We start from the raw sequence: 72,089 nt of genomic DNA, 5'->3' as shown, positions 1-72,089 counted from the left end.
ATGCTCATATCAAAATTGCACATCTCCCAATTGGCCTCTGTGAAGTCACAAAACCAGGCATTGTATCACAAATATACAACAAATGATGCTGCAATGAAAGAGTTAAGTATTTAAATCATTACCTGATCAAAGTAAGAGGCAGCCCACCCGGTGTGTCCCCCCCAACGCGCGTTTTGGCGTGAATGCCTTTCTCAAGGGGTGATGGGAAAGGGGAAGTGAGGAAAATAAAAGCGCTATCTCCACTAATTGCTAACAGAAGCCTGGCTCATGTGACCTATGCGGCGAATCAGATAAAAATGACCTCCACCATTTAGTTATATGATTCCCCGGTTGTCATGGGTATATCAAGTGCCCAAACCTGCTGTGGTCACATCCGGACCACCTCCTATGACGCGTACATCACCGCGGCAACAAGAGACGCCAGGCGGCATCAGCGTGAGCTGACCGGTGACATCACAGAGGCATGACTGCTCACCGAGGCAACGGGAGATGCCGAAAGCCACCGGGCACTACAGAAGCAGCAGAGCACATGCATGCTGGCAGCCGGCATGAGGCAGCTACATGATGGTGGTAGCTAGATTTGGGGCATGATGAAATAATACAAATATGGGATCAAAATAAAATTAGCAGGGCAAATAACAAATGTATCAATGTGGATATACAGAATCACTATGGGAAGGACTTAAATACAAGTCAGCTATATAAAATATTCAACAAATATCATAATATATCCACAAATTATTTGGAATAGTATAACCACATCTAATATATGAAGCTCAAGTGTGTGTAAGTGTGTGTGTATGTCCAGGATAGGCATCCGCACCGTCGAAGCTACAGCCACAAAATTTGGCACAGTCACACGTCTGGACCCCGAGAGTGTCCTAAGCTATGTTGTGAGGCAAAATTTTAACCCCGCGCCTTCCAATTCACCAAACAATTTTGCCCCTATGTACATAATGGGGAAAAAGTGTATGCGCATCAAGCTCCACCCCTCATTATGATGTCATAATGGTTGCCATGGCGACGCTGGTGTCATCATAGGTTGCAAGCCCCACCGCTCATTATGATGTCATAATGGTTGACTATGGGATAGAGGATGCACGATGGGTATATGGGCACGGGACTATGGGATGGAGGATGTGAGATGGGTATATGGGCACGGGACTATGGGACGGAGGATATGTATGACGGGTATATGGGCATGGGACTATGGGATGGTGGATATGTTTGATGGGTATATGGGCACGGGACTATGGGATGGAGGATATGTATGATGGGTATATGGGCATGGGCCTATGGGATGGAGAATGTGTGATGGGTATATGAGCATGGGACTATGGGATGGAGGATATGTATGATGGGTATATGGGCATGGGACTATGGGATGGCGAGTATGTATGATGGGTATATGGGCATGGGACTATGGGATGATGGATGTGTGATGGGTATATGGGCATGGGACTATGGGATGGAGGATATGTATGAAGGGTATATGGGCACGGGACTATGAGATGGAGGATAATTATAATTTGTTATAACTAGCCACAGTTAGCTACTATGCCCGGGCAGCGCCGGGCTCTTCAGCTAGTATTAACATATAATGATAGCAGGACAACAAACAAAAATAATAATAAATGATAAATACTGTGGGGAAAAAAATAAAAAATGGAAAAAAAATAAAAAGAATTGAAAAAAGTAATAAAAAATAAAGACTAGCAAATAATATAGAGAAAAGGGGGTACGCAAGTGTCCAATACACATAATTGCTATATTTCTTCTTTTTTTCTTTGCTTAATTTCTTCTTATATAATATTTATCAGAAAGTTGACATATAAATGCAAAATCATAACAAGAATTTCCCATGTACAACCGACGCGCGTTTCGCCACCTGCTTCTTCCAGGGTGTGTCCAGGATGTATAAAAACCGGGCTGCCTCTCACCCTGGACACGCCCCCGGAAGAAGCAGGCAGCGAAACGCTCGTCGGGGTGAGGGGACGCCACGAGCACAAGTCTCCATTCAGCGGTAAATATATTTTACTATACATTTGTTATTGTGGGCCTTCTTGTGGAACCATAATGGGAATTATTCCATTTTAAATCTTTAAGTGTTATTATGCACGGGAGTTATTGTAGCTATTGTGTTACATCCCTTGCGGCCGCATAATAATATTATTATACTAGTGTAACATTTACCGTTTTTGAGAAATATTTTTCATGACTTTATATACGATTCTGGCTTTATTATATGCTTAATTTAGGCTGTTTTTGGCTAAATCCTGGATACTTTTTGATGTAATATTTTTTTGAAGCACTAATATATTAATAATTGGTACATGTATATACATTTTCTGTACTAGGAGGAATGCCATTTTCTATTTGCCTATATTGTGATCTGATTGTTTATTCTTAAGCCATTGTTACAATATTTTGTGCTCAAGCGTCCTTTATACGGCATTTTGCTCTTTTATTAAATGGATTTTATTGGATAAATGAATAAAAATTGTGATTTTATATTTTGGGATCTCTTCATTTTTTCCATGCAGTTGTACATGGGAAATTCTTGTTATGATATTGTGTGAAGTGCCCAGTTGCACCTAGTAGGACATTGTTGATTCATATAAATGCAAAAAACATATATACTGGCATCATGCGTAAATGTACGTAAAGTATGACATGCTACTATTGAGGAAGTCCCACGCCAGTAAATGAATCTGTGGTCACATAACGTATCCCCATCCACATAATGAATTCCACCACATACAAAGTATAGAAATAAATGATAGATATTAGCATATAGCGTAGAATGTCCATATAGTATGATACTGTTGAAGAAGTCCCACGCCGGTAATTAGATCTGTGGTCACATAACGCATCTCCATCCACACAATGAATTCCACCACATAAAGTGTATAAAAATGGACGATAGCTAGGTGAAAAACGTAAAAAGAATAAAATAGAGTTAAAATCAATACAACTGCAACAAGGCTAAAGATGTGAAATGCCAACCACGATGTTACAGGAATGGGGCAAAACTATCTACTGTATGTGATTATTGTTATGCTGTAATGTCTATTGTCTGTACAAATCCCCTCTGAATTGTAAAGTGCTGCGGAATATGTCGGCGCTATAAAAATAACATTTATTATTATTATTATTAAAACTAGTTGATTCATTTAGGCCCTTGGGATGAACCGTATCCAAGGCCCAAATCCATCTTGTCTCACGTTGAGACAATTTTTGGCTCATATTGCCACCGCGGGTGCTCGGCTCAATTATATCAATTCCTCTAATCTTAAGTAGAGAGCCGTCGCAACCGTGGTGCAACTTAAAGTGCCGTGGTTGTGTCCTAAGCGTCGCTGGATCATCGTGGTCGGCGGCCACCTGAATACCCAGGACGTGTTCACGGGTGCGTATTTTTAATTGATGAGTCGTCATGCCTATGTAAATTAGATTGCAGGGACATAGAGCAAAATAAATCACATATCGTGAAGTACAAGAGATATGTCCCCTAATATCATATGTCCTGGTACCATTGGAGTTGAAAAAAGAATTGGTGCGATCAATGTGGTGACAAGCGACGCACCGACCACAAGGAGCACAGCCACGTCTAGGACCACCACCACTAAAGAAGTTGGGCCTTGGTTCGCCATGATAATGACTATGTACAAGATGGTCTCTAAGGTTTTTGGACCGCCTGATGGTAATACTAGGTGTATTAGGAAGGAATTGATTCAAAATTGAATCAGTCTGGAGGATGGGCCATGCCTTCTGAAGACAGTGTCTCCTTTGAGCAAATTGGGAGTGATATTTGGTAATAAACCTGACTTTTTAAGATGATTAGTGTTGAGCATTCCGATACGGCAAGTATTGGGTATCGGCCGATATTAGCTGTATCGGAATTCCGATACTTAGTACCGATACTTTTTTCATATCGAATACCGGAATCGGAAGTTCCCATAATGCTAGGAGCCCGCTCGATTTGATTCAGCCAATGGGGACCCTCAGAAGTGTGGGCACATCCTGTTAGGCATGTAGGCATGTTAACTACTGGCATGGCTGTGATTGGCTGCTGAAATGATGTCATGATGCACTATAAAAACCGCTGCAGCCGCCATTTCTGGTCACTCTGCTGTGAATTCAGTTAGGGACAGGCTGCTGTTGAAGACTGTGAGGGACAGTTAGAAATAGCGATTCTAGAAACAATATTGTGCTTTATCCAGGCTACATAAACCACCACTGTAGCTTTCTTTTGCCTAGCAGCAGTGTTCACAGCTGTCTGCAAGGGCTGTGTGAGTGCAGACCCACGCTGTGTAGTGTGTCCTGCAGGCACGTCTGCTTGTAGACCGCGTGTGCCTCTGCCTCATACACATTTTTCTTTTATTGCTGCTTTTTTTTTCTCCTGTATAGTGTGCTTCCATACGTATCCATATACGTTGGTTGCAAACACTAAAGGAGTGGACAGCGGAGCCTTTCAGCAGCCTTTCAGTGCTATAGCCCATTTCTCTGCACTGTTTTTGGCTGTCTGATAGGTCTCTCTGTGTGTGAGTGCAGCTCACGTTGCAGTGTGTTCTACAGCCACCGCTAGCTGTAGTCCACTCAGCGTGCGTCACTGCCTCATACATAGTCCTTTTTTTGCAGCTAATTTAGCAAGATTTTTGCTCCTATATTAGTGTGCTTCCAACCGCATCCATTGTCATTGGTTGGTTGCAAACACTATATAGGATTAGATAGAGGAGCCTTTTTGCTGGCTTGTGCCCTTCAGGGCCAGGCAGACTAGTATCACCCTATTTTTTGGAGCCTCATCAATTGCATTGTAGGTTAGCTTCCTGCATTGTAATCGCTCCAAAAAGTTTGTGATACTATAGCTTTCAAACTTTGGTCACATCCTTTTCTTTCCCCCCCCCAAAAAAAAAGGAAATAAAGTTCACCAAACACTCCACTTTACAGTTGTGTAGGCCACATTAGATCATATTAAAGTGTAGTACACACACTCTTAGCCAAATTAGTGTTTCTTATACTGGTTAGCAGGTGTTCAGGAATAAGAACACTAAGCCACCCCTTTTTTACTTTTCTGCCTATCTTTATCAGTCTACCAAGATGAAGAAGGCAGGGAGTAAGGCACGTGGTCGTGGCCGTGGAGTTTCAGCAGGGAGAGGACGGGGGGATTCAGCAGGGAGAGGACGTGGGGATTCGGTGTCTGCTACGGCCACCAGTGACCCGGCATCCCCCACTTTTACCAGGCAACAGTTCTTCATGCGCAGCTTTGTAGGACCTCGCCGTACCCCACTGCTGCGTGACGAACAAATTGAAGCCGTTGTCGGATGGATGGCAGCTAACGCATCCACTTCAATGACTTCCGCATCCTCCCAAGGCCAGAGCACTGAAGAGCAACCATCTGTCTCTTCACCACCTGCCAAATTGCCCAGGCAGTCTGAGAGCCCTGGACAGGAGCCATCTCAATCTTTACTTCTGTTCTCAGAATCTGTTGGCTTGGAAAGAGGTGGCCAGCCAAGCAGCATTCTAGAGCGTGAAGAAGAGGGAGTATGCAGTGATGCGCAACTGCTTTGTCCCTCTGAATCTGAAGAGGCGGGTGGGCCAGTGCCTATTGTCAGCACACCTCAGTGCTCATATGATGATGATGAGACTCAGTTGCCAATTTCTGGTGCGTACAGTGCTGGCGAGACAACCCAGGACCAGCTGGTGCTTGAAGAGGGGAGTGGAGATGATGAGGTCCTTGACCCATCATGGCGTCAGCCACAGGAAGGTGGTGGGAGCAGCTCTGAGGAAGAGATTCCCCGAATGGCCAAAAGAGGAGGGAGAGGGCGGGGGCAGACTTGGTTGCCTGTAGCCTCCACTTTGGCACCCGTGAGGAGCAATCCTCTTCCAAAACACAAAACGGGCGCTCCCAGGACTTGCAGTGCGTGGTCTTTTTTTGACACAGTTGCAGATGACATTTGCTTTGTCAAATGCAAGCTGTGTCATCAGAAAGTGAAACGAGGGAAAAATGTGAGCAACCTCAATACCACAAATATGTGGAAACATGTGCATACCAAGCACGAGGTGGAGTTACACAGACACACTGAAGATGTAGGCCAACCTTCAGCAGCACCTACCACCTCTTCAGCTCGTGTTGGGGCCTCTTCCTCCAGCTCACACACAGCTGGTTCGGCTTCCTCACTGGAACGCCATGGAAGAACCACTGCCACTGTTGTCCAGAGACCCAGTGAAATTCCACCCACTGAACCACGTTCGCAGTCATCAGCACACTCCCAGGCCACTCACCAGCAATCGGTGGCACAGGCATGGGAGAAAAAGCGGCCATACTCGGCAAACCATCCCCGAGCACTGGCTCTGAATGCCGGCATTGCCAAACTACTGGCCCTTGAGATGCTGTCATTCAGGCTGGTGGAGACTGACACCTTCCGGAACTTTATGTCATTGGCAGTTCCACAATACAATGTGCCCAGCCGCTTTTATTTCAGCAGGCAAGCCGTCCCTGCCCTGCAAAAGCATGTGGAGGGAAAAATTAAAAATGCGCTACTAAATGCCGTCAGTAGCAAGGTCCACCTGACCACCGATGCGTGGACCAGTAGCCATGGACAGGGACGATACCTTTCCCTCACTGCCCATTGGGTCAATGTTGTGGAGCCGGGTACAGATCTGGACAGTGGCTCTGTACGTATTCTGCCAACTCCAAGGATTGCAGGAATGCAGTCTGTACATATTGAGTCCTCCTCCTACTCTAGTTCCTTGGAATCAGCAGTGCGTGAGCCTGTTAGGCCAGATATGAGCACAGGTGTGGCCAAACGTCAACAGGCCGTCCTTAAATTAATTTCTTTGGGGAATCGGAGCCACACAGCACAGGAGCTCTGGAATGCCATCAAGCAGGAGAGCGATGTGTGGTTTGTGCCAGCGAATCTCCAGCCAGGTTTGGTAGTGAGTGACAATGGCCGAAATCTAGTGGCAGCTCTGGGCCTAGGCAACCTCACTCACATACCATGTCTGGCACACGTGCTCAATTTGGTCGTGCAGAGCTTTCTGAGGGACTATCCGGATCTTGATGCACTGCTGCACAAGGTTCGCCTAGAGTGTGCTCACTTGCGGCGTTCCAGCATGGCAAGATCGCGCATTGCATCTCTGCAACGCCGATTCCGCCTGCCAGAACATCGCATCATATGTGACCTCCCCACCAGGTGGAATTCAACGTTACATATGTTGGAGCGGTTGTGTGAGCAGCAGGCAGCAGTAATGGAGTACCAGCTGCATCAGGCGCAAACAAGTCGCACTGTGCGCCGGACACACTTCACCACCACTGAGTGGGCCACTATGAGGGACATCTGCCAAGTTTTGCGTGCCTTCGATGACTCCACGCGGATGGCCAGTGCAGATGATGCACTAATCAGCATGACTGTCCCCCTCATCTGTCTGCTTCAAAAAACCTTACAAGCACTAAGTGAGGAGGTTTTTGAAGAGGTCGAGGATGAGCAGTCAGAAATGCCATCTGCTTCTGGCAAGTTTGCGCAACGTGCTTCCACACAAAGGCCCAGGCAGGGGACACTTAGTGAGGAGGATGACGAGGAGTCAATGGAGGAGGAGGAACACATCTCTCCAGAGGAGGGAGGTACACAAGGCTCTAGTAGTCAGTGTGTACAGCGAGGGTGGGGTGATGCTGAGCAGGCAGAGATGCTGCCTCAAGCTGGGGACAGCGTTTCCGGTCCAGTTGGCAGTCTGCAGCACATGGTTGATTTCATGCTGCAGTGCTTGTTAAATGACCGCCGCATCGCCAACATTCTCCACACGGCTGATGATTGGGTGTACACCCTCCTAGATCCTCGCTACCGGGACAACTTACAAAGCCTCATACCACAGTTGAACCGGGAGCGAAAAATGCGGGAGTACCAAGAAACACTTGTGCAGGCTATCATGTTCTCCATTCCCCCTGCAAGTGTTGCTGGTAGTGCTTTTCAAAGCAGCCATGTGGGTAGAGGCAGTGGAGGATGCTCTGCACAAAGAGGTAGCAGAGGCAGTGCCGCAGGACAAGGCAAGGCCAGTATGGCCCAAATGTGGAAAAGTTTTGTGGGACCGCCACAAACGGCTACACCATCACAGACGGCTCCAGTCAGCAGGAGGCAACGTTTCCGTCAGATGGTGACAGACTACTTGTCGTGCCCTGTTAGTGTTCTCCCAGACGGCTCTTCCCCGTTCAAGTATTGGGTCTCTAAGCTGGATACATGGCCAGAGCTTAGCCAGTATGCATTGGAGGTGCTGGCTGTCATGATCACGTGTGTCCGGACGCAGATGATGTCGCAAGGCGAACCCATAACACACGTGACCCTGGATACACCGCCTCCAGTGGGGCGAATTTAAATAATAAAGCGTGCAGGTGGATACGCCACCTCCACCTGGCGGATTTAGGTATTACACGCCATGCATACATGTATCTGGAAACACCGCCTCCAGTAAGGCGAATTTAAATAATAAGGGGGGAACCTGGGTAACTTTAACAATGGTGGGCCCTGCGATAGGGAATGGGGAAATGGAGACCTCCTGCACTCCCCTGAGCCAGTGTCCCTACACTCCTCACATTCCCTAAACAGGCTCCGCACCTGTCGCCGCACGCGTACCTTAACGCCCTTGCTCGCCCTGAGCCTAAACCCTCACTAGGGAATAGGTCGGTGCGGAGACTAATCCCACCACTGCACTAACAACACACATGAGGAAAGAGACAATACAGGGGAAACACCACTTATCTTTGCTCTGTTGCGTGCGCTCCTAGCAACAGAGCCCACCACCTGTGTGCATCTTCTCCTCCACCCTGATCCATCACATAACTGGATCCATCACCATCGTGCAGCCTGGGAGCAGAGTCCATCACCACTTGCAGCAGTCCAGTACACAGAGTCCCAAGATGAGTCCAGCCTCTGCCAAGAATCCAAGCATGCTCGAGTCCAGTTCTCAGCAACCAAGTAGAGCATGCTGAGTGCAACTCTCTTCCTAGTCGCCACTCCTCTAAGCCATGCCCGCACTTCCCGCCGACACCATAAACTGCGACTCCACCAAGCCATGCCAGTCCTTCCTGCAGACACCATTAGCTGGCACTCATTCTCTCTGGCTGACTGCGCAGGACTCCTATCCCGCTCCATCCTTCCACCAGGCTCTCCAACAACTCAGCAAGAAATATCACCAGCGGTGAGTGAACCCCCTAAGCACACCTTTATAGGGAGTCACACCTGATCCCTAATTAAGTGAACATTAACCTAAACCTAAGGTGCGATACCGCTAACCACCACCGGGGACAGTCAAAACACCTTTGAACTCAACCAAAGTAAAAAAAGTTCACTTTGTGCTTTTAATACCGCCAGATCCAACACTGGATCATGACAGTGGCTTGCCCTGCTGCCAGTGTATTATCGGAACGTGTCTTTAGTGCTGCAGGTGGTGTGGTAACAGACCGTCGCACGCGACTATCCGCCGATAATGTTGACCAGCTTACTTTTGTGAAAATGAACAAGGCCTGGATCTCACCTGAATTTGCCAGTCCTCTTCCAGAATAAATAATTGGCTGGCAACAGGATCCAGGTCTCCTGTTGTGTTCATGTTTCTATGACCTGAACTTTATTTCCTGGGCTACAGCAACGCCCGTTGTTGCTCAGAAGTGCTGTCCGCACAGACAAAACACTCGCTCATGTGTAAGTGGGGTTCGGTAACGTCAGCTGATCCCCTGCTGTGTGTATGGCAAAGTGTCCTGCTCCCTCCACAGTCAAACAACCTCAGATTTACACCTGTCTCCAAGTAGGCCTCGGCTTACTACCTGATTTTCCCTGGGCTCTGACACCGCCAGTTGGTGCTCAGAAGTGCTGTCCGCACAGACAAAACACTCGCTCATGTGTAAGTGGGGTTCGGTAACATCAGCTGATCCCCTGCTGTGTGTACGGCAAACTCTCCTGCTGCCTACAACTTCTGACTACCTCTGATTTAATATGTTCTCTGATTTGCCCTCTGTCTCCACTCTGTTTTGAGTATTTCCTCCGGCCTACAACACCGCCTGTTTCTGCTCTCAAGTGCCGTCTGCACAATCCACACTTGTTCCTGTGTTACCTGGGTCCTGTAACATCTGCTCATCTCCAGAGGTGAGCACGGCAATGTCTCCTGCTTTGTCTACATTCCCACTACTTGTAGTGGAAATGTGGACAGAGCAGGAGACATTGCCTGACTCACTTCTAGGGAGAAGCTGGTGTTACAGAACCCCAGTAACACAGGAACAAGTGTGGGTTGTGCAGACGGCATTTCAGAGCAGCAACTGGCGTGGTTGGAAGCCAGAGGAAATACTCGAAACAGAGTGAAGACAGAGGCCTAATTGGAGTACGTTGACAGTTAGTAGTAGTCTAGAAACAATCGCAAACTGCCACCAAGTAGGCCTCGGCCTACTACCTGATTTTCCCTGGGCTCCGACACCGCCAGTTGGGCTCAGAAGTGCTGTCCGCACAGACAAAACACTCGCTCATGTGTAAGTGGGGTTCGGTAACGTCAGCTGATCCCCTGCTGTGTGTGCGGCAAAGTGTCCTGCTCCCTCCACAGTCAAACAACCTCGGATTTACACCTGGCTCTAAGTAGGCCTCGGCCTACTACCTGATTTTCCCTGGGCTCTGACACCGCCAGTTGGTGCTCAGAAGTGCTGTCCGCACAGACAAAACACTCGCTCATGTGTAAGTGGGGTTCGGTAACGTCAGCTGATCCCCTGCTGTGTGTACGGCAAACTCTCCTGCTGCCTACAACTTCTGACTACCTCTGATTTAATGTGTTCTCTGATTTGCCCTCTGTCTCCACTCTGTTTTGAATATTTCCTCCGGCCTACAACACCGCCTGTTTCTGCTCTCAAGTGCCGTCTGCACAATCCACACTTGTTCCTGTGTTACCTGGGTCCTGTAACATCTGCTCATCTCCAGAGGTGAGCACGGCAATGTCTCCTGCTTTGTCTACATTCCCACTACTTGTAGTGGAAATGTGGACAGAGCAGGAGACATTGCCTGACTCACCTCTAGGGAGAAGCTGGTGTTACAGAACCCCAGTAACATAGGAACAAGTGTGGGTTGTGCAGATGGCATTTCAGAGCAGCAACTGTAGTGGTTGGAAGCCAGAGGAAATACTCGAAACAGAGTGAAGACAGAGGCCTAATTGGAGTACGTTGACAGTTAGTAGTAGTCTAGAAACAATCGCAAACTGCCACCAAGTAGGCCTCGGCCTACTACCTGATTTTCCCTGGGCTCCGACACCGCCAGTTGGTGCTCAGAAGTGCTGTCCACACAGACAAAACACTCGCTCATGTGTAAGTGGGGTTCGGTAAAGTCAGCTGATCCCCTGCTGTGTGTATGGCAAAGTGTCCTGCTCCCTCCACAGTCAAACAACCTCAGATTTACACCTGGCTCCAAGTAGGCCTCGGCCTGCACCCTGGTTCTCCCTGGGCTCCAACAACGCTAGTTGGTGCTCGGAAGTGCTGTCCACACAGAAAAAAACACTTGTTCATGTGAAAGTGGGGTTCGGTAACGTCAGCTGCTCCCCTGCTGTGTGGAGGGCAAAGTGCTGCTGCCTCCAAATTGTAACTACTTCAGATTTAAACATTCTCTGATTTGGCCTCTGTCTCCACTCTGTCTCTAGTATTTCCCCTGACCTCCAACACCGCCAGTTCCTGCTCACAGTTGCCGTCCACGCATTCCACATGTGTTCCTGTGTTACTGGGGTTCTGTAACGTCAGCAGATCCCCCAATATGTGTCCGCCACTGTCTCCTGCGCTGTCCACCTTCCCACTGCAAGCGGTGGGAATGTGGACAGAGCAGGAGACAGTGGCAGACACTCAGCAGGGGATATGCTGACATTACAGAACCCCAGTAACTCAGGAACACGTGTGCATTGGGTAGACGGCTGCTGTACACATAAACTGGCGGTGTTGGTGGTCACGTGAAATCCTGGAAACAGAGTGGAGACAGATGCCTAATTGGAGCACGTTGACAGTCTGTTGTAGCCTACAAACAATCTAAAACTGCCACCAAGTAGGCCTCTGCCTGCACCCTGGTTCTCCCTGGGCTCCAACAACGCTAGTTGGTGCTCGGAAGTGCTGTCCACACAGAAAAACACACTCGTTCATGTGAAAGTGCGGGGTCAGTAACGTCAGCTGATCCCCTGTTGTGTGGAGGGCAAACTGCTGCTGCCTCCAAATTCAACCAACGTCTTATCTTAAACTGCCTCCAAGTAGGCCTCAGCCTACAAAATGACTATCCCTGGGCTCCAACATCGTCACTTGTTGCTCGGAAGTGCTGTCCACACAGAAAAAAACACTTGTTCATGTGAAAGTGGGGGTCGGTAACATCGGCTGATCCCCTGCTGTGTGGAGGGCAAAGTGTCCTGCTCCCTCCAAAGTCAAAATACCTCAGCTTTACACCTGGCTCCTAGTAGGCTTCGGCCTGCACCCTGATTGTCCCTGGGTTCCAACAACGCTAGTTGGTGCTCGGAAGTGCTGTCCACACAGAAAAACACACTCGTTCATGTGAAAGTGGGGTCAGTAACGTCAGCTGATCCCCTGCTGTGTGGAGGGCAAACTGCTGCTGCCTCCAAATTCAAACAACGTCTTATCTTAAACTGCCTCCAAGTAGGCCTCAGCCTACAAAATGACTATCCCTGGGCTCCAACATCGTCAGTTGTTGCTCGGAAGTGTTGTCCACACAGAAAAAAGCACTTGTTCATGTGAAAGTGGGGGTCGGTAACGTCAGCTGATCCCCTGCTGTGTGGAGGGCAAAGTGTCCTGCTCCCTCCAAAGTCAAAATACCTCAGCTTTACACCTGGCTCCTAGTAGGCTTCGGCCTGCACCCTGATTGTCCCTGGGTTCCAACAACGCTAGTTGGTGCTCGGAAGTGCTGTCCACACAGAAAAACACACTCGTTCATGTGAAAGTGGGGGTCAGTAACGTCAGCTGATCCCCTGCTGTGTGGAGGACAAACTGCTGCTGCCTCCAAATTCAAACAACGTCTTATCTTAAACTGCCTCCAAGTAGGCCTCAGCCTACAAAATGACTATCCCTGGGCTCCAACATCGTCAGTTGTTGCTCGGAAGTGCTGTCCACACAGAAAAAAACACTTGTTCATGTGAAAGTGGGGGTCGGTAACGTCGGCTGATCCCCTGCTGTGTGGAGGGCAAAGTGTCCTGCTCCCTCCAAAGTCAAAATACCTCAGCTTTACACCTGGCTCCTAGTAGGCTTCGGCCTGCACCCTGATTGTCCCTGGGTTCCAACAACGCTAGTTGGTGCTCGGAAGTGCTGTCCACACAGAAAAACACACTCGGTCATGTGAAAGTGGGGGTCAGTAACGTCAGCTGATCCCCTGCTGTGTGGAGGGCAAACTGCTGCTGCCTCCAAATTCAAACAACATCTTATCTTGAACTGCCTCCAAGTAGGCCTCAGCCTACAAAATGACTATCCCTGGGCTCCAACAACGCCAGTTGATGCTCGGCAGTGTCTTTGGCACGGGGACTCCCTGTTGCCCAGCCTGGTTCCAGCACGCCTGCTGTTTCCGGTTAGTGTCAAGGTCACTATGCCACCAATCCGTTGTCCTGTCGTCTTGCGGCCGGGTTAGCCGACTCTACGGTGCCTGCAGTTTAGGTGACTCCTATGTGGGCTGCGGGAACTGGCACTGAAGGCTGGATCCGTAGTGCCAATGGGACATGGACCCCCTGTAGGACTGTGGGTTTCGGTAATTGCGGCCTGCTTGCAGCCTGGCTACTTTGCTTTGAATGGGTACCTTCTGCTACCCATCCGGGTGCCAGCACTGTCTGCTGGTTCTCACCACAGCCTTTGGCCTGGGTGCCTCCATCTCGGTATCCGAGGTCCAGCACCGTCAGCTGGTCCTTGGTAGTGCTTTCTAGCACAGGTACCTAGTAACCGTGGTCCAGCACCGTCAGCTGTTCCTCGGTAGTGCCATTGGCTCTTGTAGCTTTTGCTACCCATCTGGGTTCCAGCACCTTCAGCTGGTTCTCGGCAGTGTCTTTGGCACAGGTACTCCCTGTTGCCCAGCCTGTTTTCAGCACGCCTGCTGTTTCCGGGTAGTGTCAAGGTCACTATGCCACCAATCCGTTGTCCTGTCGTCTTGCAGCCGGGTTAGCTGACTCTACGGTGCCTGCAGTTTAGGTGACTCCTATGTGGGCTGCGGGAACTGGCACTGAAGGCTGGATCCGTAGTGCCAATGGGACATGGACCCCCTGTAGGACTGTGGGTTTCGGTAACTGCGGCCGGCTTGCGGCCTGGCTACTTTGCTTTGAATGGGTACCTTCTGCTACCCACCCGGGTTCCAGCACTGTCTGCTGGTTCTCGCCACAGCCTTTGGCCTAGGTGCCTCCATCTCGGTATCCGAGGTCCAGCACCGTCAGCTGGTCCTTGGTAGTGCTTTTTAGCACAGGTACCTTCTGCTTAGTAACCGTGGTCCAGCACCGTTAGTTGGTCCTCGGTAGTGCCATTGGCTCTTGTTCCTTCTGCTACCCACCCGGGTTCCAGCACTGCCTGCTGGTTCTCGCCAGAGCCTTTGGCCTAGGTGCCTCCATCTCGGTATCCGAGGTCCAGCACCGTCAGCTGGTCCTTGGTAGTGCTTTTTAGCACAGGTACCTTCTGCTTAGTAACCGTGGTCCAGCACCGTCAGTTGGTCCTCGGTAGTGCCATTGGCTCTTGTTCCTTCTGCTACCCATGCGGGTGCCAGCACTGTCTGCTGGTTCTCACCACAGCCTTTGGCCTAGGTGCCTCCATCTCGGTATCCGAGGTCCAGCACCGTCAGCTGGTCCTTGGTAGTGCTTTTTAGCACAGGTACCTTCTGCTTAGTAACCGTGGTCCAGCACCGTCAGTTGGTCCTCGGTAGTGCCATTGGCTCTTGTTCCTTCTGCTACCCATCCGGGTGCCAGCACTGTCTGCTGGTTCTCACCAGTTTCTCAGCCTTCTTGTACCTTCTGCTACATTTCCAAGATCAAGCTTTTTGAAATTGTATTTGGTAATCCTTATGGATCTCCATGACGACGACCCTGATGACGACGACCCTGAAGACCACACCAAAGAAGACCAGAAATATGACCCTAAATAATAAGACCAAGAGGACAAAGAACATTAAGACAACCACCAAGATACAGAACAAAAGACAGAAGAACAAGAAGAAGAAGAAGCAAAAGCAGAAGAACAGAAAGCAGAAGAACATTAAGCATAAGACTAAAAATCAGCATAGAAGAAATCAAAATTATAAGCAGAAGAAGACTAAGCAGTAAATGGGGGTGAGTCCGTTCCTCCTCGTGGTGCCCCTGGAAAATGCCTGCTGCTGCAGGCCAAACTGAACGCGGACAAATCCTGTTGTAAATCTTTAGTGACAGGCAGAACGTAAGGTGTAATCTTATAACTTTTATAGATAAGTACTACAGGAATGCCTGTCACCATAAGAAAATGAAGACAAAGAAGAATAGGAAGAAGATGAAGAAATAGCATATTAAAATTAATAATAGCTGAATAAGAAGAATATGAAGAATGGAAAAAAAAATTAATGGGAAGAAGATGAAGAAGAAGAAGATGAATAAGGTGAAGAAAAAGTTGATGAAAAAAATGCTACTGCTGCGGATCATGAAGGAGAAAGTGTGGGAGAAGTACAAAAGAAGGTGAAGAGCATGGAAGTTGTGAAACATACATATCTGACAAAATATAAAAAAGGTTAACATAGTCAATATCTTTTTAACTCCGAACGTATTGAAAAAAAAATTGGAATTAATGCTATGCCATGTGATTTGAATAAACCACTATGCTTTTAATGTCTCTTCCACCTCCCACGATACATTCTACATGATTCTTATTTGTTTTCAATTATGTAGAATTAGCCAACAAGGAAATAAAGGGCTTTTTTTAATTCCGATACCGGAAGTCCCATTGACTTGAATGGGACTTCCGGTATCGGAATCGGCGATACCCGATATTTTTTTCGTATCGGGCGATACCATCCGATACGATATTTTTGGGTATCGAACGGTATCGCTCAACACTAAAGATGATCCTTTCACCTTTTTGTTATAGAGCAAAGATTAGCGTGTGGAGTGTTTCACTCTATTATAGGCTCGCTTTATGGACCATCTACTATAACCTCTCTCTTGGAATCTGTCCAAGAGATGCAGTGCCTGTCTTTCAAAATCACAATCATCAGAACAGATTCTGCGTAGACGCAGAAACTGTCCGATGGGGATGGAGTTAATAAGAGATTTGGCATGCGCAGAGGATGCATGAAGTAACATATTGATGGATGTTTCCTTCCTATAAATTTTAGTCTGAAGGATGTCATCAGAGTCACGCCATACTGTGACATCTAAAAAATCAATTCTATTATTTTGTGCTTGGTAAGTAATATGGATGTTTTTATCATTGGAGTTGATAAGATCCATAAACTCACATAACAGAGAAAAACAACCCTGCCAGATCAGGAAAATGTCGTCGATGTACCGCACCCAAGAAGTCCATCGACGACCCGCGGTTCATCGACGACTCCCGATCCAACAGGGAGAGGTCCCTCTCCCACAGCCCCAGGAACAGATTGGCATAAGATGGGGCAAAGGATGCTCCCATAGCTGTACCCTGGAGCTGTAGGTAGAAGGACCCCTTGAAGGTGAAAAAGTTGTGTGTGAGTGAAAACTCTAAGTGTTCCAGAATCAGGTGGATGATCTCCAGTGGCAGGTTGGACATGTTCAAGAAATATTTAGTGGCTGCCAAACCATCCGCATGTCTAATATTTGTATAAAGGGATTCTACATCACCCGTTACAAGTATAGTATTTGCACCAATATGGAGACCATCCACCTTCTTCAAGAACTCACAAGTGTCAAGAAGGAAGGAAGGGAGGCTCTCTACAATCGGCTGTAATTTAGAGTCGATCCAGCAGTTGACCTTTTCTAGATAGTTACCTGAGCCTGAGATGATTGGACATCCTGGGAGAGATTCCGCATTTTTATGTATTTTTGGTAAAAGATACATTGATGAGATGGTTGGTTCATATACCTGCAGTGCCGAAGCCAGCTCTTTTGTAATGACCCCATTTTGGACAGACTTATTCAAAATTTTGAATAGCTGCTCCATAAATGACGAAAGGGGATTAAAAGTAAGGTGTTTGTAGCAGGTTTTATTGCCTAGCTGTTTAAAAGCCTCCTTCTCATAAAGTGACTTTGGCCAAATTATCCCTACCAATACCCTTGGGGATATTCATAAAATCTCTGGTAACCACCTGTACAAAAAGGTCAATTTGTGCACAGGTGGATAAGGGAGGGAATTTTTTAGATTTCACTCTTATTGATGCTGGAATCTAACCTCCCTCACCCAGATCATGTTCCGTAGACAGGTCTTCTAATTCTTGTAAGGCTATTTGTTCCTCTTCTGTAGGAAATAAAGTTTGTAAGTCAGAATCAAAAAAAGTCTTTTGAAAATTAAGGATCTTGCTAAAAGATGCAGATCCTTAATTGTCATGAATGTGTTAAAATTGGATTTCGGAGAAAAAGAGAGTCCCCTACTCAATAACAACAGGTCAGTATGGGTCAAAACATGAGAGCTCAAATTTATTACCTTATTGCTGTTCCTTTGTTGTTTCTGTTCAGGATATTTGAATTGCATCCGTTTGTATGGATGAAAACTTGTATCTCTGTCTCTTTGATCTAGGTCCAGACTGTGTTGTCATTGAGGAAGCAGACCACTCCGATGAATCACTCATGGCTGAGAGCGAACTCTCAGAGGGTGCACCCGATAGTTGGAAAGTTTGGGAGTTAAATTTTCTCCAAAGATATATATTTTTAGTTGCAAAGTCCTTTGTATCTCTCTGTAACTTGGAGGCTTGTCTATCATGTATTTTTTAACACATATATTGAAGTTTTTGTCGATGCAAGATTCATAATCAGCGATTTTGTGAGCTGGACATTTAGCTTTAAAATTCCGTTCAACATCATTAAGTGATTTATTAAGACTCAAAATCATCTTGGAATTGAGATCCACCAATAACTTCATAAAAATGGAAGAGCATGTATTACATGCTTCCTCCCAACGATTAATGAATTCACCATCATCGACAGGAAATGTAGGAATAACCTGCACTCTCAAACCACTGGGGATCAATTTGCACGAAATATACTTCTCCAGAAAGGCTCGGTTCCACCACAGCTTGGTTCGCTTTGTCAGCAATCTCTCAATCTCAAGGGCCTGATCCTCAATTGTCTGATCCACTGGTGGCTGAGGATCAACCCCAACAGTTCCAAATACCTGGTCAATTTGGCCGAGCCAGGCTTTATCTTTGGCTCGAAAGTCCATGTCCGAGAAGAAAATACCTGTGCAAAACACAGCAATTAAATACCATACACACTTCATGGAAAATTTTCACATGTACATTATATTTATCTCAAACAATAGCTGCAAGATATCATCATGCTACTGGGCAAAAGGTATATAAATGGACATTAATGGGATAATCGCACCTTAAACTAAAATATAAATGAAAAACAACGATTAAAAAAAATCCCAGAAACATATGAGAGGTACAAATGCAGTTTATTTAATAAATTACAAACCAGAATAAATGGAGGACAGTGGGGAAAGGATCCAAGCCTAATTGCACATGCAGAAAACAGCAGGACACATATACAGGTGGAAGGAAATGAATGTAATTAACATTCAATTGTTGGCTACAAATGTATGCTCATATCAAAATTGCACATCTCCCAATTGGCCTCTGTTAAGTCACAAAACCAGGCATTGTGTCACAAATATACAACAAATGATGCTGCAATGAAAGAGTTAAGTATTTAAATCATTACCTGATCAAAGTAAGAGGCTGCCCACCCGGTGTGTCCCCCCCCCAATGCGCGTTTTGGCGTGAATGCCTTTCTCAAGGGGTGATGGGAAAGGGGAAGTGAGGAAAATAAAAGCGCTATCTCCACCAATCGCTAACAGAAGCCCCACCCATGTGACCTATACAGCCAATCAGATAAAAATGACCTCCGCCATTTAGTTATATGATTCTCCGGTTGTCATGGGGATATCAAGTGCCCAAACCTGCTGTGGTCACATCCGGACCGCCTCCTATGACGCGTGTGTCACCGCGGCCACTGGGGACGCCAGGCGGCATCGGCGTCAGCTGACCGGTGACGTCACAGAGGCATGACTGCTCACCGAGGCAACGGGAGACACCAAAAGTCGCCGGGCGCCACAGAAGCAGCAGAGCACACGCGTGCTGGCAGCCGGCGTGAGGCAGCTATATGATGGTGGTAGCTAGAATAGGGGCATGATGAAATAATCACACATATGGGATCAAAATAAAATTAGCAGGGCAAATAGCAAATGTATCAATGTGGATACACGAAATCACTATGGGAAGGGCTTAAATACAAGTCAGCTATATAAAATACTAGCTGAAGAGCCCATCCACATAATAAATTCCAACACATACAGAGTATAGAAATAAAATAATACTAGCTACCATGGATTTGCAGCATACCGACCACAGAAGAAATCCACCTTTGAACACCTAATGGTCCTAAGTGACCTATATGCAAGATATCAAGATTTATAAAAGGTGAGTGACACCTACAGTATATTCACCTACGATCTAATTATACATTTACATTTAGATCGGTGCGCTTTCTTTCCTACCCTTTTACCAGAAAGTGAAAATATATGAATTTATGAGAAAAAAACAACACACTAAGAAATAGGAAGCACAAATAGGTGCAGTATGGATTCCTAGATTTTTACAGGTCTATTTTATGAACTCCTTACATAATACAGCCAATATATCAGGACATAGACAGCAACATTTTGGCATACAGTATTAGTTTTCAGGGTATACTATTTGGTACAGTTTGGAAATACATTTAATTTAGTTTTATCAAATTAAATGGTAGTCAAAATTATTAACTGTTGTAAATTTGATTTTCTGGATCTGCATTTAAATTATGCAAATAAAAATGAATAAAGAGCATTTTAGGATAGTAAGACTGAGATTTGACATTCAGCAATTATGTGCTAGGAGGTGCATCCAAAACTTGTAATGAAAAACATAAATACATTATTTTTGAATTGTTTAAATATATGGTATTATCAAATGATTATATTAACATGTAATTTCAGAATTGAGATTTAGCAATTTCTAGTTTATATTATTTTTGGTTACAGCCACAAAAGATTAACCTCTCTGTTCCTTAATAATTGAATCAGCAGTACATTACAGAGCACTTTGCATATTAAAATGAAATAATTAGTTGAGTAGGCGTTCAATAGGCATGCTAAATGGATTCGGTTCAGTACTTTGTGTGAATAGTACAGCCTTACTGTAGCTCTTCACAGCAGAAAAAGTACACTTTTGCTTCAGATGTACTAAAATCTCCATGTGTTATTTAAATTGATTAAAAAGCCTTTGTTCACATTTGAATCTGACATCAAAAGAGGCCTTTCATTGCTATTGAGCTCAACAACCATTTCAATCAATGTCGCAGAAGAAATTAGGTAAAAGGTGAAGATCATCTTTTTCTGATTAATTTAGCAAATTAATATAACTGGTGATAGTAGAAAAAATATAGTTTTATGGAGAGTACATTTTTGATGTGGCTTCACTAGCATGTCTTTTATAATGTCTTTAAAGACAACAGCAAATAATGAATGTACTTGTTAAATTTAAAGTTAATTTGCAATATTAATTAAAGATCTTTTAATTTGGATAAAAATGGCATTATCATTAAATATTTATAAATGTTCAAGACAAATGCATAAAGTTATAATAATAATAATCTGTTAATAATAGCGTTGAGCAAATATGTTCAAGTGGAATTGAATTTTACAGAAATCCACATTCACTTTATGCAGATTAAGTGTTTTCTTAACGGTAAAGGATAAAAACAAAGGTTTAAAAAAAAAATCATTTTACTCACCTTTTTTACTTGGCCACTCCCACTCATCACAGTCACCTTTCTGGTCCCCATCACATCTTCTTATCACTACAGAGTGTGCTGAAATCCTCTTTTGGCTCTGAGTTACAGGACTTTTCTGCACATGCGTGTGCAAGGTCACGGTGCACTTCATGACATCATAATGTTGTAATCTTACATGCGCTGTTGCAGAACGAACCATTCAGACCCTCATAAGAAACAGAAGTACTGGCCTAGCATGTGGAGGCCCATGGATTTCAGTGCTAGTGGTGGTGATAAGAACATGCAACAAAGACCAGACTGGTGATGGTGAGGAGTGCCGTGGTAAAGTGAATATAAAGTGTAAACAAACCACTATGTTTGGACAAATCTGTTATAAAGACGGGAAGACTAAATATATATAAAAACAGCCTTTAATAAATCGGATTTGGCAATCGTAAAAAATGTGCAAGAAAAAAGTGCCTAAGGCATACCAATAGTTAATACAGAATCACAACATACATACAGTATATAAAGATAATTCCTGAGATCTGTCAAAAAAAATATATTTTAAAAAACGTTGTGCAACGATATAGTACATATGTATAGTTCATATCATCATCCCGCAAATATAAATATATATATATAGATTATAAAAAGTGATATTAAAAATATTTGTAAATTATTCTACAAAAATATATCACAAAAAGTGATTCCAACCACCATTAAATTGTAAATAATAATATATATGTGTAACTACATGTCCATAATATGCCATAATAATCATATCACATGTAACCATATAGCTATAAAAACCAGTGTGTGACCATTCAGTGATATGTGAGCCGATACAAGCATGTGTTACATACCAGCGGTATAATGACAGCCTCTTGCAGTAATGCCAGGCACTCCCCGACGCGCGCTTCGGAACCAGCGTCCTTCGTCAGGGGGGTGACATACTGCTCAATGCCCCAGTTTAAATAGGGAAGTGTCAGGTGAAAAAGTTAATGACCGGACGACGCTGGCGCATGCGCAGTAGGGGCAACCCGGAAGTCCATGCACAGAACGGCGTGATGTGACCTGACGTGTCAGGGAAAACCCCGCGCGTCATACACATAGAGATGCCTGCTGCCATGGCACCAGGAGCACATACCGCGCATGCGCACACGTTCGATCATAAAACACCCGCTGTGATCACTCCGTAACCAGGCACCTGTACGGAGATTGACTTTACAACTTGGACATGCTAATGTGAACCTAACTTATGATAATAGAATGTGCAGATACAATAATAAATATGTAGAGTGACACCACAAAGTGAAAAATACATAAAGTGAAATTTATTAAGATGAGTGACAATGCATAAGAAAAGTGCAAAGTATGTGGAAAAATATATACATAAAAAAATATACAAAAATACATAAAAAAGTGCAATTATATAAAAAAGTGCATGATTATACCCATATAACCATAATCATTTATATATAGCAATATACCCAATATTTCATATCCAACATGATAAACCATATCTTCACAAAAATTATTGTTATTATCAATCTTCAAATATATAGTAATTCATCATGATTGTATTCACCGGGCAATCATTATAATATAAATCCAATGATATACATACAAATAATAAAATAAAATAAAAAGAAACAAAAAAGGGAGAAAATTCAAATAAAGAAAATATAGAAAATATATATAAAAATCAAAATCATGAAAATAAAAATAAAAAAACAAAAATTAATAGATAAAGATAAAAGTATTAATAATACAAGAAAAAATAATAATAATATATATAATACAAAAATATATAATCACATCTCATATATATATTACCATAATGCAATCTCCTCAAATTCATCACCGATTACAAAAAAGATATAATATCAAAAAAAATTTTTTAATATAATGATAGTCCAACATATCGGTATATATAACACTTTTTATTAATATTGAAAGTTCTTCACGATCCTTTTCAAATTCATCTTGCGTACTTTCCAAACGATATACCAACATAGTCTTGATCACATTATTCCTCTAAAAAACTAAAATAAAATAAATTAAAACACTAAAAACTAGCAAGTTAATATAACTGGTGATAGTAGAAAAAATATAGTTTTATGGAGAGTAAATTTTTGATGTGGCTTCACTAGCATGTGTTTTATAATGTCTTTAAAGACAACAGCAAATGATGAATGTACTTGTTAAATTTAAAGTTAATTTGCAATATTAATTAAAGATCTTTTAATTTGCATAAAAATGGCATTATCATTAAATATTTATAAATGTTCAAGACAAATGCATAAAGCTATAATAATAATAAACTGTTAATAATAACGTTGAGCAAATATGTTCAAGTGGAATTGAATTTTACAGAAATCCACATTCACTTTATGCAGATTAAGTGTTTTCCTAATGGTGAAGGATAAAAACAAAGGTTTAAAAAAAAAATCATTTTACTCACCTTTTTTACTTGCCCACTCCCACTCATCACAGTCACCTTTCTGGTCCCCATCAGATCTTTTTATCACTACAGAGTGTGCTGAAATCCTCTTTTGGCTCTGAGTTACAGGACTTTTCTGCACATGCGTGTGTAAGGTCACGGTGCACTTCATGACATCATAATGTTGCAATCTTACATGCCCTGTTGCAGAACGAACCATTCAGACCCTCATAAGAAACAGAAGTACTGGCCTAGCATGTGGAGGCCAATGAATTTCAGTGCTAGTGGTGGTGATAAGAACATGCAACAAAGACCAGACTGGTAATGGTGAGGAGTGCCGTGGTAAAGTGAATATAAGCATTTTCTTTATTTTGAACATCTTACTTTTATTACGCTTTGATGTCTGGAAAAAACTTAAAGCATGCTAAGGAACATTAACCCCTTTCTGCCATGTGACGTACTATCCTGTCCATGTGCCCTGGGACTTAATTCCCAGGGACGGGATAGTACATCACAGCGATCAGCGACGCCCACATGTGTCACAGCTGACACCTGGCACAATGTGTCAGGGGCAGTCACGGCCACGTTAACCCCTTGCACACCGCGATCAAACACGATCGTGGTGTACTGGGCGTTAAAGGGAAGCATCGGCAGGGAGGGGGCTCCCTCCGTGCTTCCCTTAGCCTCCCACAGCAGCGCAATGTGCAGCGCTGCTGCAAGGGGCTCCTTCCCTGCAGGTCCCCGGATCCAAGATGGCGACAGGGACCTTCGGGGGCCTGCAGGGAGCTGGCTTCCTCAGTGCCTGCAAAGCGCAGGCAAGAGGAAGTCTGCTTCAATGCCTGTGACAGATCGCTGATCTGTCACAGTGATCTGTGATGTGACAGATCAGCGATCTTTCACAGGACAGTGATGTCCCCCCTGGGACAACCTAATAAAGTAAAAAAAAAAGTGTAAAAATAATTTTTTAAAAATCGCTAAATAAATTAAAAAAAAAAATATTCCCTAATAAATACATTTTTTGGAAATAAAAAAAAAACAATAAAAGTACACATATTAGGTATCGCCGCGTCCGTAACGACCCGCCCTATAAAACTGTCCCATTAGTTAACCCCTTTAGCGAACCCCTTAAAAAATAAAAAACGAAGCAAAAAACAATGCTTTATTATCATACCGCCGAACAAAAAGTGCAATAACGTGCGATCAAAAAGACGCATATAAATATCCATGGTACCACTGAAAACGTCATCTTATCCCGCAAAAAACGAGCTGCCACACAGCATCATCAGAGAAAAAATAAAAAGTTATAGCTCACAGAATAAAGCGATGCAAAAATAATTGTTTTTTATATAAAATTGTTTTTATTGCATAAAAGCGCCAAAACATAAAAAAACATAAATGAGGTATCGCTGTAACCATACTGACCTGAAGAATAAAACCGCTTTATCAATTTTACCGTACGCAGAATGGTGTAAATGCACCACCCAAAAGAAATTCATGAAACGCTGGTTTTTGTTCATTCTGCGTCTCAAGAATCGGAATAAAAAGCGATCAAAAAATGTCACGTGCCCGAACATGATACCAATAAAAACGTCAATTCGTCCCGCAGAAAATAAGACCTCAAATGACTCAGTGGGTCAAAATATGGAAAAATTATAGCTCTCAATACGTGGTGATGCAAAAACTATTTTTACAATAAAAAGCGTCTTTTAGCGTGTGACAGTTACAAAATATCAAAACCGCCATAAATAGTAAATCAAACCCCACGTTATCACTGCCTTAGTTAGGGAAAAATAAGAAAATTAAAAAAATGTATTTATTTCCATTTTCCCATTAGGGTTAGGGTTAGGGCTAGGGTTAGGGCTAGGACTAGGGCTAGGACTAGGGCTAGGGCTAGGGTTAGGGCTGAGATTAGGGTTAGGGGTGTGTTGGGGTTAGGGTTGGAGTTAGAATTGGGGGGTTTCCACTGTTTGGGCATATCAGGTGCTCTCCAAACGCAACATGGCAATCTGATCTCAATTCCAGCCAATTCTGCGTTGAAAAAGTCAAATTGTGCTCCTTCCCTTCCAAGCTCTGCCATGCATCCAAGCAGTGTTTTACCCCCACATATGGGGTTTCAGCCTACTCAGGACAAATTGCAAAACAACTTTTGGGGTCTTATTTCTCCTGTTGCCCTTAGGAAAGTAAAAAATTGGGGGCAAAAATATTTTTATTTTCACGCCTGGGCATTATAAACTTCTGTGAAGCACTTGGGGGTTCAAAGTGCTCACCACACATCTAGATAAGTTCTGTGAGGGGTCTAGTTTCCAAAATGGGGTCACTTGTGGGGAGTTTCAATAGTTTAGGCACATCAGAGGCTCTCCAAACCGCACATGACACCCGCAGACCATTCCATCAAAGTCTGCATTCCAAAACTGCACTACTTCCCTTCCGAGCTCCGACGTGTGCCCATACAGTAGTTTTCTCCCACATATGAGGTATCAGTGTACTCAGGACAAATTAGAAAGCAACTTTTGGGGTTCAATTTCTCCTGGTACCCTTGGGAAAATAAAAAAATTGGGGACTAAATGATCATGTTTGTGGAAAACTACGATTTTTTTATTTTCACGTCCAGGCACTATAAACTTGTGTGAAGCCCTTGGGGGTTCAAAGTGCTCACCATGGGTCGCCCCGTCCCAGGGCTGTGGGGTACTCGGTACCGGGCCAGTGTCAGTGGGATGTGTCACAGCAGCAGTGACCCGGTCCATGGCCCTGGGCGCCCAAGTAATGGAGAAATGTAATGGTGTAATGGAATAGTTCGTGACGCCACCTGTGGTGTTTGGCAAGCAAGATGTTAAGCCAACGCTGCGTGCAGATCCTCTGGGACTGATGGTGTGTTGCAGCATAGATGGTGTAGCTCCCCACAGGTGAAGCTGTAACCCCAGGGCAGTGTATAGGCACAGGCGGTGTGAGGAATATTGGTACTCAGATGTAGCGGTGCTGACGGTGTTGGCGCACAGATAAATGGAAGACACCAAGGCTTGCAGTTCCAAAGCTTTACTCACAGTTCGTGGTACACACTGGTGCCCGCCTCTGTGCCGTGTCCTCCAGGGCAGAGACTCAATCAACCTCCCAGGCAAGTCAGGCTTCTCCTCTCCAACACTCCGCCAACATGTACCTTTCCTGAATGACTCTTATTGCGCCTTTTAGTGTGAAGAGCTCCAGTACCGTGGTACTCTGAAGTTCCTCCTGTCAGATGTTCCTAACAACTCTACTTGTATGGTAGACAGCTGTAGCCTCTCTCGGGGACTCCTTTCTCCAGAGTCCTGGCTCTCTATTCAGTTGCTGTTGTGCCCCAAGTCTTGAATGGGAGTAGTGCATTTACAGCCAACTACTCCACCGGCGTCTGCTGCAGAACCATAAGTGTCCATACAACCTCGGGGACCGGGCCCCGGCCTTGCGCTGAGAACCTATAGGCAGGGTTCCTCTTCCAACACACAACTCCTCTCCGTTCTCCTACTCCTTCGTTCCGCGCTGTTCCTTCCCTCTCTTATGGTAGCTTAGGTTGCAGTTCTATGTCTTTCTCCTTCTGTTCCTTTCTCATGCCAGCTGGCTCAGGTCACTAAGGCAGCTGCAGCACTCCTTCCTCCATCCTTCCTTCTAGGGATCTGTCCTCAGTCTCTCCTGACTGACTGACCCCCTAGCCTCCTCTCTCTCATAGAATCATAGAATCATAGAATAGTACTGTCATGGCCAAAAGTTTTGAGAATTACACAAACAGTAATTTTTACAAAGTCTACTGCTTCATTTTTTCTAATGACAATTTGCATATACTCCAGAATGTTATAAAGAGTGATCAGTAGTGTTGAGCATTCCGATACCGCAAGTATCGGGTATCGGCCGATACTTGCTGTATCGGAATTCCGATACCGACTTCCGATATTTTTTCAATATCGGAATTCGGCATCGGAATCGGAAGTTCAAAGCTGATTGACAGACTGACGTCATCATGATGCGCGGTGTGTGCGCATCATGATGCGCCGTCATTTCGGGCCTTCCGGGGGTCTCTGCCGGCCTGCCGGGGGGCTGTGCCGGCCTGCCGGGGGGCTGTGTGGACTGCCCGGGGTCTGTACCGGCCTGCCGGGGGGCTGTGCCGGCCTGCCGGTGGTCTGTGCACCCTGTGGGGGTCTGTACCGGCCTGCCGGGGGGCTGTGCCGGCCTGCCGGTGGTCTGTGCAGGCTCCGGTGGGCTGTGCCGGCCTGCCGGGGGGCTGTGCCGGCCTGCCGGGGTGCTGTGCAGGCTCCGGGGGGCTGTGCCGGCCTGCCGGGGGGCTGTGCTGATGTCCGGGGGTCTGTGCAAGCATCGTCCGATGGGACTACAAGTCCCATCGGGCGATGCCTGCTACCATGACAGTGATTGACACATTAGCCAATGATGGGACAGTAGTAGTCCCATCATCCGGCTAATGTGTTAAATGTTAAAAAAAAAAAAAAAAAAATACTACATACATACTACATGCATGCTACATACATACTACATGCTACATACATACTACATATATACTACATACATACTACATGCATGCTACATACATACTACATACATACTACATACATACTACATGCATGCTACATGCTACATACATGCTACATACATACTACATACATACTACATGCATGCTACATACATACTACATGCTACATACATACTACATGCTACATACATACTACATATATACTACATGCATGCTACATACATACCACATATATACTACATACATACTACATACATACTACATGCTACATACATACCACATATATACTACATACATACAATACATTCATACAATACATACATAGACATACAGTACATATAACATAGAGTAACATACTTACCAATACTTGTCACATTGTTCCCCGAAGCCATTGTCTTTTCCGGAATAAATATTAACATAACAAACCACAAAAATACTCACCCACGATCCGAAGCAGTCCACGAGTGTGTCCCACGACTATCTTGGGTAGAGAACGGCAGCATCAGATGATGCTGCCGTTCTCTACGGGCTGCAGGAATCCAATGACGGAAGGTAGGTATCCTTCCGCACTGTATTCCTCCGCCACTTAAAAAAAAAAGTCCCTAGTCTCACTTTATGCCATTGCTGCGTGGGAAATTCCCACACAGCAATGGCATAAAGTGAGACTAGGGACTTTTTTTTTTTTTAAGTGGCGGAGGAATACAGTGCGGAAGGATACCTACCTTCCGTCATTGGATTCCTGCAGCCCGTAGAGAACGGCAGCAACAGCTGATGCTGCAGTTCTCTACCCAAGATCGTCGTGGGACACACTCGTGGACTGCTTCGGATCGTGGGTGAGTATTTTTGTGGTTTGTTATGTTAATATTTATTCCGGAAAAGACAATGGCTTCGGGGAACAATGTGACAAGTATTGGTAAGTATGTTTCTCTATGTTATATGTACTGTATGTCTATGTATGTATTGTATGAATGTATTGTATGTATGTAGTATATATGTGGTATGTATGTAGCATGTAGTATGTATGTAGTATGTATGTAGTATGTATGTAGTATATATGTGGTATGTATGTAGTATGTATGTAGCATGCAGTATGTATGTAGTATGTATGTAGTATGTATGTAGTATGTATGTAGTATATATGTGGTATGTATGTAGTATGTAGTATGTATGTAGCATGTAGTATGTATGTAGTATGTATGTAGTATATATGTGGTATGTATGTAGTATGTAGTATGTATGTAGCATGTAGTACGTATGTAGTATGTATGTAGTATGTATGTAGCATGCATGTAGTATGTATGTAGTATGTATGTAGTATATATGTGGTATGTATGTAGCATGCAGTATGTATGTAGCATGCATGTAGTATATATGTAGTATGTATGTAGCATGCATGTAGTATATATGTAGTATGTATGTTGCATGTAGTATTTATGTAGTATGAATGTAGCATGTATGTAGTATGTAGTATGAATGTAGCATGTATGTAGCATGCATGTTGTATGTATGTAGCATGTAATTTTTTTTTTTTTTTTTTACATTTAACACATTAGCCGGATGATGGGACTACTACTGTCCCATCATTGGCTAATGTGTCAATCACTGTCATGGTAGCAGGCATCGCCTGATGGGACTTGTAGTCCCATCGGACGATGCCTGCACAGACCCCCGGAGCCTGCACAGACCACCGGCAGGCCGGCACAGCCCCCCGGCAGGCCGGCACAGCCCCCCGGAGCCTGCACAGCCCCCCGGCAGGCCGGCACAGCCCCCCGGCAGGCCGGCACAGCCCACCGGAGCCTGCACAGACCACCTGCAGGCCGGCACAGACCACCGGAGCCTGCACAGACCCCCTGGCAGGCCGGCACAGCCCCCCGAAAGGCCCGTACAGACCCCAGAGAGGCTGTACAAGGGCAGGAAAGGGTTTTTCTTATTCCGATACCGGAAGTCCCATAGGCTTGAATGGGACTTCCGGTATCGGAATCGGCGATACCGATACTTTTTTTAAAGATCGGCCGATACCATCCGATACGATACTTTGAAGTATCGGATGGTATCGCTCAACTCTAGTGATCAGCTTAACAGCAATTACTTGCAAAGTCAATATTTGCCTAGAAAATGAACTTTATCCCCCAAAACACATTTCAACATCATTGCAGCCCTGCCTTAAAAGGACCAGCTAACATTGTTTCAGTGATTGCTCCATTAACACAGGGTGTGGGTGTTGCTGAGGACAGGGCTGGAGATCAATCTGTCATGATTAAGTAAGAATGACACCACTGGACACTTTAAAAGGAGGCCGGTGCTTGGCATCATTGTTTCTCTTCTGTTAACCATAGTTATCTCTAAAGAAACACATGCAGTCATCATTGCACTGCACAAAAATGGCCTAAGAGGGAAGAGTATTGCAGCTAGAAAGATTGCACCTCAGTCAACAATCTATTGCATCATCAAGAACTTCAAGGAGAGAGATTCCCTTGTTACCAAAAAGGCTCCAGGGCGCCCAAGAAAGACCAGCAAGCGCCAGGACCGTCTCTTAAAAGTGTTTCAGCTGCGGGATTGGGCTACCAGCAGTGCAGAGCTTGCTCAGGAATGGCAGCAGGCACGTGTGAGTGCATCTGCACGCGCTGTGAGGCGGAGACTCTTGGAGCAAGGCCTGGTCTTAAGGAGGGCAGCAAAGAAGCCACTTCTCTCCAGGAAAAACATCATGGACAGACTGATATTCTGCAAGAGGTACAGGGAGTGGACTGCTGAGGACTGGGGTAAAGTCATTTTCTCTGATAAATCCCCTTTTCGATTGTTTGGGACATCTGGAAAACGGCTTATTCGGAGAAGACCAGGTGAGCGCTACCACCAGTCTTGTCTCATGCCAACTGTCAAGCATCCTGAAACCATTCATGTGTGGGGTTGCTTCTCAGCCAAGGGAATGGGCTCTCTCTCAGTCTTGCCTAAAAACACAGCCATGAATAAAGAATGGTACCAGAATGTCCTCCAAGAGCAACTTCTCCCAACCGTCCAAGAGCAGTTTGGCGATCAACAATGCCTTTTTCAACATGATGGAGCACCTTGCCATAAAGCAAAGGTGATAACTAAATGACTCAGGGAACAAAACATATAGATTTTGGGACCATGGCCTGGAAACTCCCCAGATCTTAATCCCATTGAGAACTTGTGGTCAATCATCAAGAGACGGGTGGACAAACAAAAACCTTCAAATTCAGACAAAATAAAAGCATTGATTTTTGCAAGAATGGACTGCTATCAGTCAGGATTTGATCCAGAAGTTGATTGAGAGCATGCCAGGGAGAATTGCTGAGGTCCTGAAGAAGAAGGGTCAACACTGCAAATATTGACTTGCTGCATTAACTCATTCTAACTGTCAATATAACCTTTTGCTACTCATAATATGATTGCAATTATATTTCTGCATGTGATAAAAACATCTGACAAACACACATAAAAACCAGAGGCCAGCAGATCATGTGAAAATACAATATTTGTGTCATTCTCAAAACTTTTGGCCATGACTGTAGAGTTGGAAAGGACCTCCTGGGCCATCTGGTCCAACCCCCTGCTCAAAGCAGGATTCGCTAAATCATCCCAGTCAGATGTCTGTCCAGCCTCTGTTTAAAGACTTCCATTGAAGGAGAACTCGCCACTTCTCGTGGCAGCTTGTTCCACTCATTGATCACTCTGTCAAAAAGTTTTTTCTAATATCTAATCTGTGTCTCCTCCCATTCAGTTTCATCCCATTGCTTCTAGTCTTTCCTTGTGCAAATGAGAATAAAGTTGATCCTTCTACAATGTGACAGCCCTTTAGATATTTGTAGACCGCTATTAAGTCTCCTCTCAGTCTTCTCTTTTTCAAACTAAACATTCCCAAATCCTGCAACCTTTACTCATAACATAGGGTTTGCAGACCAGTCACCATTCTGGTCGCTCTTTTCTGAACTTGCTCCAGTTTGTTGATGTCTTTTTTAAAATGTGGTGCCCAAAACTGGACACAATATTCCAGATGAGGTCTGACCAAAGAGGAGTAGAGGGAAATAATGACTTCACGTGATCTAGACTGTATGCTTCTGTTAATACATCCTAGAATTGCATTTGCCTTTTTTTGCTGCTGCATCACACTGTTGACTCATATTCAGTCTGTGATCTATTAGTATACCCAAGTCTTTTTCACATGTGCTGTTGCTTAGCCCTATTCCTCCCATTCTGTATATGCTTTTTTTTCATTTTTATTGCCCAGATGTAGTACTTTGCATTTTTCCCTGTTAAAAACCATTCTGTTAGTTGCTGCCCACTTCTCCAGTTTATTTATATCTTTTTGAATCCTCTCTCTCTCTTCTCTAGTATTAGCTATCCCTCCTAGCTTTGTGTCATCAGCAAATTTAATCAGTTTACCCTCAATTACTTCATCTAAATCATTGATAAAGATGTTGAACAATACAGGGCCCAGGACAGAGCCCTGTGGTACCCCACTTGAGACATTCTTCCAACTGGATGTGCAGCCATTTACGACCACTCTTTGGGTCCGATCACTAAGCCAGTTATGAATCCACCTAACAGTTGCCTTGTCCATTCCATACTTAGTCATTTTTTCAATAAGGATTGTATGAGATACTTTGTCAAATGCTTTGCTGAAGTCAAGATATACTATATCTACAGCATTTCCTTGATCCACCCAATCAGTGATTCCGTCATAGAAGGAAATTAAGTTAGTCTGACATGACTTATTAGTTACAAACCCATGCTGACTCTGTTTAATCACTTCATTCTTATCCAGGTACTGACATACATGTTGTTTAATAATCTGTTCAAAGATCTTTCCTGATATAGAAGTCAGACTCACCGGCATATAGTTGCCTGGGTCCACCTTCTTCCTCTTTTTGAAGATAGGAACAACATTTGCTCTTCTCCAGTCTTCTGGAACTTCTCCTGTTCTCCAAGAATTTTCAAAGATTATGGAGAGGGGTTCAAAAATTTCTTCTGCTATCTCCTTCAGTACTCTGGGGAGTAATTCATCTGGACCTGGAGACTTGAATTCATTTAGGTTAGCTAAGTGTTTCCTCACTATCTTTCTGTTTATAGATATCCTGGATTCTTCTATTCCCTTAATAGGACAGTGAAGAACAGTTGATGTTACATTTCCTTTCTGAGAGAAAACAGATGCAAAATAGGAATTTAAAAGTTCGGCCTTCTCAACATCCTGTCTTACCATTTCATCATTTTCATGCTGTAAAAATCCTATAGCATCTTTGACTTTTCTTTTACTTTTGACATATCCCCAAAATCCTTTATTATTGCTTTTGACATCTTTTGCAAGCCTCAATTCTTTTTCAGCTTTAGATAATCTGATTTGTGCCCTGCAGGTTCTGCAGACAGCATTATATTCTTCTTTAGATATGCCTCCCTCTTTCCATTTTATAAACATTTTTTTCTTCCTTTTTAGCATGTGCTTAAGTTCTGTGTTCATCCATCCTGGTTTCCTTAAATGCTTCCTATTCTTCCCTCTTTTCAGAATTGTTAACAATTGTGTTTTGAGAATTTCACTTTTCAAGATTTCCCATCCTTCCTAGACATTTTTGTCTTTAAGGATATCCAGCCATTGGATCCCTCCAATTCTCTTTCTGAATCCCTTAAAATCTGCCTTTCTGAAATCTAACCTTGACGTCTGAGTCTTCACAGGTCTTCCTCCTCTAGTTATCCAAAATTCTAAAATAGCATGGTCGCTACCTCCTAGGGTCCCAGCCACTTTTACCTCCTCAACCATTTCCTCCCAGTTTATAAGGATTAGATCCAAGGTAGCAGTTCCCCTTGTTTTCTCCCCTACCTTTTGGAAGATAAAGTTGTCAGCAAGAGAGGATAAGAATTTCCTTGACCTGTTAGTTTTGCCTGAGAGAGATTCCCAACAAATGTCTGGATAGTTGAAATCTCCCATGACAACTATGTCATATTTTTTGGAGAACTTGGCCATCAGACTGACCTGTAATTCTAAACTTTCCCCCTCTTTTATATCTAACTCCACCCACCTCCCAGCACATCTCGTGTTATGAAGCAAGGACCCACGAAAGGTACTCTGCTATCCTCTAAGCATGGAGCCGCAATCTGGTCCATTGCTGAACTATCCTGTGTGTGGGTGCAGGTGTTGGAGTGTGGAAAGGAGTTCCCAACTTACCTAGTTGGTGGGGCACCACACCTTAGGAGAAGGAGTGAGCCTCAGGGGAGCCACAACCACACATCTAGATAAGTTCCTTAGGGGGTCTAGTTTCCAAAATGGTGTCATTTGTGCAGGGTTTCCACTGTTTAGGTACATCAGGGGCTCTCCAAAGGCAACATGACACCTGCAGACCATTCCATCAAAGTCTGCATTCCAAAACGTCACTACTTCCCTTCCGAGCCCCGACGTGTGCCCATACAGTAGTTTTCTCCCACATATGGGGTATCAGTGTACTCAGGACAAATTGCACAACAACTTTTGGGGTCCATTTTCTCCTGGTACCCTTGGGAAAATAAAAAAATTGGGGACTAAATGATCAAGTTTGTGGAAAAAATACGATTTTTTTATTTTCACACCCAGGCATTATAAACTTCTGTGAAGCCCTTGGGGGTTCAAAGTGCTCACCACACATCTAGATAAGTTCCTTAGGGGGTCTAGCTTCCAAAATGGTGTCATTTGTGGAAGGTTTCCACTGTTTAGATACATCAGGGCCTCTCCAAAGGCAACATGACACCCGCAGACCATTCCATCAAAGTCTGCATTCCAAAACGTCACTACTTCCCTTCCGAGCCCCGGCGTGTGCCCATACAGTAGTTTTCTCCCACATATGGGGTATCAGTGTACTCAGAACAAATTGCACAACAACTTTTGGGGTCCATTTTCTCCTGGTACCCTTGGGAAAATAAAAAAAATTGGAGACTAAATGATCATGCTTGTGGAAAAAATACGATTTTTTTATTTTCACGCCCGGGCGTTATAAACTTCTGTGAAGCACTGGGGGTTCAGACAGCTCACCACACATCTAGATAAGTTCCTTAGGGGGTCTAGTTTCCAATATGGGGTCAGTTGTGGGGGGATTCCACTGTTTAGGTACATCAGGGGCTTTCCAAACACGACATGGTGTCCGATCTCAATTCCAGCCAAAAACGTCAAATGGCGCTGCTTCCCTTCCGAGCGCTGCCATGCGCCCAAATAGTCGTTTACACCCACATATGGGGTATCAGCGTACTCAAGATAAATTGCACAATAACTTCTAGGGTCCTGTTACCCTTGAGAAAATAGAAATTGGGGGTGAAAAGATCATTTTTATGGAAAAAAAGATTTTTTTAATTGTACTGCTGTACGTTATAAACTTCTGTGAAGCCCTTTGGGGCTCAAAGTTCTCACCACTAGAGTTGAGCGAAACGGGTCGAAAAAATTCAAAAGTCGCCGACTTTTGGCAAAGTCGGGTTTCATGAAACGAAACCCGACCCTAGGATGAGGTCGGCCACGAGGTCGGCGACTTACGCGCCAAAGTCACTTTTCAAAAGTTTGTTTTGCGCTCTTTTTCAGCCAATCAGGATCCACGGACACAGTGGGCAACGTGATGACATAGGCACGGGTCACCACCATCTTTCAGAAGGGCATGCAAGTGATTGGCTTGCTTTGGTGGGCGTCACAGGGGGTATAAAAGGGCGTGCACGCTGACCACCATCTTACTTCTGCCGATCTTAGCATAGGGAGAGGTTGCTGCTGATTCTGTAGGGAGAGCGTTAGGCAGGGAAGAAGACAAAAAAACTGCTTCTGCTGCTAGCGATTTGGCCTGCACAACACACCAGTCACTGTGTGTGCAGTGCAAGGGGAGGCTATATAGTGGTGTATCAGTGGTGTTGGTTGTTGGGCTGCCTTTTAAGGCTTCCTGACAGGCTGGCATTGCTGTTTACCCACTGCTCCGCAAACTGCTTTTTTAAAAGCAATCCAATCTCCCTTATCCTCTAGTCACTTTGGTCACAGCTGTGCCATCGAGCCTGTCACATAGCGCTCAGATATTCATTGGGCCTCACACAATCCAAAAGTGTCCAGTGTCCAAAAGTGTGTGCAGATATTCAAAATCTCCCTTATCCTCTAGTCACTTTTGTCACAGCAGTGCCATCGAGCCTGTCACATAGCGCTGAGATATCAGTGGGCCTCACACAATCCAAAAGTGTCCAGTGTCCAAAAGTGTGTGCAGATATTCAAAATCTCCCTTATCCTCTAGTCACTTTTGTCACAGCAGTGCCATCGAGCCTGTCACATAGCGCTGAGATATCAGTGGGCCTCACACAATCCAAAAGTGTCCAGTGTCCAAAAGTGTGTGCAGATATTCAAAATCTCCCTTATCTTCTAGTCACTTTTGTCACAGCAGTGCCATCGAGCCTGTCACATAGCGCTCAGATATCAGTGGGCCTCACACAATCCAAAAGTGTCCAGTGTCCAAAAGTGTGTGCAGATATTCAAAATCTCCCTTATCCTCTAGTCACTTTTGTCACAGCAGTGCCATCGAGCCTGTCACATAGCACTGAAATATCAGTGGGCCTCACACAATCCAAAAGTGTCCAGTGTCCAAAAGTGTGTGCAGATATTCAAAATCTCCCTTATCCTCTAGTCACTTTTGTCACAGCAGTGCCATCGAGCCTGTCACATAGCGCTGAGATATCAGTGGGCCTCACACAATCCAAAAGTGTCCACTGTCCAAAAGTGTGTGCAGATATTCAAAATCTCCCTTATCCTCTAGTCACTTAGGTCACAGCAGTGCCATCGAGCCTGTCACATAGCGCTGAGATAACAGTGGGCCTCACACAATCCAAAAGTGTCCAGTGTCCAAAAGTGTGTGCAGATATTCAAAATCTCCCTTATCCTCTAGTCACTTTTGTCACAGCAGTGCCATCGAGCCTGTCACATAGCGCTGAGATATCAGTGGGCCTCACACAATCCAAAAGTGTCCACTGTCCAAAAGTGTGTGCAGATATTCAAAATCTCCCTTATCCTCTAGTCACTTTTGTCACAGCAGTGCCATCGAGCCTGTCACATAGCGCTGAGATATCAGTGGGCCTCACACAATCCAAAAGTGTCCAGTGTCCAAAAGTGTGTGCAGATATTCAAAATCTCCCTTATCCTCTAGTCACTTTTGTCACAGCAGTGCCATCGAGCCTGTCACATAGCGCTCAGATATCAGTGGGCCTCACACAATCCAAAAGTGTCCAGTGTCCAAAAGTGTGTGCAGATATTCAAAATCTCCCCTGTCCTATAGACACCTTGTACCTTGTTTTACATTACTATATAGTTTGTTGGATTTTGTCTACATTTCTACCAAAAATGAGGAAGGCTGGTGGAAGAGGCCGTGGAATTGGGCGGGGGTTGGCAGCTGGTAATGATGGTGTTGGTGGTGGATCTGATGGTAGTGGCAAGAGCAAAATAGGACCGAATGCAGGAGGTGCTGACCCTGCGTCATCGTCTGGCTACATAAGGCCTCGAACGCTTAGTTTTCTAGGAGTTGGCAAACCGCTTTTAAAGCCAGAGCATCAGGAAAAAGTTTTGTCTTACATTGCTGACTCAGCCTCCAGCTCTATCGCCTCCTCTTCTTCAGTTGTAAAAAGTAAAAGCACTGAGTCGTCATTGGAGGCTCATGTTCATGAACCACACCTTTCCTTGTGTCCTTCACCCCAACCAAGATTGAAGGATGACGCAGGCCATACTACTGATTACTCCATGGAGCTGTTTTCACATACCATGCCTGGATTATCAAGTGAAATGGTGAATTACCCAGGCCAAGATGAATCTGACATGGAGTGCACTGATGCACAGCCGCTGATGGATGATTCTGCTGGTACATTCACTCAGAGCACTACATTGTGCTCGCAGTGTACAGAGCCAGATTCTGACCCTGATGAGACTCAGGTGCCCCTTCCCGCACACTATACCACCATACACGGTGACACAGAGGAAGGTGCACATGACATAGAAAAGGAGGTGATGGATGACCCAGTTGTTGACCCAGATTGGCATCCATTGGGGGAAGAGGGTGCTGCTTCCAATAGCTCAGATGAGGAGCATCCACAGCAGACATCGACATCGCAACAGCTGTTATCTGGCAGGCCCGGAGCACTCCAAAGACAGGTTCCAAACATCAAAAGAGTTGCTGGACAGCTTGTCCAGAGGGTCAAAAGATCACAGCGTGCTAGGCCGCAAAATGTCTGCCAAAGTAGGAAGAGTGCAGTGTGGCACTTTTTTGAACAAAATCCTCATGATCAGGCCAAGGTTATCTGTAAGAAGTGCGCAAAGACCTTTAGCCGAGGGAAAAATCTGAAAAATTTGAATACCAGTTGCATGCTTAGACATTTAACCAGCATGCACTTGCAAGCGTGGACACAACACCAAACCTCAAGTGCCACATGTGCAACTGATCACAACGAAGGTAGTCAGCAACGCTACATTGTTTCCCCCACTGTAAGCCCACCGGTTAGCACAGCAGCAAATGTTGAGGTGTCGTTGCAAGACCACAGCAGTCAGGGAATCCCACTGTTATATCAACGAAAGACTGATTCTAGGCCATCAGAAAGAACACCAACTCCATCACCATCATCAACCCTGTCTCAGTCCGCCCTGTCCACCGCTACTTCCACCATATGCAGCTCTCAAGTCCAGCTCACCCTCCCAGACACTATGAGTAGGTCAAGAAAGTACTCAGTCTCTCATCCGCGTACACTGGGTTTGAACGCCCACATTGCCAAACTAATCTCGTTTGAGATGATGCCCTTTCGGTTGGTGGAAAGCACAGCTTTCCGCGAACTCATGGCCTATGCAGTACCACGCTATGACCTACCCAGTCACCACTTCTTCTCTCGCAAAGCCATCCCAGCCCTCCACCATCATGTGAAAGACCGCATTGTCCATGCACTCAAGCAGTCAGTGAGCGGAAAGGTGCACCTCACAACTGATGCATGGTCCAGTCGGCATGGCCAGGGCCGTTACGTGTCCATCACTGCGCACTGGGTTAATGTGGTGGATGCAGGGTCCACAGGGGACAGCGGTGGTGGGACAGTGCTGCCTAGCCCATGGTATAGGAAACAGTTGGCTGTAGGCGTTCGACCCTCCTCCTCCTCCTCCAGAAGCGAAAGCTCGTCCACAGAGCGCAGTCGTACGAGCACTCCATCTGCAGCTGCCACTGTTGCACGCAATGTGTCCCCCTATCGAGCAGCTAGTGGAAAGCGTCAGCAGGCTGTGTTGCAGATGATGTGTTTGGGCGACAGACACACCGCCGAGGTGCTGGCCGAGTACTTGAAGCGACAAACTGAGTCATGGCTGGGCAGTGTACATCTTGAGGCAGGCAAGGTAGTTAGTGATAACGGCCGTAATTTTGTGGCAGCCATAGCCCTTTCAAAACTCAGCCACATACCTTGCTTGGCTCACACCTTGAACCTGGTGGTGCAGTGCTTCCTCAAAAATTATCCGGAGTTAACAGCCCTGCTCCATAAGGTGCGAAGACTGTGCGCGCACATCCGCCGGTCGCCTGTACACTCCGTTCGTATGCAGAAGCTGCAGCGATTGCTCCACCTTCCCAACCACTGCCTCATTATCGACATTGCAACAAGGTGGAACTCCACCCTGCACATGGTGGAGCGGCTGTGCGAGCAGAGGCAGGCCATAATGCATTTGTGGGAGGATACACGGCCAGGCACTTTGAGAGCAGACATGGAGTTGACAGGTGTGCAGTGGTCGAAGCTGAAAGACCTTTGTAAAGTCCTTCAGTGTTTTGAGGAGTGCACACGGCTGGTAAGCGCAGACGACGCCATCCTAAGCATGAGCATCCCACTTATGCGTCTGCTCATGCAAACTTTGACGCACCTTAAGGAGCAGGCGTCTGCAGCCAATGTTGATGAGGAGGAAGAGGAGGAGGGAATCCTTGATGACATTCAGCCATTGTCTGCTCAGGGACCTCTCCTGGACGAGGTGGAGGAAGAAGAGGAGGAGGAGGATGATGATGGGGATGATTACTTAGGGGAGGAGGATGCATCTCGTGGGGCAAGTGAAAATGTTGGCGTGGCAAGGTCTGGTACAGGGTTTGTGCGTGACTGGAGGGATGTGGATTTGCCAGAAAGTGCTCCTCCACCCAGCACTCGCAGTGCATCATTGACACCGGGAACATTGGCCCACATGTCAGATTATGCCTTGCGGATCCTAAAAAGGGACCCTCGCATTGCCAAAATGATGAACGATGACGACTACTGGTTGGCCAGCATCCTGGATCCACGCTATAAAGGCAAATTACAAAACATCATGCCACAGGAGAACCTTGACCTAATATTGGCTAATAAACAAGCAACTCTGGTAAATCGGTTGCTTGAGGCATTCCCAGCACACAGCAGCGGTGATGGTTCTCACACGAGCCGTACGGGCCAGGGGCAGCTTGGCAGAGGTGTTCGTGGTGCACACAGCAGAAGTGGCGTTGGAGTTGGAGTTGGCGTTGGCGTTGGAGTTTCATGACAATGTTGTGGACTGATTTTTCAAATACCGCTCACACAACTGGTAATACTGCATCGATGGAAAGTGACAGGAGACAGCAGTTGTCAACTATGGTTACAAACTACTTTTCCTCCCATATCGATGTTCTCCCACACAGGTCATTCCCCTTTGACTATTGGGCCGCTAAACTGGACACCTGGCCTGAATTGGCCCAACATGCCTTACAGTAGCTCGCTTGCCCAGCTGCAAGTGTGCTATCGGAAAGAGTCTTCAGTGCAGCTGGATCAATCCTGACAGAAAAAAGGACCCGTCTGTCAACCCAAAATGTGGATCACGTGCAATCCATACTGGGCCTAACACCGTCTGAGCCTGCCTCATGCTGTATAGACATATATTTTGAATGTGTACGCTATCCATACATGTTATCCGGTGATACGGTACCCTTTCTAACCTTTGTGCAATCACGTGCAATCCATACTGGGCCTAACACCGTCTGAGCCTGCCTCCTGAGACATATATTTTGAATGTGTACGCTATCCATACATGTTATCTGGGGATACGGTACCCTTTCTCACCTTTGTGCAATCACGTGTAATCCATACTGGGCGTGAGAACGGCTGGCGAGCTGTTAAGCAAGCTACAGCACCTGTCCAGACAAGTACAGGGATTCCCTAGCGAGGAGACTTATTTGATTGTTTTCAATGTTGGGACAGCAATTTTTGGGGAGCACTATACTCTGGAGAATGATAGATGGGGCCCACCATACACTGGAACATTCTAAAGGTGGACATCAGACACTGGAGCAGCATTTACAGGGCCCATTATACACTAGAACATTAGAAATGGGGCCCATTATGTTTGGAGCATTATTTGGGCCCATAAGACAGTGGAGCTTCATCCATGGGGACCAACATATACTGTAGCATTATGTGGAGCTCATCATATACTGTTTCAAACATTATATGGGACCAATGATTCTGTATTGAGAAATAGATGGGCCTCGTCATGAGATGTAAAAAGTGAGGTATTTTTCATTGGACTATACCGCTATTTCTCTGCCGTATCGGAGCATGATGAGTTGTGGTATGTGTTAAAGGGGCGCTCTTTCGCCCAGGGCACATGAAAACCTGGAGCCAGCCCTCCCCCCCCACAGTTTGTAGCCAAATAACCCCCATTTTTCAGTGCGTAACTTGTATTATGAAGTTAATTAAGGTTGACAAGCTTAAGAAAGAAGAATTGATGCTTTTGGCATTCAAATGGGCACTGTAGGTGTGTTTCCTGTCCTCCTCTCACTGCCGACTTTTATTCCCCATTGACTTACATTGGGTTTCGTGTTTCGGGACGACCCCGACTTTTCCCTATAATCGGACGATCTTGCTCGACCCGACTTTTGGAAAAGTCGGGTTTCACGAAACGAAACGCGACCCTAAAAAAACAAAAGTCGCTCAACTCTACTCACCACACATCTAGATAAGTTCCTTGGGGGGACTAGTTTCCAAAATGGTGTCATTTGTGGGCGGTTTCCACTGTTTTGGTACATTAGGGGCTTTCCAAACGCGACATGGTGTCCGATCTCAATTCCAGCCAAAAGCGTCAAATGGCGCTGCTTCCCTTCCGAGCTCTGCCATGCTCCCAAATAGTCATTTACACCCACATATGGGGTATCAGCATACTCAAGACAAATTGCACAATAACTTTTGGGGTCCTGTTACTCTTGGAAAATAAAAATTGGGGATGAAAAGATAATTTTTGTGGAAAAAATATGATTTTTAATTGTACCGCTGTACGTTATAAACTTCTGTGAAGTTCTCACCACATATCTAGATAAGTTCCTTGGGGGGTCTAGTTTCCAAAATGGGATCACTTGTGGGGGTTTCCACTGTTTAGGTACATCAGGGGCTCTCCAAACGTGACATGGCGTCCGATCTGAATTCCAGCCAATTTTGCATTGAAAAAGTCAAACGGCGCTCCTTCCCTTCTGAGCTCTGTCATGTGCCGAAGCAGTGGTTCCCCCCCACATATCAGGTATCAGCGTACTCAGGACAAATTGCACAATAACTTTTTCAGTCCAATTTCTCCTGTTACCCTTGGTTAAATAAAAAAAATGAACCTGAAGTATTTTTTTTGTGAAAAAAAGTTAAATGTTCATTTTTTTTTTTAAATATTCAAAAAATTCCTGTGAAACACCTGAAGGGTTAACAAACGTCTTGAATGTGGTTTTGAGCACCTTAAGGGGTGATGTTTTTAGAATGGTGTCACTTTTGGGTATTTTCTATCATATAGACCCATCAAAGTGGCTTCAAATGTGATGTGGTCCGTAAAAATAAAATGGTGTTGCAAAAATGAGAAATCGCTGGTCAACTTTTAACCCTTATAACTTGCTAACAAAAAATAATTTTGGCTCCAAAATTGTGCTGATGTAAAGTAAACATGTGGGAAATGTTACTTATTAAGTTTTTTGTGTGCCGTATCTCTGTGATTTAAGGGCATAAAAATTCAAAGTTGGAAAATTGCGAAATTTTAAAACATTTTCGCTAAATTTCTGTTTTTTTCACAAATAAATGCAGGTTACATGAATGTAATTTTACCACTAACATGATGTACAATATGTCACGAGAAAACAATGTCAGAATCACCGGGATCCATGGAGAAATAGATTAGAAATAGATTAGATATTAGAAAAAACTTTTTGACAGTTACTTCATTATTGGTAAGTCTTTTCCATTGTGACTTTTACGTATATTTAAGCTTTACTGGGATTGAATCCATTTGACTGGCAAACACTATCTAATAGGTGTGACAGGAGCCTTCTTAGATGCACTTGCACTTTGTTTATTTTATTCATAACTGATGGTTTCACATGTCATGCAGGATTAGTGATTTTAATTACCAGATTTATCAAATTACTTTTTGAATTTTCATAGCATGCGATTATATTTTGATTCATTCTGTTCATCAGTGATTGTTTTCCCAATTAATTCCTCCCAAAAGTTGACTCGTCTCCTCTATGTTCACCTTCTTTGTTATTGTGTCTATATTATTGTTAGTAACTAGAGATGAGTGAATATTTCAATATTCGGTTCAGATTACGATTGCTGAATTTGCAATATTCGCTGATTAATTCATCAAATATTCACCGAAGATAACCAAATGCCATTCAGCTCAACGGGAGGCAAAAACAAACGCATGCACAACACCTTATAATGGCCCCAAATGCTGCCAAAACACATCAAATTAGGCCCAGACACCATGAAAGAGGCCTCAATTCACCCACAGTACTAATTGCAGCAATCAGCCATACATGAGGTATCGGGGTTTGGAACAGCATTTACAGCTTTCAATTGAATGTCACAGTAAATGAGGTGGGTTACAGATCAATGTAGGCATCCTGTGCTGGGAGCCCTGATTCAACAGCTCAACTTGATTTCATACTCAGCCACATTTACAGTAGGTGGCACAAATATCATATACATTTCATAGACTACTATTGTCAGAAAAATCTAAGGATGATAAATGAGTCAAGGAAGTGGAGGCCTGACGGTCTTGGAGACCTACTGCTACAGGCAAGAAGCATGAAGGAGACCCAACCAGGAGTCTACACATTTACAAAAATTAGTGGCAGACACCACCAAAGTGGCATCAATTGCAATATAGTAGAATTAGTTGAGTGGGGACCGACACCTCTTCCACTACAGCCAACCCAGCAGATGTAGACTGTAATGGACAAGGTGGTGGAATTACTGTTCTGTATTTCTCTGAAAGCCTGGAAGGGGCGTAACTAGGTGGCCTACCAAACCCCTACCCGGACAAGTGGCAGCAGGTGAAAACTGCAACCCAAGGAGGTACAAAGAGGTGGCACCAGGTGCTACTCCATGGCTGACCTGCAGAAGGTGGCAGCTGACCCCATACAGCGGGAAAGCTGCTACAGCCCAAAGTAGAGATGAAAAATGCAGGCAGGTACTGTAGGGACTTTGGAATCAAGGGTGCAGATGGGACCAGCTGAGGAACAGAAAAGCACTGGCAGGTGTGGGCTGGTTCGGCTGTAAGACAGATGGGCACTGGCAGGTGCAATCTGGACCAGCTGATGGACAGAAGAGTGCAGACAGGTATGAGCAGATGGGCACTGACAGGTAAGAGCAGATGGGTACCGGGTAGACAAGCAGATAGGCGAACCTGGAGAACCTGACAACTAGCAAGCATGCAAGTCAAACTAAATAGCTCAGGCACCTCCATAATGGAGGAGAAGTCTTAAAAAGAAGGTGTCGCCCAGCTATAGGTTGGGAATACCTTAGGTTGATGCTGGCGGTCATTTTAAGAGGGAGGGAGCACGCGCTTGCACCCTCTAAGCATAGTTCCCAGTCCTTCAACTGAACCTTGGTGGACACCAACACATAGTGGGCAAGGTGAGGAGGTGATATGTGAGTGGGAGACACTGAATGTTCTGTCTGTTAGGTATGAGGAGATCCAACAAAGGGCCAAATCTGTAATGTCAACAGATCAGAAAGTCTGTAGTAAGAGGAAATGGTCCATTGTGTCAAAGACAGATGCCAGGTCCAGAAGATGGAGGCGCTTTCATTTGGCGGTTAGTAGGTCATTGGTGATATAGAAGGGTTAATGGTTTGCCTTTAACTGCCTTTAATTATTCAATTGCCTTTTGCCTTTCATTGCTAGAGTTTATTCTCATGGCACAGCAGTTTGCCTGTCTCCTCTTCAAGGAAACTATGCTTCTTATCATATATGTTCTCAATAGTCAGCCACAACATGTTCTGGGTACATGATAAATAAAGTATGACCCTGAGGTCATGGTGGGGGCTACATGAGCTCCATAGAGTTACATATCATGGATGATAAAACTGCACGGTCTGGGGAGACATACTGTGAATCACTAAAACAATAGTGAGACAATCAGAGCAGTCTGTACTCCTGACTGACGTGACACAGCAAAAAGGAGAGAGTGTAGAGATGTACTTTGGATGGTTACAGCTGAAATGGGCAGACATGGGGTACAGTCCCATAAATCCACTCGATGTTAAAATACTGGTAAATGCATTCATTTATGGTTTGAAGAAAGGCTTACGAAACACAGTACAGACAGCCAGACCTGAATGGAGAAATGTAGATCCAAAAGATCTCCTGAAGGTGGCTAAAGGAGCTGAACAAACAAGGACAATAAGACGACCTGTCATGTATACTGGAACACAAGGAAAACAGTGGAGACGTAGTAAGGGACCTAAGGACATAGAAACAGAGAAGTGCTGGAATTATGGTGAGAATGGGCACTATGCCAACCATTGCAAAAACCCTATAGAGGAGAGTAAGCAGACCAATCTTCCACCTCCTCCACATCCAGACTAGGAAACTGGCAACCCAGTGACAAATGTGGCCCTGTTCTTGTCCCCTCCGGACCTGGTCCTGCCTTGATGACCACCATAACAATGCCGAGAGGGAAAGAGGCAGAATTTTTGATTGACACTGGGGCAGCCGGGACTGTGGTACACAAAGACTTGATAATGCCAGACATGATTACTAATGAGATTGTGGAATGTGTGGGGGTAGACGGACAAGTGACAGAAGCCCCTATGGCTAAACAAATAAGACTAAAATTACGAGATAGCCAAGAGGTGCTTACAAAACGTATTGTTAGTGACAATACCCCTATGAATTTACTGGGAGCAGATGTGTTGAGTGCTATCCAGGCTACCATACAGTACTCTCCTGAGGGTATTCAGTCACAAGTCTCCTCTCAGATAAACATTTGTGTAAGACTGCAGCAATGGTATATATGACAAAAGCAGTGAAACTAACACCTGACACCAAAATGCCTGAGGATGGGGAAATGGGACAGGCGCCAGACACTGTTTGGGCAAGGGGAAAAACTGATGTGGGTTGGCTGCCCATTCCGAATGTCATGATTAAATTGAAAAAAGGGACCTCCTGGGCCATCTGGTCCAACCCCCTGCTCAAAGCAGGATTCGCTAAATCATCCGAGACAGATGTCTGTCCAGCCTCTGTTTGAAGACATCTATTGAAGGAGAACTCACCACCTCTCATGGCAGCTTGTTCCACTCATTGATCACTGTAACTGTCAAAAAGTTTTTTCTAATATCTAATCTGTGTCTCCTCCCATTCAGTATCATCCTATTGCTTCTAGTCTTTCCTTGTGCAAATGAGAAGATGATCGTTCTACAATGTGACAGCCCTTGAGGTATTTGTAGACAGCTATTAAGTCTCCTCTCAGTCTTCTCTTTTGCAAGCTAAACATTCTCAAATCCTGCAACCTTTCCTCATAAGACAGGGTTTGCAGACCGGTCACCATTCTGGTCGCTCTTTTCTGAACTTGCTCCAGTTTGTTGATGTCTTTTTTAAAATGTGGAACCCAAAACTAGACACAGTATTCCAGATGAGGTCTGACCAAAGAGGAGTAGAAGGCAATAATGACTTCACATGATCTAGACTTGTATGCTTCTGTTAATACATCCTAGAATTGCATTTGCCTTTTTTGCTGCTGCATCACACTGTTGACTCATATTTAGTCTGTGATCTGTTAGTATACCCAAGTCTTTTTCACATGTGCTGTTGCTAGCCCTATTCCTCCCATTCTGTATATGCTTTTTTCATTTTTATTGCCCAGATGTAGTACTTTGCATTTTTCCCTGTTAAAAACCATTCTGTTAGTTGCTGCCCACTTCTCTAGTTTATTTATATCTTTTTGAATCCTCTCTCTCTCTTCTCTAGTATTAGCTATCCCTCCTAGCTTTGTGTCATCAGCAAATTTAATCAGTTTACCCTCAATTCCTTCATCTTGATAAAGATGTTAAACAATACAGGGCCCTGGACAGAGCCCTGTGGTACCCCACTTGAGACATTCTTCCAACTGGATGTGCAGCCATTTCCGACCACTCTTTGGGTCCGATCACCAAGCCAGTTATGAATCCACCTAAGAGTTGCCTTGTCCATTCCATACTTAGCCATTTTTTCAATAAGGATTGCGTGAGATACTTTGTCAAATGCTTTGCTGAAGTCAAGATATACTATATCTACAGCATTTCCCTGATCCACCCAATCAGTGATTCTGTCATAGAAGGAAATTAAGCTAGTCTGACATGACTTATTAGTTACAAACCCATGCTGACTCTGGTTAATTACTTCATTCTTGTCCAGGAACTTACATACATGTTGTTTAATAATTTGTTCAAAGATCGTATGCCTATAGTTGCCTGGGTCCTCCTTCTTCCCCTTTTTGAAGACAGGAACAACATTTGCTCTTCTCCAGTCTTCTGGGACATCTCCTGTTCTTCAAGAATTTTCAAAGATTATGGAGAGGAGTTCAAAAATTTCCTCTGCTATCTCCTTCAGTTCTCTGGGGTGTAATTCATCTGGACCTGGAGACTTGAATTAATTTAGGTTAGCTAAGTGTTTCCTCATTATCTTTCTGTTTATAGATATCCTGGATTCTTCTATTCCCTTAATAGGACAGTGAAGAACAGTTGATGTTACATTTCCTTTCTGAGAGAAAACAGATGCAAAATAGGAATTTAAAAGTTCAGCCTTCTCAACATTCTGTCTTACCAATTCATCATTTTCATCCTGTAAAAATCCTATAGCATCTTTGACTTTTCTTTTACTTTTGACATATCCCCAAAATCTTTTACTATTGCTTTTGACGTCTCTTGCAAGCCTCAATTCATTGTCAGCTTTTGATAATCTGATTTGTGCCCTGCAAGTTCTGCAGACAGCAATATATTCATCTTTAGATATGCCTCCCTCTTTCCATTTTATAAACATTTCTTTTTTCCTTTTTAGCATGTGCTTGAGTTCTGTGTTTATCCATCCTGGTTTCCTTAAATGCTTCATATTCTTCCCTCTTTTTGGAATTGTTAACAACTGTGCTTTGAGAATTTCATTTTCAAGATTTCCCATCCTTCCTGGACATTTTTGTCCTTAAGGATATCCAGCCATATGATCCCTCCAATTCTCTTTCTGAATCCCTTGAAATCTGCCTTTCTGAAATCTAACCTTGACGTCTGAGTGTTCTCTGGTCTTCCTCCTCTAGTTATCCAAAATTCTAAAATAGCATGGTCGCTACCTCCTAGGGTCCCAGCCACTTTTACCTCCTCAACCATTTCCTCCCTGTTTATAAGGATCAGATATCAGATCCAAGGTAGCAGTTCCCCTTGTTTTCTCCCCTACATTTTGGAAGATAAAGTTGTCAGCAAGAGAGAATAAGAATTTCCTTGACGTGTTAGTTTTGTCTGAGAGAGATTCCCAACAAATGTCAGGATAGTTGAAATCTCCCATGACAACTATGTCATATTTTTTGGAGAAGTTGGCCATTTGATGCATAAATAATTCATCCATATCTTCAGCTTGCACAGGTGGCCTGTAGTAAATGCCTACAATGGTGTGTTAGGCTGGCGGAATACACCAAATAATAAAAATGACAATGAGGTGCATTCGCCACCTGGGATCCACCGTGCAGAGGTGTAGAACTGCTGCTTGGTAATGGTGGCGGTTATATGGCAGACAATAAATAAACACACACAGATTAGCGTCAACCGTTGTGTACAGACGCGAGTTCTGTTACTTCACAGAAATGCGGTGCCGCACAAAGTAAATGCCAAAGCCTGTTAAGCTCAGAGGACTTGGCCAGATGAGCGCTAGAATATGGTCACAGGACTCTGTCCCAAGGACACAGGAGTAGAGTCCTTCTAGTGCACTAGCGCTCGGCGTCACTGCAGTGGTGCCAGCATGGGATAATAATCCCAGATAAGCATGCACTTGTGCACAGAGCCGCTCAGGCAAACGCCTCTAATTGCCCAGGGTTGGGCCAGATAAGCACACAGGTTGCGCAAGGTGCTGCACAGGCGGCAGCTGCCACTTGCCGCAGTACTATAGTGCCCTGCAGTGGGTGACACCATCGGACGCTAGTGTGTGCAGAGTACTAGGAGAACAGTGGCATGAGCATAGCCACTCATTGGCACTGACTCTAACTCTGAATCCTTAATACAAACACAACCAGAGGGAGGGAATCTTAATGAGTCAGTCACCAGATACATGCAGTCATCATCATACACACAAATAAGCATAAAAGTCTATACTAGCGCATGGCTGAGCGGCCATGCGGCTCTTTTATAGCGGCATCCTTCCGGGACCTTCCCAGTAGTGGACCAATCAGAGAAGGAATGGGACCTGCGCATGTGACCTCCGTCCTCCAATGAGAGGTCGACCCATGGGCATGCTCAGCAGGCAGAATACAGGACGTAGTCCCTGGAGCGTCTGGTTGCTGCTGACTCAAACATGATGTTACAGCAGAGCCTGAAAGAGCAACCAGACGCCTAGCATTAGCCTCTGCTGAGCAGGAATCTCTGCAGCCACAGAGGAATGGGAGACCACAAAGGTCACAGCTTGAGATTCCCCCTATGCAGTGGGGGAAACTCAACGCCTAACATTACCCCCTCCCTAGGCCCCCTCCCCCCTGAGCCTTGTTATGCTCAAAGGCCGAAATGAGTAGTGAAGCGCGGATGTTCTCCACGAGCTTCCAGGTCCAATCATCTGGGCCATGACCCCTCCAATCCACCAGATAATACTTTTTTCCACATACCACATTGCAGCCCACAATGGCGTTCACCTGAAACTCATCCGAGGACAAGCTTGATGTCCCGGCAGATGACTCGGAGAACCGGGACATGTGAATGGGCTTAAGGAGAGAAACGTGGAAGGTATCAGTGATACCCAGGCGAGGGGGAAGGGCCAGAAGATAGACTACAGGGTTGACCTGTTGAAGGACCTTGAAAGGACCAATGTAGAGAGGTGCGAATTTAGTGGACTCGACACGCAGCCTGATGTTACGGGCGGAGAGCCACACTAAGTCGCCACAGGGGAGAAGGTCAGAGCAGGGCACCAGTGTGCGTCGGCGGAGAACCTCATTCTCTGCTTGGAGGCCCGGATGGCATCCTGAGTGCGGTCCCAAATGTCACGTGCCTCCACCGCCCAGTCTGCCACCCTAGAATCGGTGGAAGACACGGGCATGGGAACAGGGACACGAGGATGCTGGCCGTAATTGAGGAGGAATGGGGTCAGACCGGTGGAATTGGCCACAGCATTGTTCAACCCAAACTCCACCCATGGTAGCAGGGATGCCCAGTCATCCTGCCTTGCCGAGACAAAGTGTCGTAGGTATGTGACCAGGGTCTGGTTGGCCCTCTCTACCAACCCATTTGTCTCGGGATGATAGGCTGAGGAGAGATTCAGCTCAATGCTGAGTAGACTACATAGTTCTCTCCAGAACTGAGACGCAAACTGGGGACCCTGGTCACTGTCTACCTTGTCCAGCATACCATGCAGGTGAAAGACATGTTTGATGAAGAGCGTTGCCAGGCCCCGAGCAGAAGGTAACCTCGAGAGAGGCACCAGATGCACCATTTTGGAGAAATGGTCCGTGACAACCCAAATAACCGTGCTGCCACTGGACTTGGGCAGTCCCACCACAAAATCCATGCCGACCATCTCCCAGGGCCTGTCCGCCACCGGCAGGGGGTAAAGTAGCCCAGCAGGCCGTTGCCGAGGAGACCTATTCTGGGCGCAAGAGATGCATGCCCGAATGTAGTCTCCGATGTCTCGGGACATATGTGGCCACTGATATGTTCTCGCCAGGAGGTCGATTGTCCGCTTCGTCCCAAAGTGTCCACCCACCCTGGACGTGTGAGCCCAAGAGAGGACCTCCAGTCGCAAACGGGCAGGGACAAAAGTCTTGCCCGGGGCACCGAATCTAGAGCGACCGGAACCACGGTCCTCAGGCTCTCAGATGGGACGATCAAGCGAGGCTCCTCCGATGACACCACGGAGCGAGAGAGAGCGTCTGCCCAGATGTTCTCACTGGAGAAAAAATGAAGGGTAAAGTGGAACCGGGAGAAAAAGAGCGACCATCCGGCCTGGCGAGAATTTAGCCGCTGGGCTGTCTGTTGGTAGACCAAGTTTTTGTGGTCAGTGAACACCTGGAAGGGAAAGCAAGCCCCCTCCAGGAGATGTCTCCACTCTGAGAAGGCCAACTTCATTGCCAGCAACTCCCTGTCCCCGATGGAATAGTTCCTCTCCACCAGTGAGAAGGTCTTAGAGAAGAAGAAGCACGGATGCTTCCGACCTTGAGCGTCTTTCTGGAAAAGAACTGCTCCAGCACCGACGGAAGAGGCATCCACCTCCAAGATAAAAGGCTTATCAACATCGAGGTGGTGGAGAATGGGAGCGCCAGCTGTTATTGCTGCGCTGGGCAAGGCGGACTTCCGGGAGTGGTCCCTCTGGACCGTGACACCGAGGGGCCCCGGGCGAGCAACCTGGTGGAACCAACCCCTATACAGGGATCATTAGGAGCAGGCCCAGGGGTTCGAATGCCACGACAGCCGGTACCAAGAGGGGCGGCTCGGAATGGCTTGGAACGAGACAGAGGACGTGGTCCCACAGATATGGGGAGACGTAGGTATCGGGTGAAGACTGGAGTAGGACTGCAAGAATCAGGTACGAGTAGACAGGACCGGAGTGTGATGTACAATGTCTGTGAGGTATGGGGTTTTGTCCACAAAATATGATGTTTTCTGTTGTAACTTTCCAGAAAGATCCGGCACATATGACAATCCAGGCTGCTAGCTCTGCAGCTTCACCCCTCCTCCCTTCACACACACACAGAGCAGTGCCACCCCCCCTCCTCTACAGCCTGTGTTCGCACTAGTAATAGGAGACCCCCCTGCTGTTACAACCATTTGTTTCCTTCTCTCAGCTGAAAAATGCGGGAAAAGGTCTTTGTTTGAAATAGAGGTTAGTAGTAAACCTTTAAGAGCCTGCCCTGTGAAAACCGTACCAAGTAGAGATATGAAAATCATATTTTTGTAACCTGAGCGGTCCCAGCTTCGATACCGCGTATCTTTCGAAGTTCTACCCTGTCCAGAACATGAGATAGGATTTGCGCCCAAATGGACGGTCATATCGCATAGATGTTTGATGTTTTCTTGATAGGCTCATTACGGTGGGAAACATGATACCACTGATGAGTCCATACCAGCTTCTCCCATAAAGTTATAGCTAATCTAAGTTTTGTAGCCAAAACATAACTTGGATAAGAGAGGTGGGATCAACCCAGAATGCACCTCTCTGTGATGTCACATAAGAAAGTCTATAAGGCATTCCCTGGCAGAGCCAGCTCAGAACAGCTCAAGTCGTCGTGCTAGAAAGACCCGCAGATGAGCGGAGAAGTGCAGCTCCGCCTCCACCCCCCTTAAAGCCACATGGGATGCCAACTGACCACATGTGAGTGTGACTTTCTACCCTTTTAATCCTTTTATTTTATATCTGTACTGTACCTATTTTATGTCTCAATTTTATAGCAACTTTTATCTGTAATCACTGTCCTCTTTCGGAAAATAAATGGACTGGAGTAGGACTGCTAGGCAAGACACGGCAGGCAGGACGGAGCAGGAACACACTGGACTGGAGTAGGACTGCAAGGCAAGACAAGACGGTATGAGCACTGTGTTGCAGAGCACAGGGCAGGAGTACAGGGGACTAGCGTGAGGGTATCACAATGACGATCAGGCGCCTCCACTATGGGAGGGTGGCCTGAAATACTAGAGGAGCGGCCCCCATTGGTCCGGCGGTGCTACCAGGTCAGGGCACCGCCAGAGCATAAGGAGAGGAAGGGAAAGCCGGCTGCGGCCTATGGCACATGCGCAAGGCCTGCTGTGACGTCACAGGCCACGGGCCGATCAGAGGAGGACGCCGCCGATGGAGGCAGGAGTGAGGCACCGAGTAAGTATGGAGGTGCGCAGCGGGGGCCGTGACCGGGGCCGTAACAGTACCCTCCCCCTTAAGCCTCCCCCTGCTGTGACTGGCAAAAAATCTACTGAGAATGCGGGGAGCGTTGATATTCTCCCGGGGTTCCCTGGACCTTTCCTCTGGACCAAAACCCTTCCAGTCGATAAGAAAAAAGATCCTCCCTCTGACTCTTTTCGTGGCGAGAATATCTCTTACCTCGAAGGTGTTATCAGAGCCCACTGGTCGAGGAACGGAACAGGGTGAGGGATGGAACCAATTTAGTACCACGGATTTCAGGAGAGAGACGTGGAAAGTGTTCGGGATTCGAAGCGAATCAGGCAACCTCAACTTGCAGGCGACTTCATTGATGCGTTCCAGGATCTCAAAGGGGCCGATGTACCGGGGGCCCAGCTTGTAAGAGGGTAACTTTAGCCGGATATACTTGGATGAGAGCCAGACTTTATCCCCGATGTGAAACGGCGGAGGATCCAACCTCCTCTTGTTGGCGTGCTGCTTCTTCTGCTCACTGGCTTTCTTGAGTGCAGTGGTGGTTTCGGACCAGATCTCAGCAAATTCTTGGGACAAGGAGTTGGCTGCAGGTACCTCGGAGGCCAGAGCTACTGGGAGAGGGATACCGGTATGTCTGCCAAATACCACGAAGAATGGCGACTTGGTCGAGGATTCACCAGTGTGGTTGTTGTAGGCGAACTCCACTCAGGGAAGCAGGTCAGCCCAGTCGTTCTGGTGGGCGTTGGGGAAATGACGAAGATATCCAGTCAACGTCTGGTTAGTTCGTTCTACTTGCCCGTTGGTCTGTGGATGGTAGGCAGATGAGAAATCCGGGGATATATCCAGAGAGCATCGGCTTTGGTGTTCCTGTCCCAGGGTGAAAATGGAGCTCAAAATCAAAGCGAGCGAAGAACAGGGACCACCTGGCCTGCCGAGGATTAAGTCTCTGGGCGGACTGAAGGTAGGCCAGGTTCTTGTGATCCGAGTAAATAACAAACGGGTGGAGAGCTCCCTCCAAAAGGTGACGCCACTCCTCCAATGCCAACTTGATGGCCAAGAGTTCACGGTCGCCAATCGAGTAATTGCACTCGGATGGGGAGAAGGCTTTGGAGAAGAATCCATACGGACGTAGGCGACCAGAGGCGGTTTTCTGGGATAACACAGCCCCGGCACCTGTCGAGGATGCGTCCACTTCCAGCACGAAGGGTTTGCTGTTCTCAGGATGGGACAACACCAGAGCCGTGGAAAATGCCCGTTTTAGAGACTGGAAGGCCTCTTCAGCCTCAGGAGTCCAGGAATTGGAGCTCGTCTCCTTTCGGGTAAGGACAGAGATCGGCTTGGCAACAGACAAAAAATGTGGAATAAATTGCCTGTAGTAATTGGCGAATCTGAGAAAGCGATGGATAGCTCTTATGCCAACGGGACAGGGCCATTTGAGAATGGCGGACAGTTTCTCGGGATCCATCTGTAGTCCGGCGTTGGAGATGATGTAGCCCAGAAATGGTAGCGAGGTTTGCTCGAACAGGCATTTCTCCATTTTGGCGTACAAACGATTCTCCCGAAGACGCTGAAGAACCAGGCGGACAGTCCTCCTATGAGATGGAAGGTCTGGGTAGAAGACAAGGATGTCATCCAGGTACACTACCATGCAGGAGTAGAAAAGGTCCCGGAAGATCTCATTGACGAATTCCTGAAACACTGCGGGAGCATTGCACAGACCAAAGGGCATAACAAGGTACTCATAATGACCATCACAGGTGTTAAAAGCGGTCTTCCATTCATCGCCTGCACGGATGCGGATAAGATTATAGGCTCCTCTGAGATCCAACTTGGAAAAAATCCGTGCCCCTCTGAGCCGATCGAACAACTCCGGGATGAGTGGAAGGGGGTACCGGTTCTTGATAGTGATGTTGTTCAAGCCCCTATAGTCTATGCACGGGCGCAGCGAACTGTCCTTCTTTTTGAAGATGAAGAAATCGGCTCCTGCGGGGGAGGAGGACTTCTGTATAAATCCCTTGACGAGGTTCTCCTGGACATATGCGGGCATGGCAGTGGTCTCTGCGGGAAGCAGTGGGTGAATCCTACCCCTTGGAGGGGTGGAACTGGGGATTAACTCGATTGGACAGTCAAAAGGCCGGTGCAGAGGAAGGATCTCCGCCTCCTTCTTGCCAAACACGTCTGCATAGGACCAATAGGCCGAAGGGAGCCTCGAGAGCTCCAAAGGTGGGCATGTGGGAGCAGCAGAATGAATAGGATTCAGACACCGGCCTAGACATGAGTGTCCCCAGCGCAATACCTCCCCAGATGACCAGTCGAGGACTGGCTGATGGGTCTGAAGCCACGGAAGGCCAAGCAGAATTGCGTGAGACAAGTTAGGCAGTTCATAGAAGGCCACTCTCTCACGGTGGAGAACGCCTACTTGCAAATCAACCTCAGTGACCATGGTGATGGGTTCTTGTAGCGGCTTGCCGTCCACTGAAGCAATTAGTTGAGGATTTCTTAGGGTAACCACAGGAATACGATACTTGTCCACCTCTTCCTGCCGGATGAAGTTACCTGCCGAGCCCGAATCCACGTAGGCCACCTCGGACCCACGCCTCTCCCCTGAAAGCAAAAGAACAGACATCGTGAGGGGTTGAGAGAAATCATTAACACTTAGGGAGGCCTCTCTTACCTGGCCTAGGTGGAAGATTTTCCCGGTCTCTCAGGACAAGAATGGATGAAATGTGATGCCGCTCCGCAATAGAGACATAGACCTTGCGCCCGTCTCTCTCTCTGACGTGACTCGGCCAACCTGACACGGTCAACCTGCATGGGCTCGGGAAGAGTGTGGGTGGACCCGGCTGGTCGTGGACCAAAGGACCGATTAGCAGATGGGATAGATCTGGTGGGTCTCCTCTCCCTAGCTGACTCCCGAGGGCGCTCCTGAAACCGGAGATCTATGCAGGTGGCCAGGGAGATGAGGTCCTCGAGAGTGGTAGGAGTATCCCGTCCAGTCAGCTCATCCTTTATCTTGCCCGATAACCCCCGCCAAAATGCTCCTACCAGTGCCGCATTATTCCATCCCAATTCCGAAGACAGTGTGCGGAACCGGATGGCATACTGTCCAACACTGAGGGTGCCCTGGTGGAGGTTGATAAGAGACTCAGTAAGTGAGGCTACCCGTCCGGGCTCATCAAACACCCTACGAAAGGTATCCAAAAAGACCGGAAGGTTAGAAACTACAGGGTCATCCCTCTCCCAGAGAGGGTTTAGCCAGGACAGGGCCTCCCCCTCCAGATGGGACATGATAAAGGCCACTTTGGCCCTATCAGAGGGATACTGGTGGGGCAAGAGCTCAAAATGGAGGCTACATTGATTTAGGAACCCTCTGCAATGTTTGGGGTCACCACTGAACCGGGGGGATTTGGCTAGGCGAGGAGAGGGAAAAGAAACAGGATCGGGAGGAGCGGCAGAGGCTGCAGCGGCGGACTGGAGGGCCACCAGGCGATTATCTACAGAGGCCATATAGGTCAAGATATGAGACTGGGCATCTCACTGCTGGCCCAGTTCCTGTTGGAGACTGGCCTGTTGGACAGCATTTCCCGGATCGGCGGTCTGAAGAGCTGACAAGCGTGACTCCATGGACTTCATTACGGACATGATGTGCCGCTGGTTCGCCTACAAAAAGAGCAACTCCTTTTGAGCGGGAGCAGAAGCACCGGCGGGATCCATGGCCTGATCTTACTGATAGTGCCGCGCTGGGCAAGGCGGACTTCCGGGAGTGGACCCTCTGGACCGTGACACCGAGGGGCTCTGGGTGAGCAACCTGGTGGAACGACCCCTATACAGGGATCGTTAGGAGCAGGCCCAGGGATTCGAATGCCACGGCAGCCGGTACCAAGAGGGGCAGCTCGGAATGGCCTGAAGCGAGACAGAGGACGTGGTCCCACAGATACGGGGAGACGTAGGTCTCGGGTGAAGACTGGAGTAGGACTGCAAGAATCAGGTATGGGTAGACAGGACCGGAGTAGGACTGCTGAGCAGGACACGGCAGGCAGGACGGAGCAGGAACACACAGGACTGGAGTAGGACTGCAGGACAAGACACGGCAGGCAGGACAGAGCAGGAACACACTGGACTGGAGTAGGACTGCAGGGCTAGACACGGCAGGCAGGACAGAGCTGGAACACACCGGACTGGAGTAGAACTGCAAGGCAAGACACGGCAGGCAGGATGGAGCAGGAACACACTGGACTGGAGTAGGACTGCAAGGCAAGACACGGCAGGCAGGACGGAGCAGGAACACACTGGACTGGAGTAGGACTGCAAGGCAAGACAAGACGGTATGAGCACTGTGTTGCAGAGCACAGGGCAGGAGTACAGGGGCCTAGCGTGCGGGTAGCACATTGACAATCAGGCGCCTCCACTATGGGAGGGTGGCCTGAAATACTAGAGGAGCAGCCCCCATTGGTCCGGCGGTGCTACCGGGTCAGGGCACCGCTGGAGCATAAGGCCTCTTTCGCACATCAGGTTTTCGCCGTCAGGCGCGATCCGGCGCTTTTGACAAAAACCGGATCCGGCGAAATGCAATGCCGGATCCGGTTTCCCCCCCATTGACTTGCATTAGAGCCGGATCGAGCCGGATGGCAATGCGTTTCATCCGATTTTCGCCGGATCCGGCAATGTGACGCGATCCGGCGTCTGGAAAAAACGGCTACTGTAACGTTTTTTGTCTCCGGCGAAAAAGCCGGACACGCTGGATCCGGCGTGTCCAGCTTTTTCATACAATGAAAGCCTATGAGCGCCGCAATGCGCCTGATCCGGCGATAGCCGGATCCGGCGGCCGGATCCGGTTTTTTTGGTCTGAGCATGCTCAGTAGCTCTGCCCACAAGACATATATAAAAGCAAGACAGTGGGACCCTCAGCCACACCCAACATGACACCCAAGCCAAGAACCAGGAGCAGGAGAAGGCAGCAGACATCTGCAGCAGCACCATCAGCACCACCCCAGCAGCAGATGAGAGACGGTAATTATCAAATCCCCCATTCCTCCAAACTAGGGCTATGGAATATCAAGATATTCATTGGCCCTTTGTTTCTCTTTATTCAACAGCCGCCAAATAGATGCAGCAGCAGCAGCAGCAATGGCAGCAGCAGGAACACCACCCACAGCCATGGAGTCTGGCCATGAGGAAGACAGCACATCTTCTTCTGGGAGCCCTCCCTCGCATCGTCAGCGTTTGACGGTAAGTTTTTATTTCCAAAATCCATCATCTCTGTAATATATGTCTATTCATTGCCTTTTATTTCAAAACAGGAATCACAAGATGAAGAGGAGCTCCCAGAAGAAGAAGGAAGGGGTGGACAGACACTTGGAGTGGGCTCACAATTGGTAAGTTTTTTCCATCAAACGCAGAAACACAACATCACACTACACACAACACATAGAAAACAATGTTCTGCAGACCACACACAGCAAACAAATGCCTACATCCAAAGACATAACATTTTTTGTTTTCTTCTCTAGTCTTCCCAATCTGGTGCTCGGCCAAGAGGTCCTCGCAGTGCCTCCCGGGGTCGTCGGCGACAGCAACGCGGCGGTCACCAGCGTGTAAGTATAAATATTTTTGCTTTGTTTTTTTTGCACTTTTTATTTCATTTCTTTTGTGGAGGCTAATTATGTTATTTTTGTCTTTTTCTTTAACAGCCTTCACAGCGTGCTCCTGACTCTGACGGTGAGGATGGAGGGATTGATGTGGACCGCCTCATCGATCTCGTCAGAGAAAGGGAGCCGCTCTGGAATATGGCTGACCGCCGCCACGCTGACCTTATCGTTACCCGACGACTCTGGGAGGAAATCTGTTCGCTCCTTGTGGACAGTTGGGAGGACCTCGAAGCTCGGGCCCAGATTAAAGAGCGTAAGTATATACAGTACTGGTTGCTTGATTTAAACCAGTGTTTCCCGAACTCCAGTCCTCGTGGTCCCCACGGATCATGTGTTCAGGATTTCTATTTACTTTGGAAATCCTGAAAACATGACCCCTGGGGACCATGAGGACTGGAGTTTGGGAAACACTGATGTTGTATACTAACCACTTTGTCCTTTCTCGTTTCAGGGGAGAGAATTGTGAAGCGGTGGCGGTCTGTGAGGGATCGTTTCAAGAAGGAGTTCAATAAAGAGATGCGGGCCCCGAGTGGATCTGGAGGACGCAGGAGCAAGTACAAGTACGCACGAGCCCTGTCGTTCCTCCGGGAGACAATGCTCACCAGAAGGTAAATATTACACACCACATGTGACAAAAAAATGTTTAGATGTAACTTTTTTTTTTCAGCCTGGGCCATACCATGTCACTATTTTAATTGTTTTTTTTTCTCTTTATTCCACAGCACGGTGAGCAGCACTCGGGAGCCTGCACGATTGGACCCTTCTGAGGCGATCCCTGAGGAGACCGGCACCGAGGGACACTTCGACCGCCCCGGTACATCTGCACCTTCCCAGCCTTCCCACACATTCGACCCATCTGTCCCATCCACCAGCACAGGAGCATCGTGGCCGCCTATATTACATGAAGCTGCTGGCGAGGAGATCGCTTTCCCTTTACCCCACCCTTCTGCCCCTGCCACCTCTAGTACACCTGCGGGTACTGGGCGGCAGCGGCAGAGGGGTCAGGAAAAGAGTTATGCGCCAGAGTTCTTGCATCTGAATGCATCTTTCCAGAACTGTCTAAAAGTCTTGTCAGAGCAAATCTCCGCAGGCTTTCAGCAGATCAACTCCAGCATTCTGGAGGTGAAGACACTTCTGCAAACCATGCATTCAGAAGCAAGATCTTCGCCAAACCACACCCTTTTCAGGTCTGTTGTGGAGCGCATGGCAACACTATCTCCTACCCAGCAGATGCATGTAATGCATTCGTGCCACGGTGCTCTACAGCAGGTTACCTCCCAACCTCCACCTCCCACCACTGTAGTTTCTCCACCTGCCCCCCCTCCAGCCACTTTCCATCCTCCCCCTCCTATTACATCTGCAGCCCCTCCAGCCACTTTCCATCCTCCCCCTCCTATTACATACCAGCAACCTGCCCAGTACCAGCAACCTCCCCAGTACCAGCAACCTCCCCAGTACCAGACATCTCCCCACTTCCAGCAACCTGCCCCGTATCAAACTCCTTCCCCGTACCAAACTCCTTCCCCGTACCAAACTCCTTCCCCATACAACTTTCCATCAACATCATCTGCTCCGACAGTCCCTGCCCAACCCTCCACTCCACTGCCCACCACCTCTTCTGCCTCCCACATGTCCACCCATTCTGTAGCTTTTTCCACACCATCACCTCTAACTGTTCCTTCCCCACCACGATCCCAGTCCTCTCTCCACACTCCCATTGTCGAAGTGTCCCGCAGCCCCTCCAGCAGTATTTCCACCCCACACTACACAGATTTGTAATGTGTGTTTTGTAATAAAAATGCCCAGTTTTTTTTCAAACCTTTATTAAAAAAGTTTTTTTAACTTTAAAAACAGTTTACAAACAAAAAAATATTTTAAATAAAAGTTAAATTATTGTTTACACTGGTTGTCTGTCATTTCTTTCTGCGGCGAAATATGTTTAAAAAAAAGGTTAAATAAAGGGTATTTAAAAGGTAAAAAGGTATTCAAAACCAGGTATATAACTGTGGGTAAATTTTAGCTTTTTGCCACAGTTGTGTTCCTGGTTGTGTTTGAAGCAAAGTATTTCACCTAAAAAGTTGTGTTTATTGTTGGTGATTTCCTAACAATGTACACAACTTTTGTTAAAAGGTGAAATACTTTGCATAAAACACAACCAGGTACACACCTGTGGCCTAAAGCTAAAAATAGAGACCATGACAAGATAGCCAACTTTGGTTGGCAAAGGTATATACTGTTGGTACAGAAGGTACACAAGTTTGGTTAGGGCCTTGAGGTGACATAAAGTATAGTGCAAAATTGTCCCTCATTACTGAAACCGTCACAGAACTTCTAGTGGTAATGTCATGGTAATCTTGCAAGGTGGTTTTTTCAGAGGTGTCCTCAATGGAAATGGGTTCCTTGCAGATAACAAAATTGTGGAGTACCACGCAAGCTTTGATCACCTCGGCAACAGTTTCTGTCTTGAGGTTGATCGCAGTCAATAGGACCCGCCATTTGGCTGTCAGAATACCAAAGGTACATTCAACCATTCTTCTTGCTCTTGTGAGGCGGTAATTAAAAATGCGTTTTGGTCTTGTCAATCCTCTGCTAGAGTACGGTTTCAAAAGGTGTTCTGACAGCTGGAAGGCTTCATCCCCTACACAGACAAATGGCATAGGTGGACCAGATGTTTGCGCCAGCGGTCTAGGTGGTGGGAACTGGAAGGTGTTTCCATACAGTTTACGCCCCATGGCAGACAGTTTGAAAACTTGAGAGTCATTGGAGCGGCCATAGGCCCCAATATCAACAGCAATAAATTTGTATTCCGCGTCAGCGATGGCCATGAGGACAATTGAAAAATATTTCTTGTAATTGAAATATTCCGATCCCGATCCGGCTGGCTTTACAATGCGGATATGTTTCCCGTCCACAGCGCCCAAGCAGTTGGGAAACTGACATATCTGTTGAAACTTGTCAGCAATTTCAATCCACCTCTCTGTTGTGGGCTCTGGTAAAAACTCTTCAGCTAAGGAGTCCCACAGTGCACGGCATGTGTACTTCACTATTCCAGATATGGTGGAAATCCCGAGTCTGTACTGGAAATGCAGTGACGAAAGGGATTCTCCAGTTGCAAGAAATCTGTGGGGAATTAAAAAACAATCAATTAGTTTAAAATCACAGCATTACATACCAAAACTCAGCTATAACACTTGGAGATACAAAATACCACCAACAAGATTGCAGTGAAAGTGTGCTCTGATGCGATCACATCCAATAAATGTGGCTTACCTTAAAGTCACCATCAGACGCTCTGCGGGTGAAACAGAGAAGCGGCAATAGGTGTCCGCTTTTCTTATGAGGTGTGCAATGCGCTCCACCAAGTAATCAAAATTCTCCATTTTCATCCGAACATATCCAAAAAATTTATCCGGGTTTCGTCGAAGGTCCATGCAGAGTGTAGAATAGACCCCACGCGTCATTCTCTTGGCTGTGATGGGGTGGATCCACAAACGTCGTCTACGATGCCTGATGCGCTGCTGTCTCGCTCTCTCCTTCTCCAGAACAATCACCCTCAAACGATTCGCCTCCGCTATAAAATCCGCCAAATTCTTCAAAATATTTCCAATCACAACATCCATCTTCGCCAGTAACTTGCTCTTCTCTCCAAACTGCACTTTCTCCTCGACAACCTGTCAAAGAAGGGCTGTAGGAACACTCTCTATATAGTTTTCCAGTAGCCAATCCCATTCGGAAGGCCACAAGGGTCAATTTTAAAAACCGGATCCGGCGTAATCCGTCGAAAAACGGATAGAAAAACGGATGAACCGGATGAGACGGATCCGGTTTTGTCTGTCAAGAACAAGACGGATCCGGCAGCAAACCGGATCCGGCACATCAGGTTTTACAAAACATTTGCCGGATCCGGCGTTCCGGCACGACGCCGGATCGCGCCTGACGCCGAAAACCTGATGTGTGAAAGTAGCCTAAGGAGAGGAAGGGAAAGCTGGCCGCGGCCTATGGCGCATGTGCAAGGCCTGCTGTGATGTCACAGGCCGTGGGCCGGTCAGAGGAGGACGCCGCCGCCGACGGAGGCAGGAGTGAGGCGCCGGTTAAATATGGAGGTGCGCAACGGGGGCCGTGACCGGGGCCGTAAGACCGGCAAAATGAGTCTTGATGGAGATGAAGGCCTTGGAGACCTGTTCTGACCACAAATTCGGGTTGGCTCCCTTCTTGGTGAGGGTGACCAAGGGAGCTACCAAGGTGGAGAAGTGGGTAATGAACTGGCGGTAGTAGTTTATGAACCCCAAAAAGCGCTGCACCACTTTGAGGGAGTGAGGTTCCTGCCAGTCCATTACCGCCTGCAATTTGGCAGGATCCATAGCGAAACCCTGGGCCAAGATGATATAGCCCAGGAAAGGCAAGGATTCCTGCTCAAACAGGCACTTCTCCAACTTGGCGTAGAGGAAGTTAGCACGTAAGCGGGCGAAGACCTTGCAAACCTCTCTCTGGTGGGAGTCCATATCTGGAGAGAAGATGAGGATATCATCCAGATAGACCACCACCGAAGAGGAAAGCATATCTTGGAAGATATCATGTACAAAGTCTTGGAAGACGGCCGGGGCATTACAGAGGCCAAAGGGCATGACCCAGATACGCATAATGGTCATCCCTGGTATTAAAAGCCGTCTTCCACTCGCTTCCCTCGCGGATGGTAAACACTCCATCTGTGGGGGGCTTACAACCTGATACGCATCCGCGAGGGAAGCGAGTGGTCTCTGGTCACCTACCATTCCGGAGTGAAATTACAGGGTGCAGGTTCTATTACGAGCCATTGTATGCTGCTATGTCACATGCGTGACTTTAATGTTTTTAAAGTTTTTTGTGTGGTTTATACATGTCCAATAAAAATTGCTTTTCTAAACGTCAATTACTTGTATGTGGTGATCCCCCCCCGTGTATAGCCTATTCCTGCTCTCTATTTATATTTAACACAGTTATTCTGAATAAGCTGGCGTGGGATCCCACCTAACTATCTATTGTAGTTCCCCTGCTCTCGGTTTGCATGTAATATCCTCAGTGGTCGTTTTTTTCTTCCACTTTTTCTGGGTGTGGCACACTGTTGGTTGGTTTTTTCCAACCCTCATTATATTGTTTATATTAAAAAAAAAAAATATATTTGTATTTATACCTTTGCTGATTATTTAACAATGGATTTGGCGGCTAGAGAGGCTGCATGGAGTACCCAGGCTAATGGGCTTTTTGATACCACACCTATACCATCAGGTGAAAACTGTATTGGGGACGCTGACTTTCAGAGTGTTTCAAGAGAATTGATGGGGCTGCATAAATCATTCACTAAATCATGGTGAAATGTTAAAACACTGGAGGAGCATAAAAGACTTGGATTGGTTCCGAGAGGTTTAAGGGTTCAAATTTTCCCTGCTTGAGAAGCTGATGTGGATTTTCAAAACACCTGGGAGAGTGGCTTATTGAATTGTTCTAGGATAATCATGGACATGCTTATGCAACACGATCAAGGTATCTTGACTGTGATTAAGGATAAAATTAAGGCCCTTGAGGCAAGGTTGGACAGATTTGATAAAAAATCTTTGGTTGAACCATTTCAAACCCATCTTAAGTCCACCATAGATAGATTTGAGAAAGAAGTGATTTGGGGCAAGAAACAAAAATTCAAAAGGGATCGAACGGATTTTGAAAGTGGACGTGCATATAGATGGGTGCATAGGGGCAATAAGAGGGTTACCAGAAACAATGATGGGGCCAACAGTAATGTGGCCACTTTGCATGAACTTCCCTCGAGTGATTTTTTGTCGTCCGAGCCAAGCGACGCCGAGGGCGCAACAGGAGGGGCCGACTGAAGAGGTTCCACACAAAGAAAGCGGACCCGCAATTACAGAACTTGGTCTCCCAAGTACAAGCGGGAGACCCGACAAAACAGGAGATTTTGAAGCCCTTGCCTCTAGTGGAGACTCCCCCAAATTCTGGTAAGCTACAGATTATCGACTTATCATCTTATAATCTCTCTCATGCTGAGATTGCTGTTTTGGAAAAGGGACTCTCTTTCTGTCCAACTAATGGCTTGGACAAGTTCACCTTGATCAAAGATTTGTATCTGTTCTGCAGACAGTTGACGTTCAAACTATTATATCGCCAGCCCTCAATGATTGATGATTTGCCCATGATGGAGAGACAAGCCTTTAGAGACCTATTGGATTTACTTGACGAAAATGACGTTGGACCTCCGAGAAGGCGTTTCCAGGGTAGGTTACCGTCGCAGGCTACCCCGTCATTTTCATTGTTTCCAGCTGTGCAAATTTTTTTCTACACTGTGTGTAGGGAGATTAAGGGCCTTAAGTTAGATCCAAACAGTGGTAGAAATTTGAGCAAGCCTGAACAGGCGGTTATTGCAAGATTGGGGTGTAACCGTGACTTTGTTATCCGTGAAGCGGACAAGGTTGGAAACCTGGTTATTTGGCCGGTAGAACTATATCTGAATGAGGCGAAACGCCAACTAACAAATTCTAATTGCTATCAGGTTCTACCCTCTGATCCCTCCTCTGCCTTTAAGGCCAACCTGGACAGACTGCTGGATTCTGCCTTTGGTTGCCACATTATATTTAAACGGGAAAAGGACTTCATGACGTACCACCATCCGAGGACACCGACCTTCTACATGCTCCCTAAGGTACACAAGTCCCTCCATGCACCTCCAGGTAGGCCCATCGTGTCTGGGATTGGTGGCTTGTTGGAACGTCCCTGTATTTATGTAGACTTTTTCTTACAGCCATTGGTGACTTCTCTTAAATCTTATGTGAGAGATTCTACTTATCTAATCCAACAGTTACAGGACCTTGCAGTTCCATCTGGTGTGTGGCTTGTAACATTAGATGTGGAATTGCTGTATACCTGTATACGTCATGATCTCGGTATTCAAGCGGTTTCTTTTTTTCTAGACCAGCACTCCACAGGAGATAGAAAACATGACTCGTTTCTATTGGACTTGCTCTTTTTCATTTTGGACAAAAATCCTTTTGTGTTTGACCAGGTCCATTATAGACAAGTCACTGGCACTGCGATGGGCGCACGTTGTGCGCCCTCGTATACAAATTTCTTTTTGGGTTGGTGGGAGGTCACCAGGGTGTTCTGTCTGGAGGCATTTTCTAGGTACATTACCAACTGGTACCGTTATATTGATGATATATTGTTTCTCTGGACAGGCACCCTGGATGATTGTCGGCTATTTGTTGATTCTTTGAATGCCAACCCTTGAAATATCCGATTGACCTCATACTTTTCACAAAGTGAGGTGGAATTTCTGAATCTCAAACTCTCCCTCAATGGATCTCGGATCATCACTACTCTATATCGGAAGCCCACATCTACAAATAATCTATTACACTTAACAAGCTTTCACCCTCAACACCTTAAAAAGGGCATCCCCAAAGGCCAATTTTTTCGGGCTAAAAGAAATTGCAGTAACAAGGATGATTTCTTGTCCCAGGCACGGGTCTTGATCTGTTGGTTCAAGAACAGGGGATACCCCAAGAAGGTAATCTCAAATGCTTTTAGGACGGCTAGAGATGTAGATAGGGAGAGTTTGTTACAGCCCCGAGCCAAGGGTCCTCCCAAACCATTGGGTATAATAACCACTTATAATAACCAGTGGCATGACATACGGTGTATACTTACTAGGCATTGGGGAATTCTCCTTAGTGAGTCGAGACTAAAGCCCCATATTTCCACACAGCCGAATTTGGTGGCAAGGAGGGCTAGAAATCTCAAGGACTGTTTGAGTCACAGTCATTTCAAACGCCCGGTCACCAGGTTTAACAGGGGTATACAGCTAAGGGATACCTTTCCCTGTGGGAACTGTAACATTTGCCCTTATATGATCAACGACAATTTTTTGACTCTTCCCTTTTCTCCATTTCAGATTACAACTAAATCATATTTCAACTGTAAATCACGGTATGTAATCTATGCGCTCGTATGTCCCTGTCCGAAGGTATATGTGGGACAGACCACTCAGGAGCTGAAAAGGCAGATGCAGCAACACTTCTCAAACATCACTACAACTAAGAAGGATAAAGAAAAGGGCAATACGCTCACGTCAGTGGCCTCGCATTACTATGCTGTACACAACTCATACTGGAATGGAACAAGAATTTTGGGATTGAAGTCCGTGCAACCTGACATCAGGGGAGGAGATATAACATTGGAACTTCTTAGACGAGAATCTAAATGGATTTTTAATCTGAACTCTCTAGCACCTATCGGCCTTAATGAGGATCTGCTTTTCACAGGGTTCTATAAACAGAATTGATCCTTACCCCAGTGCTGCATACCCGTGAATTTTCCTGCTTTTGGGCCGAATAGGGATTGCTTTTTCATGTGGGGTGCTTTTGACTCTTTATGCGCCTTTTTGATCATTTGCAATTTTTTTTTTGTTTATATATAAACAGCATACCAGCTTTGTCTATCCACTCTAGATATGGGTAGGATACTTTCTCTATCCCTTGATCAAGTTCCCTGACCGCCTGGATATTTTGAAAATGTTATTGTTAGTTTCCAGCCATCAGCGTGCATTCTGTACGGAAGTGCCCATCATGTCGGTGGATTGAGGTCCCTATTTTGCTTTAAAGACCACATCATGTCCAACAGAGGTCGTGACTACCTTGATGGCTGTATAGCTCATTTAAACAGTTTGTTTTTTTACCACTATTCAAAGGAGCCACTTCTATTATCTTGAATAAACATGGGTTTTATGAAACCTTTCATAAATACTCGGTCATTTTTTGCATATTAACCATGGATGTTAGTCATTCTATCTTTATGTCAGCTTTTTGTAATTTTTGACTCAAGTAAGCTGATATTGCAAATTCTTGTTAAGAGGCCTTAGGGAGATTCTCTATGGTTTCAATTTATATGCCATAATTCACTATGGGGCCTGATACGGTTGGTATATGATCTTGTAACATTACGCCAATCAATTCACCCCCATTGTTTGATTTTTTGTGGTACTTGTTTAATCGAATTGAAGAGACCAGATTCGTTACTATTGTTATACCATATTTCTGGTCTATTTATACCTTCTTTCAGTGTTGCCATTAGGGCTCCATGAGTGTATATTGTAAGTCTAAATATACAGATGATTTACCATATGGATGTACTTTGCATCACTTTGGTCTTGATCCTGCGACTATGATTTGGGTCTGGTTTCTGTATTCTCCATCTGTATGACTTAGATCATCGCATGATACCTGAATTGGCAGCGCATGCGCCATGTCTTATCAAGTGCTCGTTACTGTACGGTCTTTTATTACGCCACTATGTGACGTTCATTGAGCCAGTTCATGACTGGCTTTTAGCATGCGGTTCTGCTATCTGCTCCATCAGCGTGTGTTCTAGGGACATGCGCAGTGGAACAATTATAGGTCTTTATGGAAACCCTGCATGAGTATATGTCCTTTGATGCATGGTGGTTCGCGCATGCGCATTGTATTCAATCAAGTCTGGGCGATCTGCACATACCTACCCCTCTTTTTTTTAATGGGTTTATTCTTTGTATTAAAATATTACACTGCGCCACTATTGAAGTTGGATGTTTATGTGGCTATCTGAGTAGTTTAGGAGCAGTCTCCGTAGCGCCGCATTAGGTTTATCTATACGAGCGCTTTGACTTCCTCGCAGTATTTGCAGTCGATCAGTGTCCTGGTCTTTATGGTTACCTTTCATCATGACGCATTTTCGGGAAACCCTGCATTTGGATATACTGTTTGTTTAATGTGGACTAAGCGCATGCGCATAGAATTAATATCAAAACTATGTCCGGGTATACAGTCATGCCCGCTCTTTCCCTTTCCAAATATTAGGCACTCTAGATTGGCTGGCATGATTTACTGCGCCGCTATTGAAGTAATTGATTCATGTGGGAATATCTGCGAGTCGAATGCACACACTGTATTGAGTTCTGTGTGTGTTGTGATTGATTCCAGCGCTCGCAACCCACCATGTTATGGGTTTCTCTGGGTTGTCTCAGCGCTATGACGTACTTCTAGGCATTATCCTTTTTAATGTATAAGCAGTGACTGACCTAGAGCATGCGCAATAACTATGTGTATTGGCCTCTACGGCAACATTGAGCCATGACGAGTTTCCTGTTATCGAATGCTGACGCATGCGCAGTGTCTCCGATCATGGTGGATCACCGGTATGTGTCTTTTTGGACACCAATTCATCCCCACGTTAGCCTGGTAAGTGGCGCAGCTGTGCGCCATGATTCATTAACTCCACATATATAAGGACATGCTGAGGGTGCACTCACTACCCCTGATGAAGCCACTGCGGGTAGCGACACGCGTCGGGTATCTCTTCTCCCTGACTCCACTCCACATGGGTTCTGCTATTTGATGCCATCATTTCATGCCATAATATATGGGTGACTGATTTTGTTCATTGCAGATTGTGTGCCTATGTCGCTTTTCTTGGGTCTGAGAATGTACTTATTTGTTTCTTCTTATGTCTATATATGACCCTCACGACAGGCACTGTTGGCCATTGTGACCAGTTTCTCATCTGTGGATTTTATTTAGAGTGTGTAGAATCTCTGACCTCTGATTTACAAAAAAAAAAATTGGGGGGGGTCTTTTCCTCCATGTATTGGGCACAGTGGGTGTTATTCTAAGCTCGCGTATATTTATATCCCTTTGGAGGAATTCACTTTAATATATCCACTCTAATATATCCAGGTATTAGTTGATATGCTGTTTATATAGGCAGGTCTCTGGTCACCTACCATTGTGGAGTGAAATTACAGGGTGCAGGTTCTATTATGAGCCATTGCATGCTGCTGTTATGTCACATGCGTGACTTTTTAATGTTTTTAAAGTTTTTTGTGTGGTTTATACATGTCCAATAAAAATTGCTTTTCTAAACGTCAATTACTTGTATGTGGTGATCCCCCCATGTATAGCCTATTCCTGCTCTCTTTTTATGTTTAACACAGTTATTCTGAATAAGCTGGGGTGGGATCCCACCTAACTATCTATTGTGGTGCCCCTGCTCTTGGTTTGCATGTAAACACTCTCACTCCCCGCAACCTATCAAACAGTTCTGATATCAGGGGCAGTGGGTACTTATTCCTAACAGTGATGGCGTTAAGACTCCTGTAAACGATGCACGGCCGCAATTCTCCATTCTTCTTCTGGACAAAGAAGAATCCCGCCCCCGCTGGTCACACCGACTTCCTAATAAATCCTCTTGCCAGATTCTCCCTGATATACTGTGACATGGCCTCCATCTCCGGGAGAGAAAGGGGATACACACGACCCCGGAGAGGCTCGGCACCAGGCAAGAGGTCTATAGGACATTCATAGGGGCGGTGCGGCGGAAGAGTTTATGCCGCTTTCTTGGAGAACACGTCTGCATACTGCTGATAGTGCTTGGGGAGCGAGGAAAGATCTGCGGGGACCTCAGTGGAGGCAACCTGTACGCAATCCCTCTGACATTTACCCTCACAGGACTTACTGCAACCAAGAATCCTTCCCGAGGACCACTCTATATGGGGAGAGTGATACCGCAACCAGGGGACCCCTAGAATAACCTGTTCGATACCCTCGGGCATGACGAGGAGGGATATCGTCTCCTGATGAGATGGAGACACCAATCTGTGAGGGTAGATTTGCGCCGTTCACCACGCTGACGGTGACTGGTTTAGGTATCATAACCAAGGGTATTGCGTGCCGTTGAGCGAAGGCAGATGACATAAAATTGCCCTCTGCTCCGGAATCCATGCAAACCTCCACCGCCAGAGTGGAAGAACCAAACTCATATGTCCCCTTAAAGGACAGCCTGGAGGAAAACACCACTGATTCTAGTAAGCCGTCTCCTACGGCCACTAGACGTGAGCTTTTTTTCCCTGCCACTGTGGGCACCGGTTGGCAAGGTGACCAGACTGCCGGCAAGCATGACAGATCACAGGAGATTGAGCGGACCGGGGCCTGGATCCCTCACGGGAAGCCCCCTAATGCTCGGATGCCCGATCGGGAGATTCCAGAGGTTTAGCAAAACTGGGTGCCAACCTAAACCTCTGCCTTCACTGGGACCGCTCCAACCTTCGCTCGGCAAAGCAAAGGTCTATATGGGTGGAGATGGTGATAAGCTCTTCCAGTGTAGCAGGAATCTCCCTGGTGGCCAGAGCGTCCTTCATGTGGTCAGCCAAACATCTCCAGAATACAGGAATGAGGACCTTATCTGGCCACTCCAACTCCGAGGCCAGCATCCGGAACTGGATGGCAAAGTGGCTGACCATGGACGAGCCCTGTGACAATACCAGCAGCCGAAGCGCGGTGTCATGGGTGACTCGCGGCCCAAGGAAGACCTGCTTCAGAGTGCCCAAGAACTGTGAGGCACTCTGCACCACAGGGTCACAATGCTCCCACCTTAGCCCACTTGGAGGGGAATCATGCAGCCAGCAGCTCCAGCTGTATAGTGCACTGGCTCACGAAACCCCTACAAGAACCACTATCGCCTGAGAACTTCTCGGGCAGCGGGAGGTGGAACAAAGTCGGGGCAGGGATGGCAGTGTTCACACGGGAGACAGCCTCCGTGGCTGCCTGAACAGTGACCGCAGTAACATCCACAGCTGAGGTTGAACGCTCGAGAGCCGCCAACCTGCCTTGCAGCTACCGGATGCAATGCACCAGTCGCTGGTCGCCCGCCATTACTAGCCAGACCCGGGCGCTAGTATAATGTTTGGCTGGCGGAACGCACCAAATAATAAAAATGACAATGAGGTGCATTCGCCACCTGGGGTCCACCGTGCAGAGGTGTAGAACTGCTGCTCGGTAATGGTGGAGGTTATACGGCAGACAATAAATGAACACACATGGGTTAGCGTCACCTGATGTGTACAGACGTGAGTTCTGTTACTTCACACAACCGCGGTGCCGCACAAAGTAAATGCCGAAGCATGTTAAGCTCACAGGACTCGGCCAGATGACTCTATCTCTGAATCCCTAACACAAACACAACCAGAGAGAGGGAATCTTAATGAGTCAGTCACCAGATACATGCATCCATCATCATACACACAAATAAGCATAAGTCTATACTAGCGCATTGCCGAGCGGCCATGCGGCTCTTTTATAGCGGCGTCCTTTCGGGACCTTCCCAGTAGTGGACCAATCAGAGCAGGAACGGGACCTGTGCATGCTTGCTGCTGACTCAAACATGGTGTTACAGCAGAGCCTGAAAGAGCAA

This window comes from Dendrobates tinctorius, unplaced genomic scaffold, assembly GCF_039654945.1.
Source record: "Dendrobates tinctorius isolate UK_male_01 unplaced genomic scaffold, ASM3965494v1 ptg000087l, whole genome shotgun sequence".
Taxonomy (NCBI): domain Eukaryota; kingdom Metazoa; phylum Chordata; class Amphibia; order Anura; family Dendrobatidae; genus Dendrobates; species Dendrobates tinctorius.
The sequence above is the reverse complement of the archived record's forward strand: the minus strand, read 5'-3'. Positions refer to the sequence as shown.